Source organism: Odocoileus virginianus, chromosome 27 (assembly GCF_023699985.2).
Source record: "Odocoileus virginianus isolate 20LAN1187 ecotype Illinois chromosome 27, Ovbor_1.2, whole genome shotgun sequence".
Classification (NCBI taxonomy): domain Eukaryota; kingdom Metazoa; phylum Chordata; class Mammalia; order Artiodactyla; family Cervidae; genus Odocoileus; species Odocoileus virginianus.
This window is the reverse complement of record NC_069700.1, coordinates 14840230-14912318: the sequence shown is the minus strand read 5'-3', so window position 1 is coordinate 14912318 and position 72089 is coordinate 14840230. Positions and strand designations below refer to the sequence as shown.

General features: G+C 38.5%; 1 protein-coding gene and 1 non-coding gene across 2 annotated transcripts; one reads left to right on the top strand and one right to left on the bottom strand.

Moving 5' to 3' along the window:
- Nucleotides 1-14028: 14028 nt before the first annotated feature.
- LOC110122999 (placental prolactin-related protein 4-like) lies at nucleotides 14029-26084 on the bottom strand. The gene is made up of 5 exons (XM_070456208.1): nucleotides 25858-26084; nucleotides 19084-19265; nucleotides 16830-16937; nucleotides 14879-15058; nucleotides 14029-14223 (listed from the first exon to the last, which is right to left on the bottom strand). The coding sequence occupies exons 1-5, from the start codon at nucleotides 26078-26080 to the stop codon at nucleotides 14029-14031; spliced, it is 888 nt and encodes a 295-aa protein (XP_070312309.1). The 5' UTR covers nucleotides 26081-26084.
- On the top strand, nucleotides 21262-21368 carry LOC139031660 (U6 spliceosomal RNA). The gene has a single exon (XR_011484165.1). It is a non-coding gene; the product is annotated as a U6 spliceosomal RNA (small nuclear RNA).
- Nucleotides 26085-72089: the final 46005 nt, after the last annotated feature.

Here is a 72089-nt window from a genome sequence, read left to right as displayed (position 1 = left end):
TTGAGAATGACTGGGCATGACTAACTTTAATGGGAAAAGTCAGTTTCTAATTTGACCTAGACTTCAGTATTTGTCACTGTATTTCTGGTATGATAATATTATTACTGGGACCCTAACTGACTGTATCCTTGATTCACTTAAACGCTTAGAATAGATAAGTAATGTGACCAGACTTAGGAAGGGACCAGAGACTATCAAGAATTGTTTTTATACACTGTTGCATTTTTTGGTTGATTTTTATGTGTGAGAGTGAAAATTTTTAATTCCAAATTTTTAGAGACGTTATTCTGAAATTTTCTTTTTGTACTGCCTTTGTCTTATTTTGATGCAGAGCAATACTGGTCCCATCTAATTAGTTTAGAATGGTTTCCTACTCTTTCATTTTCTTGAAGAGATTATGGCAAATTAATCTTAATTTTTAAAATATTTGTTAGAATTCTCTGGTCAAACTATCTTGGATTGATGATTTCTTTTTCAAAAGTTTTATGTCACAGTTTCAAACTCATTAAAGTGTATAGGAGTATTCAGGTGATGTATCTATGTTTGCTTCAAGTATTTTGAGATTATGTTGTTTGGTGTATACATATTTAGGATTATTATGTATTCCTGCTGGATTGACTCTTTTTTCCTTATGTAATGTCCTTGTATTCCTTTGTCCTTAGATATTTTCTTTGCTCTAAAGTCTACTTTATCTAATATTCACATATGTTTTTATCCTTTTAATTTCCAAATATCCATGCCATTATTAAGTTTCTTGGGCTTTCCTGGTGGCTCAGACAGTAAGGAATCCACTTGCCTTGTGAAGACCTGGCTTCAATCCCTGGGTTGGGAAGATCCCCTGGAGGAGGACATGGGAATCTGTATTCTTGCCTGGAGAATTCCATGGACAGAGAACCTGGTGGGCTACAGTCCATGGGGTCACAAAGAGTGAGACACAACTTAGGAACTAATCCACCACCTGCTGTTCCTTCACATTTATTCCTTGGGAGGAACAGCCCTTCTCAGGCCGCCTTCTGATGCCAGGTTGGAGGTCGGGAATGCTGGGCCTGGGTTGTCTTCTCTTAGGTGCTGCTGTGTTGTTATTCCATTCTTCAGGACCTAAACAAGTTCCCCTTCTTCTTGCCAACTATAAAAGGTCCCTTCAGTGGTCTCTTCTTATTTCCAGAATAAACAGAGGGGTGGGCACAAAGAGATCAAGGCCATCTTGTCTGAACCAGAAGCAAAAGGTGTGTTTTACAACCTAGGGAAGAGATTTCATGGAGTAAGTTGAGGAGGAAAGTGGAAACGATTCCATAGCAGGCTGGAGATGAAAGTCATGGAGTCCCTTTCTTTAGAAGTCATCAGAAGCTGAGAAAGTATTTTTTCTAGGTTATATATATATATATTTAGCTCTGAGTGAGTACAATTTCTGTTTTGGCAAACTGTAAGTCTTCTGTATTTTTTCATTAATTTTCTTATAAATGCATATATATAATGATATCCATTTGACACTTTAATTATTCTTCTAGGCCATTTCAGTTCAGTTCAGTTCAGTCACTCAGTTGTGTCCGACTCTTTGCGAACACAAGAACTGCAGCACACCAGCCCTCCCTGTCCATCACCAACTCCCGGAGTCCACACAATCCCATGTCCATTGAGTTGGTGATGCCATCCAACAATCTCATCTTCTGTCTTCCCCTTCTCCTCCTGCCCTCAATCTTTCCGAGCATCAGGGTCTTTTCAAATGAGTCAGGTCTTCGCATCAGATGGCCAAAGTATTGGAGTTTCAGCTTCAACATCAGTCCCTCCAATGAACACCCAGGACTGATCTCCTTTAGGATGGACTGGTTGGATCTCCTTGCAGTCCAAGGGACTCTCAAGAGTCTTCTCCAACACCACAGTTCAAAACCATCAATTTTTCAGCGCTCAGCTTTCTTTACAGTCGAACTCTCACATCCATACATAACTACTGGAAAAAACATAGCCTTGACTAGACGGACCTTTGTTGACAAAGTAATGTCTTTGCTTTTTAATATGCTGTCTAGGTTGCTCATAACTTTTCTTCCAAGGAGTAAGTGTCTTTTAATTTCATGGCTGCAATCACCATCTTCGGTGATTTTGAAGCCCCAAAAATAAAGTCACTGTGTCCACTGATTCCTCATCTAATTTCAATGATGTGAAGGGACAGGATGCCATGATCTTAGTTCTTTGAATGTTGAGCTTTAAGTCAACTTTTTCACTAGGCCATGTTTTTCTAGGCCATTGCTCTGCTTTTCTTTTGATTTGAGATTTAAGCCCTGAAAAACAGAAATCTATTGTAGAGTTTGGATTATTTACCTGTAAGTTAATTGAGGGAATAACAAAAGAATTAAAGATGATTATTTAATAGAGCTCACAAAATTTTATAGATGCATATGAAAAGTTATTCACATATAATATTATTCTTGGCCCCTTTTGGTATTTGGAGAATTTTGATTGAAGCTATATATAAAAGAAATTACTTTATTATGATAGTTAAATAACTGGTATAATTATGTGTGTACGTTCAGAATCTATTAGCCCAGTGGCCATAAAAATGAGTGTTCTCTTCCCCTGGGGAAGAAAATTTTAGCATTTCCATTTCTATTTATTTTTATCTCACTGTCATTTAATTTACATTTTCTGTATATTTTTAAAATACCATAATACACTAGAATAGCAATGCATATATACTGTTTTTTAATAACATAATTAGGTCACTGACAGTGTGTTGTAAAATGGAAAATAATTTGGAGATTAGTTCTTCAGGAAAAATAAAATTATCAAAATTTGCTGCGTAAAATGTTACTTAATTTGGGGGAGCTTACCAAAAATTTTTTATGATACCAGTTCAACTGAAGAGAGGCAGAATGTTCAAAACATCCATGTTTGCATGAGTTTGCATAGAGCCTCAGAGATGGAAACATTTTTGAAGTTGGGTAGAAGATCAAGAGACCTGCTGGGCAGGGGAAAACTTGAATCTTGAATGTGAGAAAGCATGTTTGCTCCCCTCAGTTTATTCTGAGGTGATTTTCTTTAAATCACTTCCCTTTCTTCACCATTATACCCTAAACCCCATCCTCTGCTTTACTATTTCTTTTCCCACAGTACAGACCACCTGTTAACATACCATATAATGTACTTGGATTCATGTTTATGGCAGACTATCTGTGTTTCCCCAGCTGCAAAACCGGTTCCACGAGGGTAACTGTCTGCCTGCTTTGTTTATTGATGTAAACAAAGCACCTATAAGAGTTTCTGAGTCAAGGAGGAATTAAGTCAATAATCAGTTGGTTAAATGACCGACAGCAGATACTGGGCAGGCCTATAGGTTTCAAAATTTTGTGGTTCCAATTAGCTATTGTAAATAAGCTGTTCTGTTAATGTTACAAGGTTAAGACACGTTTCTGTTTCTTTTATCAGCATAAACATAAACTACATTTGAAGATAAGGTTTTAGACCCAACATGATAGCTAAAATGCACATTTAAAAAAATATACTAGTTGATTTGTCTACTTGATCCAAAATATAATTATATTCCGTATCAAAACCTTTCCTTACATGTGTATACATATACATTTGTATATGTAAATAAAATTCCATCTAGTCAAAGGATGGATTTTCCAGTAGTCATGTACGAATGTGAGAGCTGGACCATAAGGAAAGTGAGCACCGAGGAATTGATGCTTTTTTTTTTTTTTTAATATTTTGTTTTCTTTTTTTTTTTTCCATTTATTTTTATTAGTTGGAGGCTAATTACTTTACAACATTGCAGTGGTTTTTGTCATACATTGAAATGAAAGCCATGGATTTACATGTATTCCCCATCCCAGTCCCCCCTCCCACCTCCCTCTCCACCCCATCCCTCTGGGTCTTCCCAGTGCACCAGGCCCGAGCACTTGTCTCATGCATCCAACCTGGGCTGGTGATCTGTTTCACCCTAGATACACATGTTTCGATGCTGTTCTCTTGAAACATCCCACCCTCGCCTTCTCCCACAGAGTCCACAAGTCTGTTCTATACATCTGAGTCTCTTTTTCTTTTTTTGCATACAGGGTTATTGTTACCATCTTTCTAAATTCCATATATATGTGTTAGTATAATGTAATGGTCTTTATCTTTCTGGCTTACTTCGCTCTGTATAATGGGCTCCAGTTTCATCCATCTCATTAGAACTGATTCAAATGAATTCTTTTTAATGGCTGAGTAATATTCCATGATGAATATGTGCCACAGCTTCCTCATCCATTCGTCTGCTGATGGGCATCTAGGTTGCTTCCATGTCCTGGCTAATATAAACAGTGCTGTGATGAACATTGGGGTGCACGTGTCTCTTTCAGATCTGGTTTCCTCAGAGTGTATGCCTAGAAGTGGTATTGCTGGGTCATATGGCAGTTCTATCTCCAGCTTTTTAAGAAATCTCCACACTGTTTTCCATAGTGGCTGTACTAATGTGCATTCCCACCAACAGTGTAAGAGGGTTCCCTTTTCTCCACACCCTCTCCAGCATTTATTGCTTGTAGACTTTTGGATAGCAGCCATCCTGACTGGCGTGTAATGGTACCTCATTGTGGTTTTGATTTGCATTTCTCTGATAATGAGTGATGTTGAGCATCTTTTCATGTGTTTGTTAGCCATCCGTACGTCTTCCTTGCAGAAATGTCTGTTTAATTCTTTGGCCCATTTTTTGATTGGGTCATTTATTTTTCTGGAATTGAGCTGCAGTAGTTGCTTGTATATTTTTGAGATTAATCCTTTGTCTGTTGCTTCATTTGCTATTATTTTCTCCCAATCTGAAGGCTGTCTTTTCACCTTGCTTATAATTTCCTTTGTTGTGCAAAAGCTTTTAAGTTTCATTAGGTCCCATTTGTTTATTTTTGCTTCTATTTCTAAAATTCTGGGATGTGGGTCATAGAGGATCCTGCTGTGATTTATGTCGGAGAGTGTTTTGCCTATGTTCTCCTCTAGGAGTTTTATAGTTTCTGGTCTTATATTTAGATCTTTAATCCATTTTGAGTTTATTTTTGTGTATGGTGTTAGAAAGTGTTCTAGTTTCATTCTTTTACAGGTGGTTGACCAATTTTCCCAGCACCACTTGTTAAAGAGGTTGTCTTTTTTCCATTGTATATCCTTGCCTCCTTTGTCGAAGATAAGGTGACCATAGGTTCATGGATTTATCTCTGGGCTTTCTATTCTGTTCATTGATGTATATTTCTGTCTTTGTGCCAGTACCATACTGTCTTGATGACTGTGGCTTTGTAGTATAGTCTGAAGTCAGGCAGGTTGATTCCTCCAGTTCCATTCTTCTTTCTCAAGGTTACTTTGGCTATTTGAGGTTTTTTGTATTTCCATACAAATTGTGAAATTATTTGTTCTAGTTCTGTGAAAAATACCATTGGTAGTTTGATAGGGATTGCATTGAATCTATAGATTGCTTTGGGTAGTATAGCCATTTTGACAATATTGATTCTTCCAATCCATGAACACGGTATATTTCTCCATCTATTTGTGTCCTTTTATAGTTTTCTATATATAGGTCTTTTGTTTCTTTGGGTAGATATACTCCTAAGTATTTTATTCTTTTTGTTGCAATGGTGAATGGTATCGTTTCCTTAATTTCTCTTTCTGTTTTCTCATTGTTAGTGTATAGGAATGCAAGAGATTTCTGTGTGTTAATTTTATATCCTACGACTTTACTGTATTCGTTGATTAGCTCTAGTAATTTTCTGGTAGAGTCTTTAGGGTTTTCTGTGTAGAGGATCATGTCATCTGCAAACAGAGAAAGTTTCACTTCTTCTTTTCCTATATGGATTCCTTTTACTTCTTCTTCTGCCCTGATTGCTGTGGCCAACACTTCCAAAACTATGTTGAATAGTAGTGGTGAGAGTGGGCACCCTTGTCTTGTTCCTGATTTCAGGGGAAATGCTTTCAATTTTTCACCATTGAGGGTAATGCTTGCTGTGGGTTTGTCATATATAGCTTTTATTATGTTGAGGTATGTTTCTTCTATTCCTGCTTTCTGGAGAGTTTTAATCATAAATGGATGTTGAATTTTGTCAAAGGCTTTCTCTGCATTTATTGAGATAATCATATGGCTTTTATCTTTCAATTTGTTAATGTGGTGTATTACATTGATTGATTTGTGGATATTAAAGAATCCTTGCATTCCTGGGATAAAGCCCACTTGGTCATGGTGCATGATTTTTTTAATATGTTGTTGGATTCTGTTTGCTAGAATTTTGTTAAGGATTTTTGCATCTATGTTCATCAGTGATATTGGCCTGTAGTTTTCTTTTTTTGTGGCATCTTTGTCTGGTTTTGGAATTAGGGTGATGGTGGCCTCATAGAATGAGTTTGGAAGTTTACCTTCTTCTGCAATTTTCTGGAAGAGTTTGAGTAAGATAGGTGTTAGCTCTTCTCTAAATTTTTGGTAGAATTCAGCTGTGAAGCCATCTGGTCCTGGGCTTTTGTTTGCTGGAAGATTTCTGATTACAGTTTCGATTTCCTTGCTTGTGATGGGTTTGTTAAGATCTTCTATTTCTTCCTGATTCAGTTTGGGAAAGTTATACTTCTCTAAGAACTTGTCCATTTCTTCCAAGTTGTCCATTTTATTGGCATAGAGCTGCTGGTAGTAGTCTCTTATGATCCTTTGTATTTCAATGTTGTCTGTTGTGATCTCTCCATTTTCGTTTCTAATTTTGTTAATTTGGTTCTTCTCCCTTTGTTTCTTAATGAGTCTTGCTAATGGTTTGTCAATTTTGTTTATTTTTTCAAAAAACCAGCTTTTAGCTTTGTTGATTTTTGCTATGGTCTCTTTAGTTTCTTTTGCATTTATTTCTGCCCTAATTTTTAAGATTTCTTTCCTTCTACTAACCCTGGAGTTCTTCATTTCTTCCTTCTCTAGTTGCTTTAGGTGTAGAGTTAGGTTATTTATTTGACTTTTTTCTTGTTTCTTGAGGTACACCTGTAATGCTATGAACCTTCCCCTTAGCACTGTGACACTTAGCACTGGGACACTTATTTTACAGTGTCCCATAGGTTTTGGGTTGTTGTGTTTTCATTTTCATTCATTTCTATGCATATTTTGATTTCTTTTCTGATTTCTTCTATGATTTGTTGGTGTTTCAGAAGCGTGTTGTTTAGCCTCCATATGTTTGCATTTAAATAATTTTTTTTCCTGTAATTGAGATCTAATCTTACTGCACTGTGGTCAGAAAAGATGACTGGAATGATTCCAATTTTCTTGAATTTGTCAAGACTAGATTTATGGCCCTGGATGTGATCTATTCTGGAGAAGGTTCCATGTGCACTTGAGAAAAAGGTGAAGTTGATTGTTTTGTGGTGAAACGTCCTATAGATGTCAATAAGGTCTAGCTGGTCCATTGTGTCCTTTAAAGTTTGTGTTTCCTTGTTCATTTTCTGTTTAGTTGATCTATCCATAGTTGTGAATTGGATATTAAAGTCTCCCACTATTATTGTGTTACTTTTAATTTCCTCTTTCATACTCGTTAGTGTTTGCCTTACATATTGCGGTGCTCCTATGTTGGGTGCATATATATTTACAATTGTTATATCTTCTTCTTGGATTGATCCTTTGATCATTATGTAGTGTCCATCTTTGTCTCTTTTCACAGCCTTTATTTGAAAGTCTATTTTATCTGATATGAGTATTGAGACTCCTGCTTTCTTTTGGTCTCCGTTTGCGTGGAGTATTTTTTTTCCAGCCCTTCACTTTTAGTCTGTATGTGTCCCTTGTTTTGAGGTGGGTCTCTTGTAGACAGCATATATAGGGGTCTGGCTTTTGTATCCATTCAGCCAGCCTTTGTCTTTTGGTTGGGGCATTCAACCCATTTACATTTAAGGTAATTATTGATAGGTATGGTCCCGTTGCCATTTATTTTGTTGTTTTGGGTTCACGTTTATACCACCTTTCTGTGTTTCCTGTCTAGAGAAGATCCTTTAGTATTTGTTGAAGAGCTGGTTTGGTGGTGCTGAATTCTCTCAGCTTTTGCTTGTCTGTAAAGCTTTTGAGTTCTCCTTCATATCTGAATGAGATCCTTGCTGGGTAGAGTAATCTAGGTTGTAGGTTATTCTCTTTCATAACTTTAAGTATGTCCTGACATTATCTTCTTCCCTGAAGGGTTTCTATTGATAGATCAGCTGTTATCCTTATGGCAATTCCTTTGTGTGTTATTTGTTGTTTCTCCCTTGCTGCTTTTAATATTTGTTCTTTGTGTTTGATCTTTGTAAATTTGATTAATATGTGTCTTGGCATGTTTCGCCTTGGGCTTATCCTGTTTGGGACTCTCTGGGTTTCGTGGACTTGGGTGGCTATTTTCTTCCCCATTTTAGGGAAGTTTTCAGCTATTATCTCCTCGAGTAACTTCTCATGGCCTTTCTTTTTGTCTTCTTCTTCTGGGACTCCTATGATTCGAATGTTGGGGCGTTTCACATTGTCCCAGAGGTCCCTGAGGTTGAATTGATGCTTTTGAACTGCCGTGTTGGAGAAGACTCTTGAGAGTTCCTTGAACTGCAAGGAGATCAAACTGGTCAATACTAAAGGAAATCAGCCCTGAATATTCATTGAAAAGACTGATACTAAAGCTGAGGCTCCAATAATTTTTCCACCTGATGCAAAGAACTGACTCATTGGAAAAGACCCTAATGCTAGGAAAGATTGATGGCAGGAGGAGGAGATGGCAGAGGATGAGATGGTTGGATGGCATTACCAACTGGATGAACATAAGTTTGAGCAAACTTTAGGAGTTGGTATAGGACAGGGGAGACAGACGTGCTACACTCCATGGGGTCTCAAATAGTGGATATGATGGAGTGACTGAACTTAACTGAAGGTATACATATGTGTTATATACATAACATAATGATTATATGAACATTATGCATAGGTCACATTGACAAATAATGCTATTTTAGTTTCAGGTATCATTATACTTAGATAATATTGACATATAATGTTATTTAGGTTTCAGGTGTACAACATAATTATTTGATATATATTGCAAAATGATCACTGCAATAAGTCTGGTGAACATCTGTCACTAGAAATAGTTACAATTTTCTTCTTGTGATGAGAACTTCTAAGATCTCTTAGCAGTGTTCAAATAGGCAATAAGTATATTCCCCTTATGACTTAGTGCAGTTAAATGAGAAAGTGGCTTTGAGTAAAAAATCACGTTGAAACAGTTGAGTTAAACTTCTCAGTGCCAACTCATATAGAGCTTTCTTGAAATATCCATCCCTGATTAGGCCCACCTGGCTCTCATCACGGATGGTATGGTGTGCAGGCATAGTTTTGTGTTTAAGAATTGCGCTATCTTTTCCGTTTGTCCATGCATTTCTTTCTCGACATCATTCAGTGCCTCATCTGTCTCATGTCTTCACTATCCAAACAGGTTATAATTATGGCAGAAGATGTCTAAGTAGCTAGACTCGTAAATGCTGCCCACTGGACATTTTGGAAAGAGGTTGGGAAAGAGTCCTTCCAGTATTAGAGTTTTACTTTCAGGGGATTAGAAAGCTTTTCAGTTTGAAGAGTCCATCAATACACATATATCTGAGGAGTGAATACTGTTTAATTATTTGATTAGTGGTTAGCTGACTGTCTGCTGAGAGTAAGGCAATGAAGGGTTAGTAAACAAGGGAGGATTCAGGCAAAAGGAATGAGGAACTCTTGGAGAAAGTGGACACATGATTAAGGAGACCATTACCTCTATTTTGGTTAGGTTTTAGGTTTTGTTTAGGCTGGCTCTGTAAAGGTATGGGTTGTTTCCATTTTATTTCCATTCATCCTCTATGCTTTACAATGTATGTCTTACTTAAGTGTTGAACGTGACTAGTGACTTACTGCTTGTTATCACTGGGTAGTCATGCTTTGGTTCTGGTATTCCATAGGGTCTAGCACAGGCTCCATAGAGTACTTATTTCTATCATTTGCTGCAGAACCTTAACATTTTTTGCTGATTTCTGGCACTAAGTTGATGGAATACCGGAAAATAGAGCTCGGATGCTTTTGGATAAAATCTTAGTTTATCTCATTCCTTCTCTCTGACTTTTCATATATTGACTCAACTAGTCCCATATTGATGGATGCCTTTTTTGACTCTTATGTCTGCCTCATTCCTTGCATGTGGTCAAGGTCTATTTCATTTCCTGTATCTCTCACATCCTTTGTGTCTTTTCACTTGGCAGAGCCCTCTTTGATTTTTAGTGTCATAATATTCCCAGCTCTTTCTGCTCTCTTTCTTATTCTCTATGAGTCCCAACAGCCACAACTCCTCAATGCACATTAAAGTTTCTCTTTTCTAATTCTGGACATACTGCTCTCTTGGACCTAAATTTCTTGGTTTCCTGTTGCTTTGTAGAATAAAGACAAACTCTCCAAATTGGCATATATGATTCTTCCTAATGCATAAAAATCCATACAAGTATCTCTCCATTCTACACCTACAATAATATATACAGTATATCATGGGAACATAATCATGAGAGATACAACATGAATGGTAAAAAATGAACATTTCTTGTGTTTTCATCAGACTTGATTATTCACTGATACCTTATAATGAATGCTACACATATTATTATCTCAGTTGCCTTAATCTAGGATGTCAGAGATACTTCCTTTATAAGATGATCCAAAATGAATTGACAGATATACTGTTTTCCTATCTTGGTACCTCAATAGCCCATCAACCATTCAAAACTCCATCATAAAGCCATCCCATTTGCATACTCCTATGAACCACCCAGGTGTCTCCTAGCTTTACCTCAATCTACTGTAAAACTGTGTTGTCATCACATCTTATTCTTCTTCACTCTACCATGCAATATAGTAATTTGTGTGTTTATATCACCCTCTCCTTCTCCACAAGTTGAGGCCCCGCTTCTGGAAAACAGAGACTTCTTCAAACCTCAGTTTAAGTCTTCAGTGTATCCATGACATGTGACTTAATAATCTGTAAGGTCAGTGAAATTCAAAGGTTCTTCATTTGTTTGTTTCCCTTCAGTAACCATTGCTACTATTTTTGATATAGCAGGGCCATTTCTTCAAATTAATCTTACATGGAAATCTGTAAAACAGGGGAAAATCAACATTTTCTACATGGCAAGGGCGTGATTGTTAAATCCTATCCAAATATCCCCTCTTTGGTTATTCCTGACTGACTCTATAGAATATCTATGGCTCTGTTCAATATTGTCTGAAATCTACAGTATTCACTTTATATGTCACTGTCAAGCAAGGAGAGCACTTCTCAATGTCACCACCTCTGTTCTTGATGTAAAGTCCTAAATTCATGCTTGAAATAAATTTTATCAATCAAATACATGAAGATATGTGTGGTCTAAGGTGAGTGTACATCTCCTCTAATTGCATTGTCCCCCTTATTGCCAATTTTTCCCTCTAATAAATACCATCCTCTCTGCTGGAAATATCTAGACACTGAAGGAAAGAAACGTAAGCAAGTAACACAAAAGAATTAGATGTTTTGGGCAGTAAATGACTTAGAAATTGCTTACGGGTTTTTTCATGGTCTTTTATCTTTTAAAAGAAGAAAATGAAAATACAAGAAAGCTGACACTTTACATGCATGATGGAGCCAAAGGAGGGTTTGATTGATTGCTTTGGGGCAGAGTATTCTGTCATGTTCTGAAAGGTTTGGGTCATCCCAGGTAGAGGCAGGGGCAAGACTCAGGCAAGAATAACCCTGACTATGAGGGAAGAGGTTGGTTTTGCTGGACAGTGTTCCTGTATGTGGGTGAAAGGTGTCTTTGCCTAAAAGAAGATAATTTGGCTGGATTCTGCCCTGAAGAGTTGCCAAGCTTTGTTCATCTCTAGAACTATGGCCTTTAGTAACAACAAAAGAATACTCCTAATGTAAAGGGCTATTTCAGAAATAAGAGGATAGATGAGAAATAGGAAATAAAAAGGAATATGAGATATTTACTCAGGATATTAAAAAAAGCATATGCATTTGGGGTCTTAAAATGTTCTAACAGCATTTCATCCTTTACTACCCAAGTCCTTAAGTCACTTTCCGGTTGTTGCTTTTCCTTCCTTCTGTCTTTCTCTTCCTTCTCTTATTTATCAACCTTTCCCTTCTACCTTTTGATTTCCCATTTTATGTTTACTAGGAATTACGGCTAAAGCCCTAAAGATGCTGCACAACCAGCCCAGCAACATCACTGACTTCTTAGGAGAGCCAGTCAAGAGATTGGCCCTCATCCCAGGTTGTCTGGAGGCTGTTGAACAAGCTGAGCAACCCGAATTCAGTCACATTGCTCCAGTCTCAGTCTATCTGGAGGATTTTATAATTCAGGGACCTACTAGGGCATGTTTGTAAGACCAAATAATTACTGACTAGGATAGTTACTCTAAAAGGAAGAGAAAATGGTATCTCACTTCTCAGATAAATGTGTTTTTGAATCCAGCTTTCTTATCTCCTCGGTGTCTATGTGACAAGTTGGACAATTGTCCAGAGGCCTCAGGCAGGGGACAGATGCACACCAGTATTTCTGCCATTCAATTGTTCAGAGTGTTTATGATACATGGGTTTCCTGTGGGTCAGCTAGTAGGCAGCTGACTGTGGGCTACTGAATTTTCTCCAGATGGTGCTTGCAGAGTGAGGGAAACAGAGAGGCTGTGGTGATGACTGCAGGTGGTGAGCTGTGGGTACCAGAACATTTCCCCTGATTAAAAAGGAAACTATGGAGTTGGGGATCCCCAACTTGTGAATGTCCTGGATAATCACAAGGATCCCCCACAAGAGAAACACTTGTCAGTCAGGGGGAATTTCAGATCAGTCCGTCTGGACCAAGAGAAGGCTACAAGAGCACCATGTAAGTCAGTGATGTCAGAACTTTCCCATCTCGTTACCATCTACCCTGTTCCAACATGGCCCAAGGAATGAAGATCCAGAGAGCGAGAGAGAAGGAACCTTGCAGAAATGGACATGTTGATGCTTCCTAGAAGGTCCCCTGGGCCTCAGCAGGGGAGAGGGAAACATTGAATAGGCTGAATATGAGATGGAGTTGACACTTGACTGCCCTGGTCTTGTGAAACCCAGAGTGATAGAATGTATGGAATGGTTGCAAGGTGATGCAGAAAATGAGGATGCAGTGGAGTGTGGGTGAAGACAGCCACTGGAGGAGGATGGAGCCAGTTCACGTTTGTATCTGCTATGGTCTCAACCTCTGTGTCCCCCAGAAATTTCATATGATGAAATCCTGATTCTCATTGTTATAGCATCCATAGGTGGAGCCTTTTTGAGGTGATGGAATTATAAGTATGGAGCCACTTCAATGAGATGAGTTCTTTTGTGTATAAGAGACACACAGAGCTCCCGAGCCCTTCCCCCGTGTGAGGATACAATAAGGAGTGTGAGACCAGAAAGGACCCTGCGTGACCACGAGGTGGAAATCCATCTCCATTGTTTATAAGTCTGTGAGATTTTGTTATCGCAATGCAGAAGGTGTAAGACAGCATCCTAACAATCTTCAGACAGTTCAGTAAACCTCATGCTATTTGTACAAAGGTGCGAAGCACTGATCCTGTCTGGTGTAACACTGTGACAGTGGGCTGACAGTTCGCGGCTGGCTTTAATAAAGAATCCTGAGGATTCAGTCTTCTTGGTAGCATGACCAGAACCATGAACAATTGTCTAATTCTTTGATTCTAATAACTTGACCCAGAATAATTGGCTGTGATTCTTAAGTAATCTCTTAATGGTCTTCTTTATAATGCCAGCTTCTGCTATTTGTGACTAATTTTAATAGGAGTTTCATTCTCTCAATTCTAGGGGTGGATTTTCTTTTGATTTTCTATTAAATGAAAATATGAAATGTTGACAAATTGCCCCCTTAGATTTTGACATTTCTACAGAGTCTGTGTTTATATTTTTAAGAGGAGACCCATTTCACAGAGCATGCATTAAAAAGCTGTAAATTTCAAAGAAGGTTGCTATCGGATAGATCATTATGACCATCTCAGAGCTGGATGGCATGGATGTGGATTTAGCACTTGTTGTAGATCTGTCGGCATGCCAGTAGCTTGGTGTAAATGTCAAGTGTACGTGAATCCCTGCGCAGGCAGTGAAACAGGTTAAAAAATGCAGAATGACGCCTTTCTTCATTGCTCGACTTCAGGGATCGGAGTCCAAACCAGTAAATGCGAGCATAGATCATCTTCCTCTTGGCTGTAAAAATAAGCTGAATACCCAAAAAATAATAACTTCATATGCATTTTATTAGTATTTGCTTATCTTTGTTTCTTCTAATAATCAAATTAAGATTTGGGGAAGATATACGAAGCTAAAAGTCTCTAGATATGGATTTAGACCTAGCCTATAAGAAAATGATTAGGAATATAAAATGTAGAAATATAACTCAAGTTTAGTTTTAACTTTCTCTTTTCTCCCTCCCCTCTCTCATCCTTTGATTTGAGGAGAACAGAGAAAGAAGACAAGTGGAACTTCAAGAGCAGATGTCCTGGGATACTTTGAGGAAAATGCTGAGCTTGGAAATTCTGTTCTCTAGTTCTCTTACTCTTGAAAATATTTCAACCACCTGTGCCCAGGAAGAGGCAAGCTTTTGGTGGAATCGTGTGCAATGCAGGGAAGGCTGCACATGTCAAAAATTGCAGTGAAATTCTGATTCTTTTAGAATTAGAATTAGATAATTAGATAAATTCTAGTAGAATTTATCACTATGAATGACTAGGCTCCTGCTTTATGTAGTAGCAGTCTAGCATATAGAAGTCATGAATCTTCTTACAAAATGAGATATTTCAAAACTCCTTCCACATTACAGAGGTCACCTCTTTCATTCATGAGCAAAGCAAGAAAGCCTTCTGCAGGATGCTCACCTGGCTGAATTGCCTCTCTATGAGTGCTTGAAGTTCTTTTACTTTTCTCACATTTTCTCTGGCGCTTGATAGGATAGCCTGTGAGACTTCTTCCGCACTCCGCAGCTCCGTGACTAGCTCATACAGAGGTTTACCCCAGGAGTACAGTAACATGAGTATCCACGTAATAAGGCCTTTATTCTAAGCAACCATAAGAAACAGTCTCATTAAAATAATCATAATTCAGTGGTTTTGGTAACATGTGATCTTTGCTCAGAGCAGCTGACCTAAAAGACTTTTGGTTATTCCTATGTGTATGCAGAGATTTTTGAAGGTAGTAAAAGTTGCAAAATTATAAAATGTAAGCTATTAGTTCACACTTCACTGAATTATTAAAAATCTAGGTTATTTTACTAACTAATACTTCTGAAAAGTTCTAATTTATAACATGAAGAATTATCTTTTTTCCTATGAATTTGTACCACCCACTCAGTGAGTTCTTTTATGTTTGTATATTTGCGTGAGAGAAAGCTAAGTAGTTATGGCAAGTCAGTATGTGCCTGTAACACCTGACCCAGGAAGGAGGCATTCTACCTGTGCCCACATCATTGTCAACCAGTGATTCTTTCATGTTAAAAAATCAGATGAGTCATTCATATTGATTTTCAATTGGTAATTTGTTTTATGATGTTACAACAAAGAGACAATGAAGAAGACATGACATTCCTAAACAGGCTTTCTTTCCTCAGTTGATCCCAATGCCAGCCCCCATGCTGGTATCAGAAGTCTGTCTTTTGACATGTGTCCAGGAAGAAAATGGCACAGTGTTGTATTTAGTAACGGCATCAGTGGGATTCACAATGGAGGGTTTTCCCCCCAGGTTCACTCATACTAACAGAATTGAGCATGAAAATCCTGGGGGCTGAAGATCTCTAGTTAATATGCCTGATTTCTTTACATCCATGAACTGTTTTAGTGGTAAAGAACAGAGAACTGAATAGGAGTAAATATAGTAATGCACATAAAGTGCTTAGCAAAATGTATGTCCATGTAGTAACTCTCAATAAACTTTAAATTTAAGCTTATTGAAAAATCCCCCCCCCAAAAAAATCCCTCCTCTTCTTCCTCTTTGACATTTTTACTTTACTCAATTATCCTCATTATTAATGAGCTTAACAGAGGAAAAGAATGCTGGTATCATTAAGAAAGTTGTAGAGAGAGAAGATAGTATTTTAAGGGGGAATGCATGTGAAAATATTTTAAATAATGTTAGGACAAAGATACTGCAGGAAATTGGAAAGGAGAGATTATAATGGTGAAAATTTGGAGCTGCCATAAATGACTGAGGCTTGATATGTAAACTGTGTTGTCCTCAGAACAAAGGCAATTGTTGCGGCCATGAAAAGCAAAGCAATGTTTTATAGGCCATTGTGGGGGAGACTTGCAAATTAAGAATAAAAGGTGACAGAGGAATGATTGAGAATGATGAATGAAGGAGGTGTCAGAGAAGTAGAAGCAGAATCAGGAGAACCTAGAAAGGCAGACGCGCTGGCTCGAGTGGTGCAGAATAGGACTCCCAAGTAGGAGTCACTAGTCACAGGGAGTACTCAAGACTGGGGTGTGTTTCTTACATGTTCATGAATTTTGCAATCTTATGTTTTACACATGGAAGTTCCCATTCATTTCCTGTTTTCATACAGAATCATAGCTGCAATCCTGTGTCTAATACACTGGTTGAACTAAACTTGTCTGCATGGACAATTTATAGATCTGTTCATTTTGCTACTACAGATCTTTAGTCATCCCTTGATTTCACTCATGCTTCATCAACTGCATAATATAATTTCTCTTTAATTGCTTACAGGCTTCACTTTTTCTTCATGTACAGTTACAATTACCTCTAATAATCTGAAGCCTGGTACCTACATTCTGTCTCATTTAATCCAGCAAAAAACCCCGGTAAAAGACTCACGTTCATGAGTTGGGCATGTTCTTTAGTTTCAGGAAGATGGAGGGGATTGGTGTGGCAGTTGTTGGAGGCATTGATATGATACGGTTTGCCCTGGGCATACCTTAAATCCTGAAATTGACCAGACAATTACTTAGGGTTGTTGGACATTCACTAGATGAACCCATTACCAGAACATTAACATGTTGACAGATGTATAATTTTTTTATTGAGGCGGCATCACAAAATTTGAAAGTCATTTTTTTCCTACTTTTTCTATACATTTTCTCTATAAAAATGATTTTACATCTAACTTTTCTAAGTTCTACCCTTTCCCTTCTCTGTTATAGTATCTTTTTAAAAAATTTTTTTTTAGTATTTGGACCAAATATACTATATATGTATCAATATTTGGTGCTTCCCAGGTGACGGTAGTGGTAAAGAACATTCCTGCCAATGCAGGAGATAAAAGAAGACTCAGGTTTGATCCCTAGGTGAGGAGCATCCCTTGCAAGAGGGTACAGCAGCACACTCCAGCATGCTTGCCTGGCGAATCCTACGGACAGAGGAGCCTGTTGGGCTACAGTCAGTAGAGTTTCAAGGAGGTGGACACAATTGAAGTGACTTAGAATGCATGCAGGCACCTATATTTAACCATTTAACCTCTTGTTTACTGTGGGTTAGAGCGAAAATATTCCCTTACAAGGAGTTATATGATAATGACTGACTTAGCTTAGTGTTCATCCCAGATGCAGAATACAATGTTGTTTATGGTGACAAAATGGTACAACAGAAAAACATGGCATAAAGTTATAGGAAATACCAAGCAATGGACTGAGAATAATAAGAGTAGAAAAATCTAGCTAACACATTGATAGAGAAAAAATAATCTTTAGCAAAAGTTATGAACATGAAAGAGAGTTGGGGGGAAAAAATGGGTGGTCAAAAATGAAGGATGAAACAAAAACTAGTGAGTAAAAAGAACTGTGTGAATTTAATAGAAGCCTTTAGCACTGACTTTTACTAGCTGTCTGCTCTACTGGCTGTTCCTTTATTGACCTAAAAGAATTAACATGCAACTTTCAAATACCTTCATCAGAAAGAGAATAATTGTTTCCAATTGTAAACTCCCCTTCTTTTGTAGCTTGAAACCTATTCACTGCAAATCTTAAAACAATAACTTGTAGCATTAAAAAGACTACCAGCATTCATTTTCGTGACCGGGATCCAGCTTTGTTTAACATGTTCCATCCACCTAGTTCACTGCAGAGCAGTTCTCATTTATTGGCTATTTACTCTGAGCCAGAGAGACACTGAAGGGCCAGAAATTCAACATGCTTCCTTTTCACTAGTCCCACCTAAAACTGCTTTCTGTCAGGTAGTATTATGGACTGAATGTGTGTTCTTCAAATTCATGTGTTAGAGCCTGAACTGCCAAAGTACTGTGTTTTGAAAAGGGTTCTGACTTTTTGGGACCCCAGGGACTGTAGCCCACCAGACTTCTCTGTCCATGGGATTTCTCAGGTAAGAATACTGGAGGGGCTTCCTTTTCCCTTCTCGAGGGAATCTTCCAGACACAGGGATAGAACCCAGGTCTCTCCCACTGCAGGCAGATTCGTTACCATCTGAGACCCCAGCAAAGCCCATTAAGGTTAAATGAGCTCTTAGGGTGCAACACTCATCCAATAGGTTTAGTGTCTCCATGAAGCATGAAATACCAGAGAATTTTCTCTTCTGTCTCTGTGTCTGTGTGTCCTTTCCTCTGTCCGTCTTTCCCACCCCCACCCTGTGTGAGGACGCATGGAGAAGCCATCCTGGGAAGAAAGAGTTCTCAGCAGAGCCTCACCTTGCTGATGCCCTGATCTGGGACTTCTAGCCCCCAGAGCTGTGAGGAAATAAATTTCTGGTGTTTATTCCACTGAGTCTATTGTATTCTTTTATGGCATTCTTAGGTGACAAATACAAAATCATTTATTTTGGAATTTTAAAAAAGAAAATGAATGAAAGAAATTTAAAAAGTTATTGCACTTCTTAGGAATCTTTGAGATTTCACAAAACTGGTCCTTTCTTCGATTTCCACATCTTCTTAGCTGATGGCTGCTTTGACCTAGAGAGTGTGTTATTTGAAGTTTGGCTGATGCAGCCCTCTTGTTTAAAGACAGTATAGCCCAGTTACTTACACCAAGGTTCCTTCTGGGAGCTTGTCGATCTAAAGTCCATGGGGTTGCAAGAGTCTTACACGACTTAGCAACTAAACCACCACCACCACAGTACTTACAAACTCATTGAACATGTTCACGGAATGGTTATACATGTCGTTGGACAGGATGGTGGCACGGGTAAACAGGTCCCTAAGGGCGGTCCGGCAGAGTTCATCCCCGTCAGGACAGAGGCCCGGGCATGAGTAGCCTTGGCACAGGAGCAGATTTGACATGACCAGCAGCAGGAACAGGCAGGTCCCTGCTAAAATGAAAACATGAGCCATTCTGAGATGATCAGGTCACCTGAGGGTATCAAATCCATCCTGCGGAGGGAAGCCTTCTGTTTCCCTGTTGCTCTGAGCAGGAGTTGGTGCTCTAGTAGCTGGGGTGGGGAAGAAGGAGTGCCTTCTGTGTGAATTTAGATGGATGATGACATTTGCACAAATAGATAGTTGGAGAAGTAGGTCACTCCCTGCATTTTGTATTGCTCCCGGAAGTACTTCTGTGCTCTGCAAACATTTGGAACTTAATTCTGAGCCAGAGTGTTTAGGCCATTCTTTTAAGACAGTTTAATGTTGGGACTCTGCAGACTCTGAGCAGCGAGGCCCTCTAGGAGTTTGTATTTTTTCACTCTACATTGACTAGTGCTTGAATTTTAGACACTGAAATGACAAGAAGTGTACAGTTGATCTGTGTGGTTTACCATCACACTGGGGTAAGAGTAAACACATGACTGACTGATCGCTACTCTTGAGTACAGAGAGAAGACTAAGAGAAAAAGGACACTGTGCCTTGGGTCTGCTGACTCAGCTTTGTGACCCCTTGCATGTCTTTGATACTTTCCCAAAAGTTTTAAACATCTTAAAATGTGTGTTTCACAGTAGCCCTGTGAGTTAGCCTCAATCTTCACTATGATCATCAAGTTATGTTAATGAAGATGCAATGACCTGGAGAGGGCAAGTAATTTTCCCAAGGTCCCATTATTAGCAGATGGAGGTGACTGGGCACCAATACAGTCAGTCATCTGTTCACTTCCTGAGGTCACATCACACATGCCTGTGGGCTCTCGGTCTGCATGTGTGTAACCAGGACCATATCAGGAGCTGTGATGATCCTGCCTAAAGCGAAAAATATTTTGTCTTTGACTGCAAAACAGCAATGACCCTAGAACATTAGTTTTATCCACTTGTCCAGCTCTGTCTATAAAACACTCACTCTTAAAGTCTTTGGCAATTATCAGTGTGGGGGCCTGGTTCTCCTGACTAGCCTTGCTTCTAGGCAACTTTACAACTCTTCTACTTTTATGCATCTTTAATCTCATTACGTTTGTTTCTTCAAGAAAATGGCAGGTAAATCTCCAGATGCTCATCCAAGAATCTTACCTCTCAGCACCCAGGACCCCATCACTGGCTCTGTGGACATGGCCTGGCCTTTCCTGACTGTGATGTTTTAGGGAGAAAATCCATCTGTCTGGTCGGGAGCACATCCTGACAACCCATGGGGCTTAGGTTTTGAACCATCTCCCAGAATCCCCTCTTTGATAGTAGAACTAGACCTTCAGGCTTCCATGATGTATTTTAATATTTCAAAGATTATTCCCGGCCCTACCTTTGACCAACAGAAGCATAAAATCATAGACTCTTGCAAGCGTGATTTTAATATTACTTTCCTGTCCGTCCTTTGTAAGTAAGCAGAATTTAAGACTGAAGTGAGCAAGAATTGAGTTTGGACAAGAGAACTGATAAAACAGGAATTTTATCCTCCTGAATGAGATCTGAACATGATTCTTTTTCCAATTTACCAGAAGAGTGGTAATTTAATTAAGGATAAGATATCAGCATTTACTAGGTTTTCTCTGCTCTTAGTTAGTTTGAGGGGGCATGGTATCTAAGAATAAAATGGTTATTTAAAATTAGGTGATGAAAATCAAAGAACTGGTTCTCAAAAAAGAGACATATAAGTTGGAGAAATTTGGGACCATCTCTCTCATCAACTAAAGAGCTTATTGTAATAGGCAGGGAGAATAATAGCTTGCATAACATAGAGGTATTTATGGGCATATATTTCTGTGCATGTTTACATGTGTTATGCATAAATATATGCTTAATTCCTACATGGAAATTTGGACCTTATGAAATTCAATTCTGTTAAGGGCAGTAAATATATCTGAATACCCTAATTCCTAATGTAATTGATCATTTATTGGTCAATGACTAACTATATGATTTCTTTCTGTGTTAAAATGTGATTTGTGTATTTACTTTGGTAGCATATATATTAAAAAATTGGAATAATGCTGAGAAGATTAGAATGGCCCCTGACCAAGGATGACATACTAATTTGTGAAGCATTGCATATTTTTGTATAATAGCTTTGAGGGGCGGGATGTGAAGGAAGGTGGGAAGGAGGTTCAAGAGCAAGGGGACATAAGTAAACCTATGGCTGATTCATGCTGTTTGGCCAAAAGCAGTACAGTATTGTAAAGCAATTATCCTTCAATTAAAGATCAATAAATTTAATTATTAAAACTGTTATTGGGGATCATATAACAGGTTCAGATGTCCATTCTATGACTAAAGAGGATCTGACTGGAAACTGAAAGTGACAATTATCCTTGGTTAGTGATTGACTAACTTTATAGGTGAATGAGAAAAGTCAACTAACAAATGCTATTGTCTGCGATTCAGTGTCATAGCAAGCTATAATCCTTGTCTGCATTCACTTTTAGGTGTTATAGTGCCCAAACTTTGAAACTGAGGCTGTTCCCAGAAGCCCATAGTCATGAGTCCTGCCCAGGGTTTTTATTCCTGATGCTGGAGGCTTCTGTTCGCTGGTCCACTAAGTCCGAAACTTTCTCTCCTGAGCTTTCTCTGGTTCTATCATGTGCACAAGTCTTTCTATTTTGGTTGTCTAATTTGATTCTCTTATTCTTTTGATCAGACCACCAAGTCTCTTTATGGTTTACTTTTCAGACCCTCTTGTGCTTTGATTTTTCTGATGCTCATTAGTGTATTTGCTTCCTTGTCTACATCTCCAAGTAGTTTTCAGTATCTACATATACCCTACCCTATTCTCTTATTGTCTGGATTTTGGCTTTTAGCATCAGCATATTTTTATGAACTTCATTTTCCTTCTGGTGAGTTTCTAGTATACAGCTTAAGCTGGTTGGCACCCATCTGACTTGTTCGTGCTGTCTCCAAAAATTAGAGAACTCTGCTTTCTTTCTAGGCAATACTGCCCCTTCTTTTGATACCATTGCTAATTTTCTGTGATTTCAGTTCTTGCCTCATAAGCTTTGTCTTTCTCAATCTACTGTAACTTGAGTACTAAGTGTCTCTATGTTGGTATTACTATTTTAAATAAATATCAACCTAGTATAACAGAGAATAAAAAGGGAATAAAATTAATAATATTAGTAATAATGCATTCCCCCAAATTATAATCCAGTAATGCTCCCAGTTTTAAATGTCTTTCTATCTATGTATTATTGAGGTCCTTTACTCACTTTTCCTTACTAGGTGTTTAAATTTTGAAATAGATTGCAGAAAACAATGGAGTGGAAAATTCTGAAAACTTTAAACCTTGGATTTTAGATGCCTCAAGATTAAGTATGTAATTATTAGTTTTTTATAGTTAGTAGGGCTATTCTTAGCACATATAACTCAATGCAGGGTGATTACTATTGGGTGAAGGATGTATACTGTGAACTGCAATCACCAATCAGGTGATTGGAGACAAAGAAAGAAATGTCAGGAAGACATAAGCTTCTGTTTTGGAAAGAAAACTTACAGTGTCTGTCATCGGTCTAATCTTCAGATTTTTCAAAGCACTTACTCTTCCTTTGCTACTTTAGTAATTTGGGTTGTTTGATTTTCTTTCCTACTGAATTGCATGAGTCTCTTATATATACTTGGATATGAAGCCCTTACCAAATATGTGATTTGAAAAATTATTTTTCATTCCATAGGTTGTCATTTCATTTTATTGATGGCTTCTTTTACTATGCACAAGGTATTGACTTTGATGTGGTCCCACTAGTTTATTTTTTCAGCTCTTCCCTTTGCTTTTGTTGACTGATTTATTTGAGCTGCTTGGATTTTGGAAAGCAATCCTTTATTAGTTGTTTTATTTGCTATTATCTTCTCCCATTCTTACCAAAAGACACAGACTGGATGAATGGATACAAAAACAAGACCCATATATATGCTGTCTACAAGAGACCCACTTCAGTCCTAGAGACACATACAGACTGAAAGTGAGAGGATGGAAAAAGATATTCCATGCAAATGGAAATCAAAAGAAAGCTGGATTGGCAATTCTCATATCAGAAAAAATAGACATTAAATAAAAGCTATTATAAGAGATAAAGAAGGACATTACCAAATGATTAAGGGATCAGTCCAAGAAAAAGCATAACAATTTTAAATATTTATGTACCCAACATAGGAGCACCTCAATACATAAGGTAAACACTAACTGACACAAAATGGGAAATTGACAGTAACACAATAATAGTAGGGCATGTTAACACTCCACCTCTACCAATGAACAGATCAACAAAACAGAATATTAATAAGGAAACATAAGCCTAAAAGGAACTATTAGAGCAAACAGACCTAATTGATATCTTCAGCATATTCCATCCAAATGCAGAAGAATACACTTTCTTCTCAGGTGAACGTGGAACATTTTTCTCATCTTGGGTCACAAATCAAACCTCAGTAAATTTAAAGAAATTGAAATTATATCAAGCATTTTCTCTGACCACAACAATATGACACTAGATATCAATTATATGGGAAAAAAAAACAAAACAAAACTTTGAAAAACACAAACACATGGAGATTCAACAACACATTTCTAAATAATAAACAGGTTACTGAAGAAATAAGGGAAATCAAAACATTCCTAGAAACAAAGAACAATGAAAACATGATGATCTAAAACCTATAGGATGCAACAAAAGCAGTTCTAAGAGGGAAGGTTATAGTAATACAAATCCTACCTCAAGAAACACATTAAAAAGACAACCTAACTTTACATATCTTTAATGATTTTTAAATTTCTCTTGTCAATGTCTTAAAGGTGTTTTCAACATCTTGCTTAAGTTTATTTCTAAGTGTTTTATCTTTTTCTGATGCAATAGTAAATGGTATTGTTTTCTTTATTCCACTTTCTGAGAGTTCATTGTTGATATACAGGTAGGCAACTCAGTTTCATATATTGGAGTATAGTAAACCTAATGTATGCTACATCTTTAAAGAATAGACATTTTCCCACAAATAAGACATATAGATGGTCAAGAGGTACATGACAAGATTCTCAGCATTACTGATAATCATAGGAAATGCAGATCAAAACACAAGAGATATCACCTCATACCTGTTTAAATGGCTAGTACCAAAAATGTAAGAAATGACAAATATTATTGAGGATGAGGAGAAAAAGGAGTGCTTATGCACTGTTGGTAGGGATGTATACTGGTGCAACTGGAAAAATACTGTGGAGGTTCCTCAAGAAATTTAAAGAGAACTGTTATGTGATCCATTATCCCACTTCTGGATATATAGTCAAAGGAAATGAAATCATTGTCTCAAAGAGAGATCTGTATTCCCATGTTCATTGCAGCATTATTCACAGTAGCCTTGGTATAGGAACAACCTGAGTATCTTTCAACAGGTGAATGGATTAAAACAATGTGATGTGACATATATAGGTAAATATTATTTAGCCATTAGAAAAAGAAAGAAATCCTTCCATTTATGGCAACATGGATGAAACTGGAGGGCATTACACTAAGTGAACTAAGTCAGGAAAGACAAATACCAATGATCTCAATTATAAGGAATCTCAAAAAAAAAAAAAAAAAAGGAACTCAGAGTAGAAAAATGATTGCCAAAGACTGGATGGTAGGGGAAATAGGGAGAGATTTTTAAAGGTTACACATTTTCATATGTAAAAAATTAATAAGGTCGAGGATCTAAATTTGAGCTTCATGACCTAATCATGAGATCTAATCATGGGTTTGAACAAGCTCTGGGAGTTGGTTATGGATAAGGAAGCCTGTGTTGCTGCAGTCCATGAGGTTACAAAGAGTTGGACATGACTGAGCAACTGAACTGAACTGAGGATCTAATCTATAGTATGGTTACTGTAACTAATAAGATTGTGTTGTATTTTTGAAATTGTCTGAGAGACTGGACATCATCGAGTGGCATCACTAATTCGATGGACAGAGCTTAGGTAAGCTCTGGGAGTCGGGGATGGACAGGGAAGCCTGGCGTGCTGCAGTCCATGGGGTCACAAAGATTCAGACATGACTGAATGACTGACTCAACTGAAGAGAGTGGAACTTACCTGTGTTCTCCTCAAAAAGCAAAAGTTAAACATGTGTGGTGATGGCAATGTTACTTAATAGAAAGGGAAGCTCGTTTCTAATACATGCACAAATGGGGACGGACAAGATGATGGAGGGATAGGTAGAAGTGGGGTACACTTCTCTTCACCGGTGCATCAAGAACATCTAAAGATGCAGCAGTTCTCACAGAAGACCATTTGAATACTGGCAGGACTCCCTGACTACTGAGAAGGAATATTCGGATCCATACAGAACTCGGTAGGACAAAAGAAAGAAGGGACGAGGACGAAGGGGAAAGAAGGAGGAGAGTAAGTGGGACCAGCCTGCACCTGGGGCTGAGGGAGCTGAAGTGCAGGGGAGAAATCCCCATGTCCGTGGCCATCCACTGGAATGGGGGAGTCATTTGAAGCTGTTGGGGGGTGAACTAAATAACCTGTGACCATCTGAATGGAGTGAGAGCCACATAGACAAGCCATGCTGCTGCCTTTCATACCTCGGACAGGGTTGTAAGTCCACTGGTGTCCACGGAAGCTGGGAGCTGGAGACATGGGGATTGCAGAATGATCCCAGGGTGGAGACTCCTGTTGATGCTGGGGAAACAGCCAGATGGGATGGGATGGAGGAAATCTGCTGCATCGAATGCTTCTTAAGGAAAGCCATGAGGCCATAAAAGTAGGGTTCAACTCCCTGTGGAGTAGAGCTATCTCTTTCTCCATGCTGGTACCTGTAGGTTGAGCAATAGATAAAGACTTCAGTGAGGGTGGTCCTTGAGTGCAGGATGCACTAAGCAATGGAGAGTTTTGAATGTCTATATACCCTGCCCTTTTCTCTGTCTAAATTTTGGTTTTTAGCATCTTGATTTTTTTTATAGATTTATTTATTTTATTGAAGTCTAAACTTTGCAATATTGTAGTGGTTTTGCCATACATTGACATGAATCCATCATGGGTGAACATAAATGTCTTCTGGTAGAGCTTCTGGTTTACAAATTAAACTAATTCCTCACATCTGGTTTGTTGTTGGTGTTTCAAGAAACTTTGAGAACCTTCCTTCCTCTCAAGGCAATATTCCCCTTTACTTTGCTACCGTTGCTGACTTCCCATACTTTCACTTCTTGCCCAATACATTCTGTCTTTCTCTACTCACTATAAATTTATCAGTAGATGTCCCTATGTTGGTATTAACATTTATAATAAATTATTAACCTGATGCAGTAGAGAATCAAAAGGGATACAGTTACACCAATAATAAATTGCCTCAAAATTATAATCCATTAATGCTCCCATTTAAAACTGATTTTCTATCTATATATTACTGAGCTCTCTTAACTCATTTTCCTTACTAGATGGCTCAATTTTGAAATGAAATATAGAAAACAATAGATGGTAAACTCTGGAAATTCCCTTCCTTTTGCTATGCTCATTAGTAAGTATGCAAATATTAGTTTTTTTCCCCCAGTGGGGCTGTTCTTAATACATATTATAGCTCAGTGTGGGGTATTGCTATTGACTGAAGAATGTACGCTATGAACTGTAATTGTCAAACAAGTGAGTGAAGATGAAGAAATTAATGCCAGGAAGGCACAAGCTTTTATTTTTCTAGAAGGAAAACCTTGCTGTGTCTCTCATCTGCAGTCTAATCTTCAGATTTATTGAAACCCTTACTTTTCTTATGCTCCATTAAAATTTTGGATTATTTGGTGTTTTTTGCCCATGAGTTGTATGTCTCATGTATTTTTGGATGTTAAGCCCTTATCAAATATTTGAGTTGGAAATATTTTCTGTCAATCTGTAAGTTGCCATTTGATTTTGCTGATATTCCTTTGGAGTTTGATGTGGTCCCACTGGTTTGTTTTTGCAGTTGTTGCCTTTGCTTTTTGTGTGAAACCCGAAAACTCATTGCAAAGACCAATGGCAGGCAGATTATCTCAATGCCTTCTTCTAGGAGTTTAATCACTTAAAATCTCATGTTCAACTTTTTAATCCCTTTTTAATTGATTTTTGTGTACGGTAAAAGACAGGGGCACAGTTTCCTTTTTTCATAGCTCTATCCAGTTTTCCCAGTACCATTTTTGAAGAGCTTGTCCTTTCCCCACTGGATAGTCTTGGCTCCTTTTTCATAAGCTAATTAACAATATATGGGTGTGCCTTTCTATCTGGCTTCGCTGTTCTGCTTTGTTGATCTATGTATCTGTTTTTCTGCCAGAAGCAAATCATTCTGTTTTGATTACTATAGCTTTCTAATACAATTTAAAATCAGCAACCCTGGTCTTGAACTTTGTTCTTATTTCTCAAGATCACTTTGACTCTTTGGTGTTTGGTGATTTAATACAGCTGAATAAATGAAGAGATTGAAAAACTACACAGAAGAACTATACAAAAAAAAAATATCTTAATGACGTTGATAATCACAATGGTGTATTTTCTCACTCAGAGCCAGACATTCTGGAATGTGAAGTCACGTGGGTCTTAAGAAGCACTGCTGCCCATAAAGCTAGTGGAGGTGATAGAATGCCAGCAAAGCTATTTATAATTCTAAAAGATAATGCTAGTAAAGTGCTTCACGCAATATGTCAGAAAATTTGGAAAACCCAGCAGTGACCAGAGGACTTGAAACGGTCAATCCTCATCCCAGTTCCTAAGAAAGGCAATATTAAAGAATGTTCAAGCCACTGAACAGTTGTACTCATCTCCCATGCTAGTAACGTGATGCTCAAAATCCTCCAGGCTAGGCTTCAGCATTATGTGAACATAGAAATTCCAGATGTTCAAGTTCGGTTTAGCAAAGGCAGAGGAACCAGAGATCAAATTGCCAACATTTGCTGGAACATAGAGAAATCAAGGGAATTCCAGAAAATCATCTGCTTCATTGACCTCACCAAACTGTGTGGATCACAACAAAGTGGAAAACTCTTAAGGAGATGGGAACACCAGACCAAACTTACCTGTCTTCTGAGAAACCTGTATGCAGTTCAAAAAGCAACAGTTAGAAGCAGACAAGGAACAATAAACTGGTTCTAAATTGGTGAAGGAGTCCGTCAACACTGTATATTGTCACCCTGCTGATTTAGCTTGTATGCAGAGTATATGCAAAATGCTGGACTAGAAGTGTCCTAAAGGCTGGAATCAAGATTGCTGAGGGAAGTATCAACAACCTCAGATATGTGAATGATACCACTCTAATGGCAGAAAGTGAAGAGGATTTAAAGAGCCTGTTGATGAGGGTGAAAGAGGAAAGTGAAAAAACCTGTTTAAAACTCAATATCAAAAAAGCTAACATTATGGCGTCTGGTCCCATCACTTCCATGGTAAATAGAAGGGGGAAAGGTGGAAGCAGTGACAGATTTCCTCTTCTTGGGCTCTAAAATCACTGTGGAGGGTGACTGCAGTCATGAAATTAGAAGACATTCCTTCTTGGCAGGAAAGCTATGACAAAGCTAGACAGTGTTTTAAAAGCAAAAACCTTACTTTGCCGACAGAGGTCTGTATAGTCAAGGCTATGCTCTTTCCAGTAGTCATGTATGCGTGTAAGAGCTGGACAGACAATAAAGAATGCACACTGTGAAGGATTGATGTTTTCAAACTGTGATGCTGTAGAAGACTCTTGAGAGTCCCTTGGATAGCAAGGAGATCAAACCAGTCAACCTTAAAGGAAATAAACCCCAAATACTCTTTGGAAGGACTGATGCTGAAGCTGTAGCTCCAATACGTTGACCCCCTAATGTGAACAACTGACTCATTGGAAAAGATCCTGATTCTGGGAAGGAATGAAAGCAGAAGAAAACGAGGCTGACAGTGGATGAGATGGTTGGCTGGCATCACCAATTCAATGGGCATGAACTTGGGCAAATTCTAGGAGATGGTAAGGGACAGGGAAGTCTGGCATACTGCAGTCCCTGGAGTCACAAAGAGTCAGACATGACCTGGCAACTGAACAACAGTAACAACATTATTATACAAGTTGTAGAATTTTTTTTTTTTCTGTTTTGTGAAAAGTGTCTTGGAATTTTGAAAGTGACTGCAGTGAATATGTAGATATCTTTGGGTAGTATGGATGTATTAACTATTAATTTTTTGAGTCACATAAACATTAAATATTTTACTTTTGTGTCTTTTAAACATTTCTTTCATGAGTGTCTTGAATATTTTCATACATAGATCTTTCAGCACCTTGCTTAAATTTATTTCAAGTATTTTATTTTTTTTATGCAATTGTAAATGGGATTATATTTCTGTAATTTTTTGTGTGTGGTTAGGTAGTTTTATATATTTAATTACAGTATACAAAATGCATGCTATTTTTTACAGAATAGACAAATTTCCCCCCAAATAAGACATACGTAATGGCCAAGAAGCATATGCCAAGATGCTCAACATCACTATCAGGGAGTGCAAATCAAAAGTACAACAAATACAATCTCATTCCTGTTTAAATGGTTTTTACCAAAAAGTAAGAAATAAGTGTATTTGAGGATGTGTAGGAAATGAAGGTCTTAATGGATTATGGGTAGGAATGTATATGGTGCAACTCCCATGGAATACCTTCTGGAAGTTTCTCATGAAATTTCACAAAGAACTGTTATGTGGCCATTAATCCCACTTCTGGATATATATTCATTTCTGAATATATATTCAAAGGAAATGAAATAATTATCTCAAAGAGAAATCTGTACTCCCATATTCATTGCATCAATATTCACAGTAGCCTAGAAACAAACTATTACATGAACAATCTAAGTATCTGTCAGCAGCTGAAAAGATTAAAAAAAATGTGACATATATATGTGAATTTTATTTAGCCATTAAAAAAGAAAGAAATTCTTCCATTTGTGGCAGCATGGATGAAATTGGAGGGCCTTATGCTAAGTGAAATAAGTTAGAGAAAGACAGTTACTGTATGATCTCAATTGTAAGGAATCTAAAAAAAAAAAAAGTGGAACTCAGAAATGGTGTAGGAAAGTGATTGCCAAGGCTTGGAGAGTGGAGGAAATAGGGAGGGGGTTGCAAAAGTTTATGCATTCTAACATATGAAAATTACAAAGTCTGAGGATCTAATGTATAGCATGATGACTATAACTGATAAAATTGTGTTGTATAATTGATGCTCTCTAAGAGAGTGGAACTTACCTGTGTTCTCTTCGAAAAATAAAAGGTGAACATGTCAGATGATAGCTTTGTTACTTAATAGGAAGGGAAAATCTTTCTAATACATATGCAAATGAGGGTCAGCACTATGGCATAGGGGTAGGTGGAAATGGCACATATAGTGAAGTGGGTTGCCATTTCCTCCCCCAGAGAAGCCTCCTGACCCAGGGATTGAACCATTTTCTGTGTCTCCTGCATTGCAGGCAGATTCTTTAGCTGCTGAGCCATCAGGGAAGTCCTAACAAAATTACCATATGACCTAGAAATTCTACTATTGGGCATATACCCTGAGAAAACCATAATTCAAAAAGACATGTACACCCCAAAATTCATTGCAACAGTGTTTACAATAGCCAGGACATGGAAGCAATCTAGATGTGCACTGAGAGAGGAATAGATAAAGAAGTTGTGGCATATCTATACAAGGGAATTTTAATTAACCTTAAAAAGAAGCGAATTTGGGTCACTTGAGCTGAGGTTGATAAACTTACAGCCTGTTATGGTGAGTGAAGTAAGCCAGAAAGAGAAAACCAAATGTTGTATATTATTACATATATACAGAATCTAGAAAAGTAGCACTGGTTAACCTGTTTTCAGGGCAGAAAGAGACACAGACAGAGAACAGGTTTGTGGATACAATGGGGGAAGGAGAGGGCAAGCTGAACTGGGAGAGTAGCATTGAACCATAGTACATTACCATCTGTAAAATATTAACAGATAGCTGGTGGGCAGTGGCTGTGTGACACAGGAAGCTCACCCCATACTGTGTGACCACCTGGAGAAGTGGGATAGGGTGCGTGGTGGGGGACAAGAGGCTTATGGCTGATTCACATCGCTGTACAGCAGAAACCAACAGATTGTAAAGAAATTATACTCCAATTAAAAGTAAATTTAAAAAATAATATATACATCTGTCAAATTCTCATGTTATATATTTAAATATCTTACAGTCTTATTTGCCAATTCTGTCTCAAACAATACTCTGCTTGCTAGTCACTATTCATGACATGATTTATATATGTTGGTGTCTACAAAGGAAAACGAAGTACTTTGCACTATCTACTGAGAAAGGCAAAATGGAGACTTTTCCGATGCTTAAATATCACTTAAGCAAAAGGATTAATAATTAAGTAGTTATCAGTGGATGCATAGCCCCTCAGCCTCTGGCCTCACTTTTAACTGGACCCTGCTTCTCCTCTTTCTAGTGCGTTGGTAGGTTCCTTACCTCTGAGGGCAAATTTAACAAGTCAGCTTCCATACAAATGTTATAACTGGGTGCTTAGTCCCCAGAGGTGACAAAGTCCCTTATCACTTGACGCATCTTGTGTGAAATAAAAGCCTCCCCCTGTATCATTTGTGTTTTTGAAGTAGATTCAAAAGGCTGAGGGTAGGAATCACTGTGGGAGAGGTTTTGTTTTCCAAGTTGGACTCTTCTTGTCAGGACTAGATTGGTGGTGTATGAAATTTTTCAGGCTGCTTGAGCAGCAGTGGCTGTCTTATGCTTGTATACATATGCCCATCACACACAGATACACACACACACACACACTCCCCACATAATAAATGACTGGCATGCAAAGGAAAGTCATGTTCCCATTTTCCAGTGACTGAAGATAAAAAATTTAGCCTTATCTTGCTGCCCTAATTCTCTTCTCTTCAGAGTAATATGTGAATGAAAAAAGTGAAAATCCCACACAAACCTTCAAATCAGAAGAGAATTTTAACATTCCTCCTTCATTTTCTTAAAATAAAAGTATTGAAATAAATATAAATACATAGACCTCAATATATTCATATAGATATACATAAAGGGTAGCTGAAGGATCTTCTAACAAGGATGTCATTAACTTTGGTGTGGAAGGTCTGTGACAGTGTTTATGATGACCAGTCCCTGAAATGTTTGACATTTTATATGTGGCTGAAATATGTTTTTTTTCTGGACACTTCAGATCATACAGCCTACAGGCTGTATGTGTACAGTGTGTACAGTGTACAGGCTACACGCAAAAACCGAGAAACTAGCTCTTGTTTTCCTATCACCACCTCAGATTTTTGAACTTCTGGGGTGTCTTATAAACAGAAGTCTCATCTGAACTGGCTTCTGTTAAAATGTCGATGTGTTGCATTTGAAAAAATATTTTCATTATTTGTTACCATAACAGCTGGAATTTTCGACTACTTTTCCATTCTGTAGGAAGTATTCCATTTTTAAATCTGAGTGTTTGTGTTAAAGTTATAGAAATTTGCATAACAGTCTTTAAAACTGAATGCTTTGATCAAATTTTGGAACTAGAGAATAGGATCAGGGTGACCTGATTTCTCTCAGTCCTTTTGGTTACAGAGTGAGATCCACATCAGATGGTGACCATTCTGCTCCTTATACAATTCCTGGGAAGTCAGTCCACAGTCTCCTTTAATGATCCATCCACCCCAGGACTCAACAGCCCAGATTGTTGAAATTTCTTGTTATATATACCTTGAAGCTTGAAGTCATTCCATGTTTTGTTTTCCATTTTCTATGGAATTTGAAACCTCTCTAGTCTAACAATTCCTAATACACTTTGATGTGATTATTACGTGATCTTGAACATAATTTCCTAAAGGTAAGCCATCTTAAGCATTTAGCATTTGTCATGTCTTCCTTTGCACTGTATCTTTTGTATATTTGGGCATGTGAATAAATAGTCATTATTGAGATTGTTTCAAAGCTTATTATTTACAAAGCAATTTTTATATCCATGCTGGTCTTAGTCTCGTTGTGATAAACAAGGAGACAAGGGTTTCATGCACTTAGGGAAGAAAGAAATCTGCGAAGCAAGGAAGGAAGTTAGGGTGATGTGTAATGAAGGGTTGAATAGAGCAGGAAATGGATGTAAGAACATGAAATAATGGGATGCTTACGTAATTCAGTGGCCAAACTATGTAAGATAGATGCGTCTGCCAAGAGCAGTTGCGCTTTTCTGATTCACTAATTTTTGAAGCAAAATCAAAGCCTCATATATTTTGCAGACCCCTGCCTGATTGAATCCCATCCTGACGAAGTTGACACACACATGCTCTGCACACAGGTGTGTACACAGACCTTGACAAGTGAGATGAGCCGATTTGCATTGTGGCTACCAATCACTCTTTGGTCAGCCCCTCTTTCCCTCCAATTTTCTGTACTCTTCCTGCATGTTCTTCCAGGTAGGATGTGGGAAATGGGTAGCTCAAACACACACATTAAAAGTTGTAGGGATAAAGTTGACTCCGTTAGAAATTAAAGTTATACTGCTGGATCAGCAGTAAAGAACCCAGCTGCCAATGCAGGAAACCCAGGTTCTATTTCCTGAGTGGTGAAGATCCCCTGGAAAAGGAAATGTCAACCATTCCAGTATTCATGCCAGGGAAATCCCACGGACAGAGGAGCCTGGTTGGTTACCATCCATGGGGTTACAAAAAGAATCAGGCACAAATTAGTGACTAAATAACAAAATGACGGAATTCTTCCCCTCATCATTCCCTCTTTCTGGCCACTGCTGAATATGATTTAAAAACTGGAGTTTTGGAGTCATAATTGAAAATCAGAAATATATATTACTTTTCCAATTGAAGGAGGAATCTGTAGACTCAGTCCATGAATGCTTAAAATCTTAGAACTTCATTAAGTTGTGATGACTACAGTGAGACAGTCAAGGTTGAGAAATAGAAGCTCAGCCTTCTCTCCCCAGCAAGACAGCTGCCAGATGACGCTATGCTCTGAGCTTGTTCTCTTGGCCTCTGTCCTGTTTGTCTCCTGCATGTGGAGCAGGAAAATGTAAAAAGCTATTAGGATTTGGGGGGCTCAGATACCCAATGGCAAAAATTTTCCCCAATCCCACAAAGAAAACAACCTTTTTTTTTTTTTTTTGACAATTAAATGGAAGATTTATGGACCTTCAGGTTTATAAAACCATCTGGTGCTTCATAGTTTGCAGGCTGGTTGCTTTGAGAGTTCAAAGTTTGGACTGACCACACCACTACTGCTACCACTCCCTCCTCCTTCTTTAATAGTTCAATTTAGTTTCTACATTGATACCTAAGAGGCTAGTCTTTTAAACTTATTGGACAACTTGTAAAAATCAGTAGGATTAGAAGAATATATCTGTTTCTTTTTAAGGGCATTTTTACTGTTTGCCCCTTGCTGCATTTAGGAGTCCAGTTGGTGACCTCTGAGTTTCCACTTAGCTTAGCTTCCTTATGGAAGCACTGTGTAATTTGGGTTTTGTTTGAGCAGTTGGTGACTTTTGACCCCTCTCAGTAGTGTGTTTAGTTTGAGGAGGACTGAACGAATGTTCAAGATGGGATATCTCCAACCTGTTCCAAGCTAGAGTAGTCTTCCTCTCAGCATCGCAAACCTTTATATAGAAATGGTTTCCAGTCTCTATAGAGTGTTCTGGTGGAGCAACTCAGATCAAAGTCTTGCTATTTGAAAAATGCACATTCACATTAGAAAACAAAAAGAAAATGTTATGCAAGTCAATAATATCACTTCAAAGTATCTCAAGTGTATTCTCAATTTCAAATGAAAATGGAGAACATGAGAACAGGGTGTATAAGTTTTCTCTGCCTAATTCTGTTTGTAACTGACATGAAATCTCAACTATCCTTTTAACTGCTAGTGACCGGTCCCCAAGGACTCTGCGTGGAGGCCAATCTGCTTATTAATTACCTGTACCTGTGATAATCTTGTACACTTAGTTTACAAGGGTGACAAACTTTTATCTACCTCACTCTTTTTGAATGCAGATTAGTTACACTTTTTTAAAAGAATAGCATTTAAGGGAAGAATTTAAAATGAGAAACAGAGATAATGTGGATTAGCCCCTTAGATACCTTTATTCCCAGGAAATCAGTGGTGTTCATAGGGTTTGTTTCTGTTGTTGTTATAGTATTTGTTGAGTACCTATCTTATGGGTGTCTGCCATTCTCCTAGGTACAGTGTAATTGTTTCTTTAGATTACACAACATTTTAGGCATAGGGCTCTTTATTTTTTTCTTTGCATGTTCAACATGCTTTATGATAACATTAGAAAAGTCTTCTGTGTGCATCTATGCATGCAAAAGTTTTAGTGTATTATATCAGTACTTACTTGACATATGTACCTTGCATACATTATCTGATTTGCCAGAAACTAAATATTAACCATATTGTGATGAAAATGAACTCTCCTGACAACTCTTTCTTTCCCCATATTCTTTCCTGAAATGATGATGGTGAACTATAATATTGTGGAAGTCTATGTTCAGAATGTACAGCTCAAAACATGAGACTCAGAGATTGAATCTTGAGGTCTGATCTGTTCCTTAACTTTGCCTTAACCCATTAGACATTATGTCAGCAGTTAGGCAAGGCGATATTTTTCTTTCCAGAACAGTAGCTCTTATTTTGCTTCTCAACCTCTGATGCATCTGCTTGTTTGCATCCTCTTTCCAACACAGTGCTAACATGTCAAAATTCATATGTAGACTGAGACAAAAACTGAATGGTGGATCTTACATGATACTACAGAGTCATTTGTTTGGAAAACGGAGACTCCTGATTGAGCAGATATGATACACAGATATTTGTCTAAATTGGTTCTGGATCTGACTCATCTGTGACTGAATCTTTGTTACCAGACCTGCATTTCATTTTTACCTAAACTCAGAAAGTGTTTCAGAGATTTTGATAAGGTTCTTTTGAATTTACTTTTAGTTAATCCCCTTAACAGAGAAGGCAATGGCAACTCACTCCAGTACTCTTGCCTGGAAAATCCCACGGGCAGAGGAGCCTGGTGGGCTGCAGTCCATGGGGTCGCAAGGAGTCGGACACGACTGAGCGACTTCACTTTCACTTTTCACTTTCATGCATTGGAGAAGGAAATGGCAGCCCACTCCAGTGTTCTTGCCTGGAGAATCCCAGGGACGGTGGAGCCTTGTGGGCTGCCATCACAGAGTTGGACACGACTGAAGCGACTTAACAGCAGCAGCAGCAATCCCCTTAGACTCAGTTTATAGACCAAGGGGAACCTCCCAACACTTTGAAGAATGAAATTGCAACCCCTTAAATGGCTACTTCTTTTATTGTTCAGTGACTGATTGGTGTAAGAAATCAGGCTGACATGGGCTGTTTTCTTGCCTACTGTTTTGTAGTCAGTAGAAAAGTAAAGGGCGCTGAGCACTGAACCTAAAAAAGATGTCCTTTTCATTATAGGGGCCTGAAATGCAAAAGTAGGAAGTCAAGAAACACCTGGAGTAACAGGCACATTTGGCCTTGGAGTACAGAATGAAGCAGGGCAAAGGCTAATAGAGTTCTGCCAAGAGAACACACTGGTCATAGCAAACACCCTCTTCCAACAACACAAGAGAAGACTCTACACATGGACATCACCAAATGGTTGAGACCAAAATCAGATTGATTATATTCTTTGCGGCCAAGGATGGACAAGCTCTATGCAGTCAGTAAAAACAAGCCCAGGAGTTGACTGTGGCTCAGATCATGAACTCCTTCTATACAAATTTAGACTTAAATTGAAGAAAGTAGGGAAAAGCACTAGACCATTCAGGTATGACCTAAATCAAATCCCTTATGACAGTACAGTGGAAGTGAGAAATAGATTTAAGGGACTAGATCTGATAGACAGAGAGCCTCATGAACTGTGGATGAAGGTACATGACAGTGTACAGGAGACAGCAATAAAGAACATCACCAAGAAAAAGAAACACAAAAAAGCAAAATGGCTGTCTGAGGAAGCCCGAATGTGAAGTCAAGTGAGCCTTAGGAAGCATTACTTTGAACAAAGATAGTGGAGGTGATAGAATTCCAGTTGAGCTATTTCAAATCCTGAAAGACGATGCTGTGAAAGTGCTGCACTCATTATGCCAGTAAATTTGGAAAACTCAGCAGTAGCAACAGGACTGGAAAAGATCAGTTTTCATTCCAATCCCTAAGAAAGGGCAATGCCAAAGAATGTTCAAACTACCACACAATTGCACTCATCTGACATTCTAGTAAAGTAATGCTTAAAATTCTCCAAGTCAGGCTTTAGCAATACGGGAAAAGCAAACTTCCAGATGTTCAAGCTGGTTTTAGGAAAGGCAGAGGAACCAGAGATCAAATTGCCAACATCTGCTGGACCATTGAAAAAGCAAGAGAGTTCCAGAAAAACATCTATTTCTGCTTTATTGACTATGCCAAAGCCTTTGACTTGTGTATCAAAATAAACTATAGAAAATTCTGAAAGAGATGGGAATACCAGACCACCTGAGCTACCTCTTGAGAAATCTGTATGCAGGTCAGGAAGCAATAGTTAGAACTGGACATGGAACAACAGACTGGTTCCAAATGGGAAAAGGAATATGTCAAGGCTGTATATTGTCACCCTGATTATTTAGCTTATATGCAGAGTATATCATGAGAAACGCTGGGCTGGAAGAAGCACAAGCTGGAATCAAGAATGCCGAGAGAAAAATCAATAACCTCAGATATGGAGATGACACCATCCTTATGGCAGAAAGTGAAGAAGAACTAAAGAACCTCTTGATGAAAATGAAAGAGGAGAGTGAAAAAGTTGGCCTAAGGCTCAACATTCAGAAAACTAAGATCATGGCATCAGGTCCCATCACCTCATGGCAAATAGATGGGGAAACACTAGAAACCGTGGCTGACTATATTTTCCTGGGCTGCAGATGGTGCTGCAGATGGTTATTGCACCCATGAAATTAAAAGATGCTTACTCCTTAGAAGGAAAGTTATGACCAACCTAGACAGCATATTAAAAAGCAGAAGCATTACTTTGCCAACAAAGTTCCAACTAGTCAAGACTATGGTTTTTCCAGTGGTCATGTATGGGTGTGAGAGTTGGACAATAAAGAAAGCTGAGTGCTGAGGAATTTATGCTTTTGATCTGTGGTGTTGGAGGAGACTCCTGAGAGTCCTTTGGACTGCAAGGAGACCAACCACTCCGTCCTACAGGAGATCAATCCTGGGTGTTATTGGAAGGACTGATGTTGAAGCTGACACTCCAATACTTTGACCATCTCATGGAAGAGCTGACGCATTTGAAAAGACCATGATGTAGGAAAGTTGAAGGCAGGAGGAGAAGGGAACAGCAGAGGATGAGATAGATGGTTGGATGGCTTCTCCGACTCAATGGATATCATTTTGGGTAAACTCTGGGATTTGGTGATAGACAGGGAGGACTTGCGTGCTATAGTTCATTGGGTCGTGGAGAGTTGGACACGACTGAGTAACTGAACTGAACTGAACTGAAGCATATTTTTTTTCCATTTCTTTTTATTCATTTGAGGCTAATTACTTTACAATATTGTAGTGGTTTTTGCCATACATTGACATGAATCAGCCATGGATTTACATGTGTTTCCCATCCTGAACCCCCCTCCCTCCTCTCTCCCCATCCTTTACCCTCTGGGTCATCCCAATGCACCAGCCCCGAGCACTTGTCTCATGCATCCAACCTGGACTGGTGATATTTGAGTGAATACAGAGCTAGAGGCTCAAGACTTAAGAGTCACCTTTTGCTTACTCACTTCTCCTTTCCTTTCCTCATTTCACATCTGTCACTAGATTTCTCAGATGATTCCTCCAGAGAGTGGGCGTTTCCACCTGCCTCTGATGTGAAATGCACTAAAAATAGTTTTGACCTTTGACAGACATATCAACTTCAGGTTTTCTAAGTATGAGCACCAAATAAATTCTGACATGGGGGTTACTGACCTCATGTCTACCAACTGGGGTTGATCCATGGTTGCCATCACAATTTAGAAAAGTACATAGGAAAGTATCACACGATGTGAGGTTCAGTTGCAAATTTTGGGAATCTTCAAACCATCAGTTGTCATAACTGAGAAATTTAGAAAATGTCTGAAGCTGTATATATGGAATTTTATATATGTTTTATATTAGATATAGTTTATATATATATATATAACTTAAATATGTGTATGTGTGTATATATATATACAAACATAGCTAGCAAAGGTTATTTGTATTAAATACTTTTTACCTTTATCAAGAAAGGGCAAAACAAATTCAGACTTTCATGTTATTGTGTTTGATCTTTCCTCTTAACCTTCTCAATCAGGTTCTAGTTTTCACTCTAAATTGAGTGGAATCCACACCAACTTTGTTTTCTCCCCAAGCTTATTACATACTTCATCAAGGGGTCATCCTTTATGTATTTTCTGACCTCTAAATTTCACCAGAGCAAACCCACAGTTTGTCTCAAAACCTCATGAGAGTCTGCCAGCCTTGGCCTCTTGATCATTTGTTTGAGATTTTTATACTAACAACGCATTTCTGGGTATGTAGGTGCACATATCCATGCTTTTCTGCAATATTATGGCAAAAGCCTTGGCCATGGTTTTCACAGGGAGTGGGGAAGCTATATTTTTATTATTAGAGTTACCCCTGGGGCCTGGGTAAAATGCAGATTGCAGAAAAGAAGACATGACCATTCCAAGAACTTTGGCCTTTGACCCAGAAATATATCCTAATGGGTCTCTGGCTGAATTTCCACAGTGATTCTTAGCACAATAAAACTGACAACCATGAGTTTTTCGGCAATGTTTACACTGTAGTTTCTTAACCACATGTGAACACCATTACTCCTCCTCTTTTCTGCACATTTAATATCCCAGTTCATTGAAAGCACGACTTAATTAGGCCAATGGTGTTTTACTGTTTCAAGTGACAGGCAAAGGAGTTAGGTAATTTACTAGTTAAATAAGACAATAAATTCATTCAAATTATTCTTGAAAGTTGCTTTTAAAAATTAGAATAGGACTTTGATTACTGATTTTCAATATAGATTTAGAAAAATGCTTTCTTTTGTATGCAGTAGAGTTGAATAGCTTTAACTTACTCATCTAATATGTGCTTTAAAAATAATCAGAAAAGTAAACTTACAGATGTGTAGAACAAACTAGTGGTTAGTAGTGGGTGGGGGGTTATTTAGTGATGGTGAGTGTACTAACTATTGGATATAAGTTAGGCTGAAGGATGTTTTGTACAACATGGGTAATGTAGCCAAAGTTTTTTAGTAATTATAAATAGAAAGCAACCTTTAAACATTGTGTATATTTTTAAATAAAATAGAAGACAGACAAGCATTTGTTTTAAAAAACTAACCACTAAGCGGAGGCCGAGTGTTTCATCTGGTTTCTCCTCTAAGGAGGTAGGAATTTGTCTAAATGCTTGAGAAAGCCTGACCATGTTAGGCTTATTGCAAGACCACAAAGGATGTATAAAACTACATATACCATGATGGTGAAGAAAGCTGAGTGCCAAAGAATTGATGCTTTTGAACTGTGGTGTTGGAGAAGACTCTTGAGAGTCCCTTGGACTGCAAGGAAATCCAACCAGTCCATCCTAAAGGAGATCAGTCCTGGGTGTTCATTAGAAGGACTGAACTGAAGCTGAAGCTCCAATACTTTGTCCACCTCATGCAACAGTTGACTCATTGGAAAAGAACCTTATGCTGGGAAGGATTGGGGGCAGAAGAAGGGGATGATAGAGGATGAGATGGCTGGATGACATCACTGACTCAATGGACAAGGATTTGTGTAGAATCCGGGAGCTGTTGATGTGACAGGTAGGCCTGGTGTGCTGTAATTCAATGGGTTGCAAAGATTCGGACACTACTGAGTGACTGAACTGATCTGAACCATTCTTTGTGGGTGATTTAAAGAATGTTCAAGAGTAAGTTTTTCTCCATACAAATTTCCCCCACTTATTTAATTCCTAAGTAAGATACAGCTGCATTGTAATGGCACAATAGAATATTTAGAGTTGCTATTCTTCAGTCCTAAATCGTGTCCAACTATTTGCATCTCTACAAACTTCAGCATGCAGACTCCCCTGTCTTTCAGAATATTCAGAAAGAATAATTCTGTATAAAGATATGGAAGTCTTACAAATTTAGAAAAAAGCCTGTTCAATTCCTCGTTCTATGTTAGAACTGCATCCTGTAGTTACGAATTCTAAATGTACCTGTGTTAACCTACAATACAGAAACACCGCCCTCCTCCTTGGTGATAGTGACGGTCTGTGTCTATAGTTCACTTCACTTAGGTCAATTCAGTCGCTCAATCATGTCCAACTCTTTTCAACCCATGAATCACTGCAGGCCAGGCCTCCCTGTCCATCAACAACCCCCGAGATTACTCACACTCAAGTCCATCGAGTTGGTGATGCCATACAGCCACCTCGTCCTCTGTCGTTTCCTTCTTCTCCTGCCCCCAATCTTTCCCATCATCAGGGTCTTTTCCAATGAGTCAACTCGTCCCATAATTGGAATATGGGGATTTCAGCCAAATATTGGAATTTCAGCTTAAGCATCAGTCCTTCCAATGAACACCCGGGACTCATCTCCTTTAGGTTAGACTGGTTGGATCTCCTTGCAGTCCAAGGGACACTCAAGAGTCTTCTCCAAAAGCACAGTTGAAAGTCATCAATTCTTCAGTGCTCAGCTTTCTTCACTGTCCAACTCTCACATCCATACATGGCCACTGAAAAACCATAGCCTTGATAGGACAGACCTTTGTTGGCAAAGTAATGTCTCTACTTTTTAACATGCTATCTAAGTTGGTCATAACTTTCCTTCCAAGGAGTAAGCGTCTTTTAATTTCATGGCTGCAGTGTCTATAGTTAGGGAAGTAAAACAGGCTTCTTCTGTTGTGGGATGCCTCTCCTGTGCCCTGCTCACCAGAGAGGTCTGTGTGTGGCCATGTCCATCTATGTGTACCTTGTGTGTGGGTCAACCACTGTTCTATAGCACCCCCACCAAGAGCTTTGTCTTGGGCACTGGAGGTACAAACTACAGAGTCACAAGATTTCATTCTATCCCAAAAGCTTCATCAGAAAGGTATAATCCATAGGAGTGAAAATAGGCAGCCTGGAAAAGAACACAAACCATGATCAAGATCACGGTCTTGAAAATCTACATAAATTTAAGAGAAAAATCTCACCAAACTGCTTGATATATATTCTCAAATAACACTTTTTATTGGCTGCCAGCATGTCAAGGTGGAGCATTCATAATCTGGAGGTCACAGTGCAGACCCTTTCCTCGTACAAAGCCTCCTGCCACATTCCTTTCCATTCGCATTGGTGAACTGCAGTCTTTGCATCCAGTGGTAGAGTGCAAAGATGAGGGATTTGACCCAGAAAAAAATTCAACCTCACATGACTTGTAAGAAGTGTGAATTGTTATTTCATTCTAAAGATAGCCGTTTTCTTTTTTTTTTTGAGTTTATTCTATGCACTAGGCAGTTTAAGAGATGCTTATGTAGTCTACATTGTCACATTTATATTTTTATTCACATGATGATACATAGCAGGGATGATTCTCTATTTATTTTATAGCTAGAGAACTTCTTTCTCTCCTGCTTTCCTTATCCCTCCTACATATTAGAATTTGTTGTAAGTTTTAAACATTCTTTTACTTAAATCTTTTAAAGATTTATTTTCTTTCCAGACCTTCTACCACAAACTGCTCCATCAATCTCCTGGGTGGTCCCCAGTCCCTGAATTAATATCCCTGGAATCCCCTTCTGCTCCCTCTAATACTGGCTCTGTTCTTCAGCGGGACTTTGCTTTAAAAATACAAGGATAATTGTGTCTCTGCTACCTAAACCCTTGCATGGCTACCCCTTTTCCCTAGAAGAGAGCCTACATTTCTTCCCACTGTCGTGGGTCTCTCCTAGATCTGGCCCTTGCCTGGGTTTCAGCTTCATTCCTGCCCTGTCCTCCCCTCTCTCCAGGCCAGCTACACCAGATCTGATCAGTTCCCTGAACATACCATGATCCTGCACTATCTTCCTTGCTTTGCTTTGCCTAGAACATTTTTTCCTTAGTTTGCTCAGTTTCCTTCCATGGATCTTTTAGATTTTTAGCTTCTGCACCAGTTCCTTGGACAGTGACTCCTAAACCTTTTGAAGAGGAGCAGAGTTCCCTTGCTCTCTGCCCCCACAGTGTGAGTCCTTCCTGTTTCCACAGCTCTTCATGTTTGCGATTACTTGTTCAAATACCTGTCTTTTCCACTAGAATAAATCTTAATGAAACCAGTGACCTCACCTGTCCCATTTATCAAAGGATTTTCTTTCTGTAATGTAGAATCTGGTGCTGGGGAGGCATTCAGTAAACCATTGTCAAATACATAAAGATTTTAACAAAAACAGAACACTGGAGAGGTTGAATCTCCTGCCCTGAGTCATACAAGTTATACCTCTGGCCACACCTGGATTAGAACCCACGTGTGTTTATCAAGAGTGTCCAGCTTTCCCTCCGTTTGACTGCTCCCTTCAAGAAGGTTGGTGTGACTGGAAAGGATCATTTATATTTTTACTGTTTTCTGCCCTTGGAACAGCATTTTGGATCTGGTTTCATATAATGGTCAGTTCTAAGATCTTTGTGATAATAGAACATATACTTTAAAAGAGTATTTTGAAAATTATAGATGCCTGCTTAGTGATATTTCTACATGTTTCAGAAAGTTATATAATCTAGAACTTCTTGTGAAATCTATCATTAACTACTTTTAATTTTCATCTTGAATTTTATGTTAAAATTTAAAGTAAGTATTTTTTGCTTTTTTTTATTTATTTATTTATTTTTATCATCTTCTAAGGGCTTCCCTGGTGGCTCAGATGTTAAAGAATCCACTTGCAATGAAGGAGACCCGAGTTCGATCCCTGGGTTGGGAAGATATCTTGCAGGAGGGCATGGCAACCACTTCCATATTCTTGCCTGGAGAATTCCATGGATGGAGGAGCCTGATGGGCTACAGGCCATGAAGTCACAAGGAGTCTCACACGACTGAGTGAATAAGAGACACATACCACTACCAAATACTTATTCACTATAAGGGTGTGTAGGGTGTGGAGGTACCCCAAGTTTATACATCAGGATTATGCAGATACTTTTAATGTATTGGTGTTGGACTAACCATAAAGAAATCTTGCTATTTGTGATAATATGAATGAATCTTGAGCTCATTCAGTTCAGTTCAGTTCAGTCATTCAATCATGTCTGACTCTTTGCGACCCCATGAATCACAGCATGCCAGGCCTCCCTGTCCATCACCAACTCCTGGTGTTTACTCAAACTCATGTTCATCGAGTTGGTGATGCCATCCAGCCATCTCATCGTATTCTCTCCCCTTCTCCTCCTGCCTCCAATCCCTCCCAGCATCAGGGTCTTTTCCAATGAGTCAACTCTTCACATGAGGTAGCAAAGTATTGGAGTTTCAGCCTCAGCATCAGTGCTTCCAGTGAGCACCCAGGACTGAGCTCTTTTAAGATGGAATGGTTGGATTGGATCTCCTTGCAGTCCAAGGGACTCTCAGGAATCTTCAACAACACCACAGTTCAAAAGCATCAATTTTTCAGCACTCAGCTTTCTTCACAGTCCAACTCTCACATCCATACATGACCACTGGAAAAACCATAGCCTTGACTAGATGGACTTTTGTTGGCAAAGTAATGTCTCTGCTTTTTAATATGCTATCTAGGTTGGTCATAACTTCCTTTCCAAAGAGTAAGGATCTTTTAATTTCATGGCTCCAATCACCATCTGCAGTGATTTTGGAGCCTAAAAATTACAGTCAGCTACTGTTTCCACTGTTTCCCACCTATTTCCCATGAAGTGATAGGACTAGATGCCATGATCTTAGGTTTTCTGAATGTTGAGCTTTAAGCCAACTTTTTACTCTCTTCTTTCACTTTTATCAAGAGGCTTTTTAGTTCCTCTTCACTTTCTCCCATAAGGGTGGTGTCATCTGCATATCTCAGGTTATTGATATTTCCTGAGCTCATTATACTATATGAAATAAGTCCAAGAAAGGAAAATGCTGTATGATCACACTTAAATGTGGAATCAAACAGCAACCACAAGGAACAAAACATAAATACAGTGAATAGTTTGGTGGTTTGGGTGGGCAGCCAACATGGGTGAAGTGGGTTAAAAGGTACAAATTTACAGTTATATATAAATCCTGGGGGTATAAAATAGAGCATGATGACTCTAGTTAATAATAGTGTATCGCACACTTGAAAGTTGCAAAGAGAGTAGATCTTAAAAGTTCTCACCACTAGAAAGGAATCATAACAATGTGTGATGATGGATATTAACTAGATTTACTATGGTGATTATTTTCCATCTGAACCACCAGGGAAGCCCCTATTTGCAGTATATACAAATAGCAAATCATTGTGTTGTACATCTAAAACTTGTATGATGCTATATGTCAATTATATTAATATCTCAATCTAAAAAATACACCATGAAAAAACAGGAGAGAGAGACTTTGATCATATGCATTTCTATGTTCTTTATGGTCTTATTTCACCTATATTAATTGACCTAAGAATCTATGCCCACGTAGCCCTGAATAACATGATGACTTGAGACATTTTACTGAGAAGAAGAGAGAAAAGAAAGAGAGTCTAAGTTTTAATATTCATGCAACAGGCATTTGACCTTAGAAAGCAGAAAATAAGACTTCCCAGATTTTACTGATAAATCCTCTGCCCTTTGTCCCAGTGGTGAAAAGTGAAAGTGAAAGCTGCTTAGTCATCTCTGACTCTTTTTGTCTCCATGGGCTGTATTCTCCAGGCCAGAATACTGGAGTGGGAAGCTGTTCCCTTCTCCAGGGAATCTTCCCCACCCAGGGATCTAACCCAGGACCCCTCATTGCTGGCAGATGCTTTACCAGCTGAGCCACAAAGGAATATGCCAAGCAATGAGGAAATGCTTAGTTTTCCACTCTTATTTAGTCAGGGTAAAGCAATCTAGGAATATGCTTGTGTATTCTGTGATGTGTTTCCTTACTTATATTATTTATTAATATTTTTGCATTTTAATATATGTGGTATAATATAAGAGATGTGGTTACCTTATAGATGTGTACAAATCCATGTAGTAATATGGTAATATGTTGCATTTTTACCAAAGAAGATAATTATTTCAGAATTCTGCCTTTCATACAAAGTAAAATTCCTATGTCTCACTGTAAGAAATAATTTCTGAAGGATATTGAAGACATATATATGTATATAGTTGGTTGTGAGTGATGTTAAAAATGGAGTTTGTAAATATGCATTATCTCATCTATGTTGTATTTGACTATCATTTTAAATTGGACAATATCATTATACATTATTAGTGAAATGAAATGAAACATGTGAAATGAATGAGCTATATTTAAAGATGCAACTACTTTACAAGTGATGCATTTGTAGCCCTATTTTATTATGTGTTTTCTGATATGAGAAAAATATAAATAGAGATATAGTGTTCTGAGGTGATTTAAATTTATGAGGGATAAAGGAAATGGAATTTTTGATTGATAGGAATACATTAAATAGATTGATTTTACTTTTGAATTTTATTTATGTATAGACTTCCTAATAGGGCTTCAACTACATAAAAGGGAACCATTAAATAAGTTAGAGTTAGAAATTCATTTCAAATATTGAATGATTTAATTATGTTTTATTAGGGTCTCATCCTTTTTTTTTGTCCATGTTGGATAGCCTCTTGGATAGATTTGCATTGTATTTTTATAAACAGTGGTATGTATTCATTTCTTAAAATAATTTTTTTCACATCAACTGATGTGGCCAAGGAGAGAAATAGTAAACAATTGTGAAGCATTAAAATCCATGAAATTTAGTCACTGCATTGGTTTTTTTTTTTTAATTTAAAATCCGATATACAGTTTCTCCAATAAAAATTGTATTTGCTTTACTCAAGTTCTATTTTTATATAATTGTAATGGTTTTTGCCATAGAATGGCAACTGTCCCGTGTTCACCTCTCAAGCCAGGTGCTTGGCTCAAGCCAAATGCTTGCTGTTGCACTGGACATTGGGACTCAGGTCCAGGAGGGCAGGTAGCAAAATGGTATCAAGCAAACAGACAGGGAAAAATTAAAGACTAAATTACAGGAATGGTACCACTATCAACTGTTTGTTCACCATGAGGGGTGAGTAGGGTGTGGAGCTAACCAACATTATCCTCAGGAGTATGCAAGTACTCTTAATGTATTAGTTATGGACTTACCATGAAGAAATCTTGCTCTCTGTGATAGCATGAATGAACCTTGAGGGCATTATGCTATGCAAAATAAGTCAGATAAAGACAAATGCTATATGAGCTCCCTTAAATGAGGAATCAAAAACCAATAACCACAAAGAACAAAATATAAATCCAGAGAACAGTTTGGTGGTTTTCAGAGGCAGGGTTTGGGTTGGGGAGCCTGAATGGGTGAAGTGGATGCAGATTTCCCATTATAAACAAGTCACAGGAATATAATACAGAGTGTGGTGACTATAGTTAATAATAGTGTTTTGTATATTTGAAAGTTGCTAAGAGAGTAGATCTTGAAGTACTCACCACAAGAAGAACTTGAAGCAGTGTGTGATGATGGATTATACTAGAAAATTAACAATAGAATTACTGTGGTCATAGTTTTGCCATATATACAAATATCAAACCATTGTGCTGTGTATCTAAAATATGTATGGTGTTATATGTCAATTAAAAAATAACCTACATCTTGGGGAAAAAGTAGAGATAGACTTTGACCATGTGTTTTTCTACAGCACTTCATATTCCTATTTCTCCTTTATTAACTGACAAAAGGATCTAGGAGGATATAGCCCTGAATAACTTGATGACTTGTGAAATTGTCCTGACATAGGAGGGGAAAGAAAGAGAGTCTAGGTTGTAATACTTACTTCAAAAGGCATTTGACTCCAGATAACAGAAAATAAGATTCCCCAGACTTTCCTGATAAACCCTCTGCCTTTTGCCACACTGGGTATCAAGAGTAAAAAGTTACCTTGACTATTAAGTATAAAAACTCAATATTTTTCAAGGGTCGCTTTCTCTGAAGAATTTGTATTTATAGGTGAGTTTTTTAAATTATTCACATTTGCAAAATATTTAACTGATTTTGAGTTTACTACTTTACTCCTTTACATTTATAAAAATTTAATACTATCCTGAAACATAGCCTAATGCATTTTGGCATGAGAAATGAACATACCAATTCATAAATAACCAATTTATAAATACATAATGTATTTGAGAACTAGTTCAAACTACATTTATTAAATATTATGAAGGGTTAGTGTTTGAATTTAATCTTGCCCATCCCAAATTCTTCATGAGAAAGAGATAAATATGTGAATAAATAATTAGTCCAGTTTATTCATTTCTTTGGTGAATGTAAATAAAACTTAACATAGTAACCCAAAGGAGAGAAGAGCTGATTTGTCTGGAAAAGTTACAAGAGTTTTCAAAAAGGAAGTGAAATAGCATATGTAGGAGCTCCCCAGGAGTAGATGGGGATGGGACTCCAGGTTGGAGAAGAGCTTATAAAAAGAAAGACATTTAAAACCAGAAGAGCACTACAGGTGTGGAGAAAGATGATGAATTCTATCGACTCTCTCCTATCTTTGGAAGGGCCAGGCAAAAACAGCAAAAGATCCCTGCCTGTGACTCACACATCTCACTTGCTCCTTGTAGTTGTGTCCTTCCTATGAGTGGACTTCTGGGCAGACACATGGACACCTGAACCTAGGAGCGAACCCTCCACTCCTGTCTGTCCTGGAGACACGCCTCCTCACTGACCTTGGGAGACAGCACTGGGTTCTATAGGTAAGATCCCCTGCAGAAGCAAATGGCAACCTAATCCAATACTTTTTTCTGGAAAATCCCATGGACAGAGGAGCCTGGTGGACTATAGCCCAAGAGGTCCCAAAAGTTTCAGACATACTTAGCAACTAAACAGCCACAGCAATTAGAAACTGGTGGTAAGAACAAATCAAAGAATTGTGATGACATTGGGCCTTTTATTTGTGCTGTGACTAGCCTTATTACAACTCACATTACTGAAGTTATTCTATATATGTAATGTAAGACTGCCTATATTTCATAAATATTAAACTTCATAACCATACATGAGGCTTTGTTCTTCTTGTTATTGACCCCATGGACTGCAGCACACCAGACTTTCCTGTCCTTCATTATCTCCTGGAGTTTGCTCAAACTCATGTCCTTCGTGTCAGTGATAACATCCAACCATTTCATCCTGTCACCCCTTCTCCTCCTGCCCTCAATCTTTCCCAGCATTAGGGTCTTTTACAATGAGTCAGCTCTTTGAATCGGGTGGCCAAAATATTAGACCTTTGACATTAGTACTTTGATATTCAAGGTTGATTTCCTTTAGAATTGACTGGTTTCATCTCCTTTAATCCAAGGACTCTCAAGAGTACTTCCAGCATCCCTGTTCGAAAACATCAGTTCTTCAGTGCTCAGACTTCTTTATGGTACAACACTCATATCCTTACATGACAACTGGAAACACCATATCTTTGAATATATAGTCATTGTCTGACAAAGTGATTACTCTGCTTTTTAGTATGCTGCTTAGTTTTTTTCATAGCTTTTCTTCCAAGGAGAAAGCATCTTTTAATTCCATGGCTACAGTCATCATCTACACTGATTATGGAGCCCAAGAAAATAAAACATGTGAGGCCTATCAAATACCTAACTCAAACTTTTCATCAAGATAAATTGTGGTTATAGAATTATATAGCCTTAGGATAACCACATTTTGACTTTTTTTAACCAATTGCCATGTTTCTTTGTGATTGCCTTTCTTTGGGATTGGAATTTAAAAAAAAAATGGAATTTTATTCCAATCCGAAAGAAAGGCAGTCCCAAAGAATGTTCAAACTACTGCACAAATGCATTGATCTCACATGCTAGTAAAGTAATGCTCAAAATTCTTCAAGTAAGGCTTCAGCAATATGCGAACCATGAACTTAAAGATATTCAAGCTGGTTTTAGAAAAGGGAGAGGAACCAGAGATCAAATTGTCAACTTCTACTGGATCATCAAAAAAGCAAGAGAGTTCTAGAAAAACATCTATTTCTGCTTTATTGACTGTGCCAAAGCGTTTGACTGTGTGGATCACAATAAACTGTGGAAAATTCTAAAAGAGACGGGAATACCAGACCACCTGACCTGCCTCTTGAGAAACCTGTATGCAGATCAGGAAGCAACAGTTAGAATTGGACATGGAAAAACAGACTGGTTCCAAATAGGAAAAGGAGTATGTCAAGGCTGTATATTGTCACCCTGCTTATTTAACTTATATACAGAGTACATCATGAGAAACCCTGGGCTGGAAGAAGCACAAGCTGGAATTAAGATTGCTGGGAGAAATATCAATAATCTCAGATATGCAGATGATACCACCCTTATGGCAGAAAGTGTAGAGGAACTAAAAGGCCTCTTAGTAAAAGTGAAAGAGGAGAGTGAAAAAGTTGGCCTAAAGCTCAACATTCAGAAAACTAAGATCATGGCATCTGGTCCCATCACTTCATGGGAAATAGATGGGGAAACAGTGGAAACAGTGTCAGACTTTATCACTTGGGATCCAAAATCACTGCAGATGGTGACTGCAGCCATGAAATTAAAAGATGCTTACTCCTTGGAAGGAAAGTTATGACCAACCTAGATGGCATATTAAATGCAGAGACATTACTTTGCCAACAAAGGTCCATCTAGTCAAGGCTATGGTTTTTCCTGTGGTCATGTATGGATGTGAGAGTTAAGTGCTGAAGAATTGATGCTTTTGAACTGGTGTGGTATTGGTGAAGACTCTTGAGAGTCCCTGGGACTGCAAGGAGATCCAACCAGCCCATCCTAAAGGAGATTAATCCTGGGTGTTCATCGGAAGGACTGATGTTGAAGCTGAAACTCTAATATCTTGGCTGCCTTATGCAAAGGGTTGACACATTGGAAAAGACCCTGATTCTTGGAGGAATTGGGGGCAGGAGGAGAAGGGCATGACAGAGAATAAGATGGCTGGTGGCATCACTGACTCGATGGACATGAGTTTGAGTACATGCTGGGAGTTGGGGATAGACAAGTAGGCCTGGCATGCTGTGATTCATGGGGTCGCAAAGAGTCGGACATGACTGAGTGACTGAACTTAACTGAACTGAACCATGTTTCTTTAATTATTCTGATTTATATCTCAAAGTTGTATTCTTTATCACAGAGCATGACTCAAATTTACACTGAATCTACTATGTTCACTAAGAAATCCTGTGGCTAGTGACACAGTAGGGGAATAAAGTTTTTTAAAAAATTAGATGCTTAAAGTTGAAATTGGAGAAAAAGAAGAGAACCACAAATAAATGTAACAATGTGCACTGAATAAAATTCTGGGTGGTAGGAAAGAATGGCCATCTGGATCTTTAAGAACAGTAGCCATATGGGGACACTTTATATTAAGACAGGGTACTCATTTGTCCATAAAGCTTCTACTTCCTGTGGACAGTGGGTATCCTGTTCAGTTCAGTTCAGTTCAGTCACTTAGTCATGTCCGACTCTTTGCTACGATTCCTGGGGACAGTGGGTATTAACAAATTAAAAATTATTACTTACATTGCTACAAGAATTTTAGTGAAGAAGATGACAGATTGGGTGTGGTAGGAAAAAGTCACTTTTCTCAGCAAAAGAAATTTTAACCTTAGGGCATATTCTACAGTAATCAAGTAATTAAAAAGCAGGCAGCTGTCCCATCTTTGAAAAACAATTTCACAATTACCTGTTTCTAAAGTTTACAGGCAGTAAAAGAGAAGAACATCTAGATTTAATATTGCTTTAAAATCACGATTGTAACTGCTGTTTCCAAGACCTCCCACTTGAATGGTGGGAGACACAGTATTGTTATAAAAGTGACTCTAGATGCAAATGGTAATTCCATGGCTTAGAGTCCCCAGTTGGCTTCCTGGAAGGAGTGTGAACTATCCATCTTGGAGGAACTTTTCTCTCAGACAAAAGTAGAACTGAAAAGTAAGTGGTCAGGAGGCCATCAATATTTTCCCACTAAGAACACCTTGGGTTGCTTAGAACAGGTCTGTGTTGCTCCTCCATCACTTGGTCATTTGTATTGCTGTTGCTGGTATCCTATTTTGGTTACCATTGCCTACAGAGAGCTCACTCTGTCTATAATGAAGGGCTGTGGGCTGAAACACTTCTGTTTTGCTTAGGCTTAGGCTCCATCCTTTCCCCTGTCCTCAGTTGATGCAGGAAGTGTGCTCTTTCACACAGAACCTTGAGGACCACATCTCACCAACCAGCATTCCTCAGAAAAGTTAAAATTACTTTCTCCCTCTGTGTATCGAACTCCCTTCACTTAGATTTCAGATTACATTACTCATCTGTCTACACCATTTTCAGGAACCCCATTCCAATTGATTCATCAGTTATCAACACCACTGGTCACATGGGAAGTTAATGAAAGCTTCACCCAAAATTAAGAAAATCATTAAAATACTGGTTCACTCAGACTGTGGTAACAAACCAGGGTTTTCTGGGGTACTTGAAGTTTTACATGCCATATGCTCATGGGGAGAGTTTTAATGGAAACAATTTTCAGACTCTCAACATTCGTATGAATTCTTTTCTAAATTTTTCTCTCTGAGAAAGCATTAGTATGTGGAGGCTTAAATACTGGTCTTCTTTCCTCCTCTCATTTCAGAATTGACTTGGTTCACTTTTATAAAGAAAGGCATGCCTTTCACTATTTGGAATCTTATTACTGTGCGATGTCCCAGGGGGTACAGATTTCTGGGATGCCAGGCAAGAAGACCATATGAAATTCTTTTGTCACCTAAGCCTTCTTTGATCATGGCATCATGAGCTTATGGTAAGTCTTCATCTCTTTCTACCTTTTATTTATTTCTGTTAAATGGATAGCAAGAAGAGTTAATATTGTAACTTTCTTAATTCATATATACTGTGGAACAGAAAGACAGGACTGGACAATATTGATTCAACAATGTTCTTTGGATATGCACTTGCATGTGAACATTTACTCCAAATGGAAATGGTGTTGGAACTTTCCCGACTGTCCAGTGCTTAAGAATCTGTGCTCGCAATGAAGGGGGCCTGGGGTTCAATCCCTGCTCACAGATCTAGATTCCACATTCCACAAGAGAGGTGGAAGATCCGGCTGTGCTACAACTAAGACACAAGGCAAGCAAGTAAATAAAAATGCTAAAAAAGAAATGTTGGTATCTTTGCAGTATAGTGGCTTTAGTATGAACCTTGGAGTCCTGTAGCCTTTGTACATACTCCCACTCCACCACTCACTAGCTCTGAATCTTTAAGCAAGCCTTATTTTACTTCTCTCCATAATTCCATTCAAACTAGTGTCCACCTCATGGAGTTGCAAAAGAATTAATGAAGGTAATGCAGGAAAAGCATTTCAGAGAAAGACCAGAAGAAGATAAATGCCTGACCAATGTTTGTCACTTCACATTTTCTTAATGTGATGTTACAACAGGGGAGCCTCCTCAGGCAAAACCAGCCACCCAGCTGCGTAGTGAAGGGCTCAGCCTCATCCAAAGGGAAGTCTGGACTTTGCACTTGCTTCCTGGTAGCTCCTCTCTAAACCCTAGGGTTGATTTCTCTGATAAAGTGTGACTAAAGGTGTCAAAGATTGGCACTGAGAAAAGTGCTTTTGTTTTTGTGAGGGTCTTGGGACAGCCTGATATGGATGCAAACTATCTGATTTAGAGTAAAAAGTTTGGGCCACCTGAACAATGTGATTCAGGATGGGGGTTTTGGTCATGCAGTATCAGCTGCACCTCTAGAGAGGTTTGAGCCTGAGATCAGCTGTATGGACCGTCAATCATGCCTAGGCAATGGAGCCCCAGTAAAAACTCTGGACACAGAGCCTGGAGTAAGTTCCCACATCTGCAAGTGCTCACTGCCAGCATGTCGGTGCTGGGAACACAAAGCTGCCCATGACACCCTGGGAAGAGGAAACCAAAATTCCATGTTTCATATTTCCTTTGACTCTGCCCTTTATGCCTTTTTCCTGGGCAGTTTTTTTGTCTGTATTTTTTAAAAAGCTGCAATCCCCTGGGTATATACCAAGAGAAAACCATACTTTTAAAGATACATGCACCTCAGTGTTCCTTGCTTCATCAGGGCTTCCCTGGGGGCTCAGGCGGTAAAGAGTCTGCCTGCAGTATGGGAGACCTGGGTTCAATATCTGGGTTGGAAGGATCCCCTGGAGGAGAGGGTGGCAACCCACTCAAATATTCTTGCCTATTATTGTCCATGGGGACAATCCCCACGGACACAGGAACAAGGCAGGCTACAATCCATGTGGTTGCAAAGAGTCAGGCAGGATTAAGCAACTAAGCATAGCAGTGTTCATTGCAGCACCGTTTACGATAGCTTTTACAACTAGGAAGTAATTTAAATGTCCATCAACAGAGAAATGGGCAAAGAAGATGTAGTGCAAATATACATTGTAATGTTACTCAGCCATAGGAAGGAACAAAATAATGTTTCAGAGGCAATATGAATGGACTTGGATATTTTCATACCAAGGGAAGTAAGTCAGACAGAGAAGACAAATGCATATGATATCACTGATATGTGGAATAGTAAAAAATGGTACAAATGAACTTATTTACAAACAGGAAGAGAGTCACAATGTAGAAAATAATCTTATGGTTCCAGGGGAAGAAGGGAGGGATGAATTGTGACATTGGGATTGACGTGTACACACTAATATATATAAGATAGATAACTAATAAGGACCTAGTGTATAGAACAGGAAACTCTACTCAACTCTCTGTAATGACCTACTTGAGTTCAGTTCAGTTCAGTCGCTCAGTCGTGTCCGACTCTTTGTGAACCCACTAACTGGAGCACGCCAGGCCTCCCTGTCCATCACCAACTCCTGGCGTCTCCCCAAACTCATGTCCATTGAGACAGTGATGCCACCTAACCATCATCTCATCCTCTGTCGTCCCCTTCTTCTCCTGCCCCCAATCCTTCCCAGAATTAGGGTCTCTTCCAATGAGTCAACTCTTCGCATGAGGTGGCCAAAGTATTGGAGTTTCAGTTTCAACATCAGCCTATCCAATGAACACCCAGGACTGAGCTCCTTTAGGATCAACTGTATGGATCTCCTTGCAGTCCAAGGGACTCTCAAGAGTCTTCTCCAAAACCACCGTTCAAAGGCATCAATTTTTCAGTGCTCAGCTTTCTTCACAGTCCAAATCTCACATCCATACATGACCTCTTGGAAAACCATAGCCTTGACTAGACGGACCTTGGTTGGCAAAGCAATGTCTCTGCTTTTTATTATGCTATCTAGGTTGGTCATAACTTTCCTTCTAAGGAGTAAGTGTCTTTTAATTTCACGGCTGCAATCACCATCTGCACTGATTTTGGAGCCCCCAAAAATAAAGTCTGACACTCTTTCCACTGTTTCCTCATCTATTTCCCATGAAGTGATGGGACCAGATGCCATGATCTTAGTTTTCTGAATGTTGAGCTTTAAGCCAACTTTTTCACTCTCCTCTTTCACTTTCATTGAGAGGCTTTTTAGTTCCTCTTCACGTTCTGCCATAAGGGTGGTGTCATCTGCATATCTGAGGTTATTGATATTTCTCCTGGCAATCCTGATTCCAGCTTGTGCTTCTTCCAGCCCAGCATTTCTCATGATGTACTTTGCATAAAAATTAAATAAGCAGGGTGACAATATACAGCCTTGACATACTCCTTTTCCTATTTGGAACCAGTCTGTTTTTCCATGTCCAGTTCTAACTGTTGCTTCCTGACCTGCATACAGGTTTCTTAGGAGGCAGGTCAGGTGGTCTGGTATTCCCATCTCTTTTAGAATTTTCCACAGTTTATTGAGATCCACAGAGTTGAAGGTTTTGGCATAGTCAATAAAGCAGAAATAGATGTTTTTTCTGGAACTCTCTTAACATACTCCTTTTCCTATTTGGAACCCATGTGTTGCACCATGAGAGAAGAATCTAAATAAGAGTGGATATACGTGTATTCCCATGGCTAATTCATTTCAATGTATGACAAAAACTACTGTAATGATGTAAAGTAATTAGCCTCCAACTAATAAAAAAAAATAATAATAAAATAAATGGAAAAAAAAAGAGTGGATATACGTATATGTATAACTTTTCCACTGTTTGATAAAAACTGACATTTATAGCATTGTAATTCAATTATACTTCACTAAAAATAAAAAATGAATTAAAAATAAATCAAAGATCTGAAATAAACCATAACCACATGTATAACAGCTTTCAGTGAGCTCTTGGAGTCCTAGCTGATTATGGAACCCAAGAATGGTCTTGGGAGATCCCCAAACTTGTAATTGCTATCTGAAGTAAATAAAGTCTTGAGGACTTTCCACTCTGAAATTTGTAACTTCAAAGGCCCTTTTCTTCTTAAGATGCATAGTCATGATGTTTCCATGTTGGTCAACTGGTATTTTGTCTAAGAACTCAGTAATTAACTCATATTTCAAATAGGAACATGTATGGCAGCGGAGGAATTGCTCAATGACTGTTAACCAAGGAAGACCCTGGAGACACTCATATATTATTGTGAAGTCCATCAAGGAGTTTGCCATCTCAGACCTTCTACCTGGAGCTACTGGTCATTATTAAGCTTCCTTAGTCCTTGGCTTCCTGTCAGGACCACAGAGCATTCAGTATGACTGAGGCATTTGTTTACCTTAGACAAGTCAGTCTCCTCGTTGGGTGCCATGGTCTAAATGCTTGTGTTCTTCCAAAATTCATATGTTGAAAACCTAATCCCCAAAGTGATGATTTTAGGAGGTGGGACCATTGGAAAATGATTAGGTCATGAGGGCAGAGCCCACATGAATGGGATTAGGGCTCTTGTGAAAGAGGCTGAAATGCTTGCTCATCCCTTCTATTTAGGGATATGTCCTGGAAGAGGCCCTCACTCACTCATTCATGCTGGCACCCTGATCTTGGACTTCTAACCTTCAGCACTGTAAATAGCATGGTTTATAAACCACCCAGACTCTGGCCTGCATGCACTAAAACACTGGACATGATTAAATGGGGAAAAAAATTGTCAATCTTGGTTTCCCTTCCTAGGTTATGAATGTGGAACAGGTAGTATAGATATTCAATTCCTGTGGCACATGGTAACATATTCCATAGAACTGTACATTTCTTTAAAATTGTAGTTCTTTCACATGCTCACCTGAGAACAAATTTTCTTAATGGTAATTAACATTTAAACCAATAGATTGTGGATTTTATGTGATCAGTTGAGGTCCTTAGGAGCAAAGATAGAGGTTTCTCAAAATAAAAGCATTTCAGCCTGAAGACAAGACCACCAGTGGTACCTCAATCTCCAGGCTGTCAGCCTAAATGTGAAGTAACTGGTCCCTAAGGCCTGTCACTGGGCTCTCATCAGAATCCTATCATAAATGCTCTTTGACTTGGAAAACCTATCTTCACTTCTCTAGGGCTTGGTTTTCTCAAGTGGAAAAGGAAAATTAGAGTAGAAAATCCTTTACCTTTCCAAAGAATTATGCAAATCTCTGTATAAAATATGATTCCACACTGAGGGTTTATTCTTTTTCCCGAAAGGAAAATTATTGATTGTTTGTGCAGCTCCCTGTTTGGATCTCATACTTCTCATTACCTGCTCTATCTCACAGTGTATTTCTCTAGATGAGCTTTAAGAAAAAATCCTTGATAGAAATAATGACTTGATTGTTAAAGAATATTACTTTTGTCTTTGATCTTCCACTGAAAAGCAGGAGTTGTAGTTAAGCACACTAGTGAGAGAAACTGTTTCTAAATGTCAGTATGTCACCTTGAGAAGTTTGCTGTGTGTAGTTGCTCCGTCGTGTCCAACACTTTACGAACCCATGGACTGATGACCCCTTGGACTGATGCCCGGCAGGATCCTCTGTCCATGGGGATTCTCTAGGAAAGAAAACTAGCGTCGTTTGACATGCCCTCTTCCAGGAATCTTCCTCACCAGGGATGGAACCTAGGTCTCTTGTACTGCAGGCGGACTCTTGAAGTACCAACTCCCAATCAAATGGGTCTTCAAGTATACAGAAGATGCGTGATTTGTCTACTTTTGTTTCCTGCAACAGTAGGTTTTTTTTCCAGCTAACTTATCAGTCCCATTTCTATTTACCTGAAAGCTATCTAGAATGCAAGTTCTCTCAAAAAGAAAAAAAAAAATTAGCACAAAATAAACTTTTATCTGGAATAGCAGTAAGATTTTGTCCAGTTGTCAGTTTATTCAAAATACCAGAGGCTGGGTATTTGCTTTGAATTATAATATTTACCTCAGAAAGAGCAAATGGCTGCCCAGTTTCGGCCGTGTTTGATATTCAATAAATAGAAACTTCAGGGCAGTTGGCATACGCTTGTAGCCTCGAGGGAAATGAATTAAAGGAGTGGGAATTGGTGTTGTTCAGATAATTAACTATAATATAAGTTAGAATGAGGTAAGGGAAACAAAAATGGTGAGAATGAAATTATGAAGCTATAAGGAGAAAGATGGTACTTTCAACTAGGAAAAGTAGGTAACAATTCATCAAGGAGGTGAATTTCTTTTGTACCTTCGAAGAGAGATTGGGCATTTGTGTACAACGTAAGAATATTTGATTTGTAGGCTCTCCGTAAAGTATTTTCATCTGTCATGATCAGAGTACAGGTAAGAAACTGAACTCCTCTAGTGAAGTTAAGAATCCTATGGTAAAAAGTAGACTCAAGTGGCAGGTTCAGAGCACTGTCTCTAGTTCTGTCCTATTCAGCCTTTTAGTCAGTGACTCAATTATCTCATTATCTTAGGACAGGAAACTGTGAGGGCTACTGTATGGGGAAGAAAAGACTGAACATCCTGTGCTTTCCTACTAATAGGGTAACAGTTAAAAGCAAATGCATCCACAGTTCTGTGAAAACAAAAGTCACTCAGTTGTGTCTGACTTTTTGTGACCCCATGGACTATACAGTACATGGAATTCTCTAGGCCAGAATACTGGAGTGGGTAGCCTTTCCCTTCTCCAGGGACTCTTCCCAACCCAGGAATCAAACCCAGGCCTCCCACATTGCAGTAGATTTTTTACCAGCTGAGCCACAAGGGAAGCCCCCACAGTTCTAGTTCTGTAATTATGTCCAAATAATCAGGGTATGAGGGTTTGGGTGGGGAGAAAAGACCTCAATGGTTTTAGTTCACTGCATGCTGTGAGGGCAGCATCAAAATTCATTGGAATTTAACTCTGCATGAATAAAAGTGTTTCTTTGAACAAACACCTAACGAAGGCCTGCTGGATGCAAAGAACAGACAGTAGTGAAGAGCACACATGTGGACTTTCTAAATTAGGACTTAAATTTTAATAGAAAAGGAGAAATGAGGTAAATTTCAAAGTTAAATGTTGCACCATAATTGGGACACGTGTCAAGAGGGAAAAGCACAGAATGCCATATGTCCACATAACAAGGAGACCTGAGCTGTGTCAGAATCACGAAAGGCTGCTTTGTGGAAGTGGTTTTTACTGAGATCTGAAAGATGTCAGGGAAGTCATGAGGTAAAAGAGCGAGGGTCTTCCAGGGAGAAGAAACGGCATTTATAAAGAGTTAGCCATTTATGAGAATATAGAGTGAGAACAACAGACATACCAGGATTGAACCTTCAAGGAATTTACTTGGTAAAACTTGTACTAACTGGACAATGAATACAAGGTGGAATATGATCAGTTCTGTGAAAGAGATAAGAATCAAGTTTTGCAGAGCATAGGAAATATTTCCATTTGCTGGGTAATTTGGTAAAGATTCACTTAAACCTAGGAAACCTGGTTTCTATTGCTACTTTTGCATCGAGTTTTATAAGTTTAGATAAGTGACTTAATCATTCTTGGATTTATTTATATATCCTTAATATGGGAGGATTGTCTAGATAATTTCCAAGGTTTCTTCCTTTTCTGAATATCCAGTGAATCCCACTGGTTATGATCTGGAATAAAAAAAAAAAAAAAACCCTTTTACATACCAAGAGTAATGGCTGAAATATCTACAATATTATATAAAAAGCATTGAAATTCTTGTTTTTTTTTCTTTGTTCAGTTTTTTAAATATAATTTCCAGATAAAATGGCAAGATATTTAAAGTATACATGACAATTTAAATAGGTATACATGATTAATGGATTCCCTCATTGATTTAATTAACATATCTATTAATATCACCTCACATATTTACCTTTAAAGATCTTTTTGGTGAGAACTTTTAAGTTTTCCTCTCTTACATGTGTGCTAAGTGACTTCAGTCATGTCCAACTCTTTGTGACCCCATGGACTATAGCCTGCCAGGGTCCTCTGTCCATGGGGATTCTCCAGGAAAGAATACTAGAGTGGGTTGTCATGCCCTCCTCCAGGGCATCTTCCTGACCCAGGGATTCACCCCATGTCTCTTATGCATCCTGCACTCTCAGGAGGGTTCTTTACCACTAACATCACCTGGGAAACCCCACAAATGTCAATGACACATTACAAACCATAGTCACCATGTTACACATTAGATCCTCAGATCTTATTCATCATCTTACAGCTTAAAGTTTGTGCACTTTTACCAAATTCATTCTTAAATCATTGATTTCTCAGCACTTATTTTTACATGACCTGTGACATGTTCTTGTATTTATAAGTTTGTAGTCAGGAAAAAAGATGTCCCCCTCCTGTTGTAAGCAGTTTAGTATTAATCTTTGAGGGACCATCTTTATGTAGCAGCTCCATAGCCACCACTATCATTGTCAGAAATCAAGATGATTTACACAGATAAGGAAAATAAAGAAAACTGGCTTTCCTGTTGGCTTAAATGGTAGAGAATCTGCCTGCAATGTTGGAGACCTGGGTTGCTCCCCTGGGTCAGGGAAGATCCATTCAGAAGGGAATGATTACCCACTCCAGCATTCTTGTCTGAAAAATTCTTTGGACAGAGTTGCCTGGTAGGCTACATTCCATGGAGATCAGAAAAAGTCAGACATGCCTGAGCAACGTCAAACACACAATGAACTTTAAGGATTTGGAAGTTGTATCAGAGGTAAGGATAGTTTAAAATGAAAAGCAAAACTCTTTGAGACAGGCAAGAACATGGATGCATGAACACTTTTAGGCCCACAGGGCAAAGAAGAGATTGGATATTGCAGTCTCTAAAGAGTCTTGTACATAGCTGCAGCTAAAAGCGAGGGCCTCTGACCAGAGCTCTGGGCTTCAGTGGAGAAACTTGGCCACTTCCCAGCAAGAAAGGTGTCAGAGGAAAGAATCAATCCACGAATCTCTTTCTCCACTGACTCACCAATTTCTTTTGTCCACCACTGGCCAAACTCAAGTAGAAGTCAGAGGCCAGGAGAGCTAGAGGGATAAAGTCTGGTCTTCTCAGCCTCCAAAGGTTCATAACATAATAGAAAATGATCAACAGGGTTCCAGAGGGGCAAATAAAGAATATCAAACACACCCACCATTTCTATGTAGTAGATATGCCTTCTTTATCTTATGAATCTAGTTGCAGTTATTTTTGCTAGATATTTAAAATGACTGGGCATGATTAACTTTAATGGGAGAAGTCAGTTTCTGATTTGACTTAGAATTGAGTATTTGTCACTGTATTTCTGGTATATAATATTATTACTGGGACCCTAACTGTCTGTATACTTGATTCACTTAAACCCTTTGAAGAGATAGGTAATGTGACCAGACTTAGGAAGGGACCAGAAACTATCAAGAGATGTTTTTATACATTGTTGAATTCATTTGGTTGATTTGTATGTGTGAGAGTGAAAACTTTAATTCCAAATTTGTGAGAGACGTTAGTCTGAAATTTCCTTTTTGTACTGCCTTTGTCTGATTTTGATATAGAGCAATACTGGCCCCATCTAATTAGTTGGGAATGGTTTCCTACTCTTTCTTTTTCTTGAAGAGATTATGTCAAATTGATCTTAATTTTTAAAATATTTGTTAGAATTCTCTGGTCAAACTATCTTGGATTGATTATTTATTTTCTTCTTTTTCCATTTATTTTTATTAGTTGGAGGCTAATTACTTCACAATATTGCAGTGGTTTTTGCCACACATTGACAGGAATCAGCCATGGATTTATATGTAGTCCCCATCCCGATCCCCCCTCTCACCTCCCTCCCCACCCCATCCCTCTGGGTCTTCCCAGTGCTCCATTCCTGAGCACTTGTCTCATGCATCCAACCTGGGCTGGTGATCTGTTTCACCCTTGATAATATACATGTTTGGATGCTATTCTCTCAAAACATCCCACCCTCGCCTTCTCCCACAGAGTCCAAAAGTTTGTTCTGTACATCTGTGTCTCTTTTTCTGTTTTGCATATAGGGTTATCATTACCATCTTTCTAAATTCCATATATATGTGTTAGTATACTGTATTGGTCTTTATCTTTCTGGCGTACTCACTCTGTACAATGGGCTCCAGTTTCATCCATCTCATTAGAACTGATTCAAATGAATTCTTTTTAATGGCTGAGTAATATTCCATTGTGTATATGTACCACAGCTTCTTTATCCATTCATCTGCATAATAACAACATATTAAACATAATAATGACATATTAAAAAATCATACATCATGACCACATGGGCTTTATCCAAGGAATGCAAGGATTTTTTAATAGCCGCAAATCAATGTAATACACCACATTAACAATTTGAAAGATAAAGACCATATGATTATCTCAATAGATGCAGAAAAAGCCTTTGACAAAATTCAACATCCATTTATGATAAAAACTCTCCAGAAAACATGAATAGAAGGAACATACCTCAACATGATAAAAGCTGTATATGACAAACCCACAGCAAGCATTACCCTCAATGGTGAAAATTTGAAAGCATTTCCCCTAAAATCAGGAACAAGACAAGTGTGCCCACTCTCACCACTACTATTCAACATAGTTTTGGAAGTTTTGGCTACAGCAATCAGAGCAGAAAAAGAAGTAAAAGGAATCCAGATAGGATAAGAAGAAGTGAAACTCTCTCTGTTTGCAGATGACATGATCCTCTACATAGAAAACCCTAAAGACTCTACCAGAAAATTATTAGAGCTAATCAATGAGTATAGTAAAGTTGCAGGATATAAAATTAACACACAGAAATCCCTTGTATTCCTATACACTAACAATGAGAAAACAGAAAGAGGAATTAAGATGATTTCTTTTTCAAATATTATGTCACATTTTCAGTCTCATTAAAGTGTATAGGAGTATTCATATGATGTATCTAATTTTGCTTCAAGTATTTTGAGATTATGTTGTTTGATGTATACATATTTAGGACTAGTATGTGTTCCTGCTGGATTGACTCTTTTTTCCTTATGTAATGTCCTTGTATTCCTTTGTCCTTAGATATTTTCTTTGCTCTAAAGTCTACTTTATCTAATATTCACATATGTTTTTATCCTTTTAATTTCCAAATACACCATTATTGAGTTTCTTGGGTTTTCCTGGTGGCTCAGACAGTAAGAATCCACTTGCCTTGTGAAGACCTGGATTCAGTCCCTGGATTGGGGCGATCCTCTGGAGAAGGACAAGGGAATCCATAGTCTTGCCTGGAGAATTCCATGGACAGAGGAACCTGGTGGGCTACAGTCCATGGGGTCACAAAGAGTCAGACACAACTTAGCAACTAAACCACCACCTGGTGTTCCTTCACATTTACTCCTTGGGAGGAACAGCCCTACTCAGGCTGCCTTCTGATGCTAGGTTGGAGGTCAGGAATGCTGGGCCTGTGGTTGGAGGTCGGGAATGCTGGGCCTGTGGTTGGAGGTCGGGAATGCTGGGCCTGTGGTTGGAGGTCGGGAATGCTGGGCCTGTGGTTGGAGGTCGGGAATGCTGGGCCTGGGTTGTCTTCTGTTACATGCTGCTGTGTTTCTCTTCCATTCTTCAGGCCCTAAACTAGTTCACCTTCTTCTTGCCAACTATAAAAGGTCCCTTTAGTGGTCTCTTCTTATTTCCAGAATAAACAGAGGAGTGGGCACAAAGAGATCAAGGTCATCATGTCTGAACCAGAAGCCCAAAGTGTGTTTTATAACCTAGGGAAGAGATTTCATGGAGGGAAGTTGAGGAGGGAAGTGGAAAGGATTCTTCAGCAGGCTGGAGATGAAAGTCATGGAGTCCCTTTCTTTAGAAGTCATCAGAAGCTGAGAAAGTGTTTTTTCTAAGTTATATATATACATATTCAGCTCTGAGTGAGTACACTTTCTGTTTCAGCAAACTGTAAGTCTTCTGTATTTTTTCATTAATTTTCTTTACAAATGCATATATATAATGATATCCATATGACATTTTATTTATTCTTCTAGGCCATTTCAGTTCAGTTCAGTTCAGTCACTCAGTCATATCCGACTCTTTGAGATCCCATGAACTGCAGCATGCCAGGCTTCCCTGTCCATCACCAACTCCTGGAGTCCACCCAAACCATTTTCCATGGAGTTGGTGATGTCATCCAATCATCTCATCCTCTGTCCTCCCCTTTTCCTCCTGTCCCCCATCTTTCCCAGCATTAGGGTCTTTTCCAATGAGTCAGGTCTTCGCATGAGGTGGCCAAAATATTGGAGTTTCAGCCTCAACATAAGTCCTTCCAATGAACACCCAGGACTGATCTCCTTTAGGATGGACTGGTTGGATCTCCTTGCAGTCCAAGGGACTCTCAAGAGTCTTCTCCAGCACCACAATTCAAAAGCATCAATTATTTGGCACTTTCTTTATTGCCCAACTCTCACATCCACACATGACCACTGGAAAAACCATAGCCTTGACTAGATGGATCTTTGTTGAAAAGTAATGTCTCTGCTTTTTAACATGCTGTCTAGGTTGGTGATAACTTTCCTTCCAAGGAGTAGGCATCTTTTAACTTCATGGCTGCAATCACCATCGGCAGTAATTTTGGAGCCCATAAAAATATAGTCAGGCACTGTTTCCACTGTTTCTTCATCTAATTGCCATGAAGTGATGGGACTGGATGCCATGATCTTAGTTTTTTGAATGTTGAGCTTTAAGCCAGGTTTTTCATTAGGCCATTTTGTCTAGGCCATTGCTCTGCTTTTCTTTTGATTTGAGATTTAAGCCATGAAAGACAGAAATCTAATGTAGAGTTTGGATTATTTACCAGTACATGAATTGATGGAATAATATAAGAATTAAAGATGATTACTTAATTGAGCTAAAAAAATTTTATATATGCATATGAAGAGAGTTATTCACATATAGTATTATTCTTGGCCCCTTGTGTTACTTAGAGAACTTTGACTGAAGTTATATATAAAACAAATTACTTTATTATGATAGTTAAATAACTGGTATAATTATGTGTGTACATTCAGAATCCATTAGTCCAGTGGCCATAAAAATGAGTGTCCTCATCCCTTGGGGAAGAAAATGTTAGCATTTCCATTTCTATTTATTTTTATCTCCCTGTCATTTAATTTACATTTTCTGTATATTTTTAAAATGTCATAATATATTAGAATAGCAATGCATATATAATTAGGTCACTGACAGTGTGTTGTAAAATGGAAAATAATTTGGAGATTAGTTCTTCAGGAAACAGAAAATTATCAAAATTTGCTGCATAAAATGTTACTTAATTTGGGGCAGTTTACCAAAAATTTTTTATGAAACCAGTTCAACTGAAGAGAGGCAGAATATTCAGAACATCCATGTTTGCATGAGTTTGCATAGAGCCTCAGAGACGGAAACATTTTTGAAGTTGTGCAGAAGACCAAGAGACCTGACTGGACAGGGGAAAACTTGAATCTTGAATGCAAGAAAGCATGTTTGCTCCCCTCAGTTTATTCTAAGCAATTTTTCTTTAAATCACCTCTGTTTTTTCCCTATATTCCCTAAACCCCATCCTCTGCTTTACTATTTCTTTTCCCACAGTACAGATCACCTGTTAACATACCATATAATGTACTTGGATTCATGTTTATGGCAGATTATCTGTCTGCCCCCAGCTGGAATATCTGTTCCATGAGGATAAGTGTCTGCCTGCTTTGTTTATTGATGTAAACTAAGCACCTATAAGAGTTTCTGAGTCAAGGAGGAATTAAGTCAATGATCAATTGGTTAAATGACCAATAGCAGAGTACTGGGCAGGACTATAGATTTCAAAATTTGGGGACTTTGATTTGCTATTGTAAATAAGCTGTTCTGCAGTTAATGTTACAAGGTTAAGATACATTTCTGTTTCTTTTATCAGCATAAACTACCTTTGAAGATAAGGTTTTAGACCCAACATGATCACTAAAATGCACATTTGAAAAAATAATATATTAGTTGATTTGTTTTCTTTATCCAAAATAGAATTATCTTCCTTTTCAAAACTTTTCCTTACATAGGTGTGTGTACATATATGTTTATATATATAAAACAATTCCATCTAGCCAAAGGATGGTTTTCCCAATAGTCATGTATGGATGTGGAAGCTGGACCATAAGGGAAGTGAGCACCGAGGAATAGATGCTTTTGAACTGAGGTGTTGGAGAAGTCTCTTGAGAGTCCCTTGGACTGCAAGCAGATCAAACCGGTCAATACTAAAGGAAATCAACCTTGAATATTAGTTGAAAGTACTGATAATGAAGCTGAAGAACCAATAATTTTTCAACCTGATGCAATGAACTGAATCATTGGAAAAGACCCTAATGATGGGAAAGATGGTTGGAAGGAGGTGAAGGAGATGGCAGAGAATGAGATGGTTGGATGGCATCACCTTCTCGATGGACATTTGTTTGAACAAGCTAGGAGATGGTGGAGGACAGGGGAGCCTGATGTGCTACAGTCCATGGGGTCTCAAAGAGTTGGAGATGACTGAGTGACTGAGCTTAACTGAAGGTATGCATATTTGTTATGTATATAACATAATGATTATATGACCATTATACATAGGTCACATTGACAAATAATGCTATTTTAGTTTCAGGTATCATTATAATAGATAATATTGACATATAATGTTATATTTGGTTTCAGGTGTACAACATAATTATTTGATATATATTGCAAAATGATCACTGGAATAAGTCTAGTGAACATCCATCACTAGAAAGAGTTACAATTTTCTTCTTGTGATGAGAACTTCTAAGATCTCTTAGCAGTGTTCAAATAGGCAATAAGTATATTCCCGTTTTGATTTAGTGCCGTTAAATGAGACAAGTGGCTTTGAGTTTTAGAATCAAAGAATCATCTTTAAACAGTTGAGTTGAATCAAACTACTCAGTGCCAACTGATATTGAGCTATCTTGAAAAATCCATCCCTAGTTAGGCCCACGTGGCTCCCATCACACATGGTATGGTGTGCAGGCATGGATGGTATTTAAGGCTTGTGCTATCTTTTCCACTTGTCCATGCATTTCCTTCTCAACATCTTTCAGTGCTTCATCCATCTCCTGTCTTCACTATCCAAACAGGTTATAATTATGGCAGAAGATGTCTAAGTAGCTACACTCACAGTTGCTGCCCACTGGGCATTTTGGAAAGAGGCTGGGAAGGAGTCCTTCCAGTATTAGAGTTTTACTTTCAGGGATTTAGAAAGCTTTTCAGTTTGACGTGTCCATCAATACAAATATATCTCAGGAGTGAACACTGTTTATTTACTTGATTAGTGATTAGCTGACCATCTGCTGAGAGTAAGGCAATGAAGGGTTAGTAAACAAGGGAGTATTCAGGCAAAAGGAATGAGGAACTCTTGGAGAAAGTGGACACATGATTAAGGAGACCATTACTTCTATTTTGTTTAGGTTTTAGGTTTTGATTCGGCTGGCTCTGTAAAGGTATGGATTGTTTCCATTATTTCCATTCATCCTCTATGCTTTACAATGTATGTCTTATTTAAGTGTTTAAAGTGACTAGTGACTTGCTTACGCTTGTTATCACTGGGTAGTTGTGCTTTGGTTCTGGTATTCCATAGGGTCTAGCACAGGATCCGTAGAGTACTTATTTCTATCATTTGCTGCAGAACCTTAACATTTTTTGGTGATTTCTGGTACTAAGTTGATGAAATACAGGAAAATAGAGCTCAGATGCTTTTGGATAAAATCTTAATTTATCTCCTCCCTTCTCTCTGACTTTTCATGTATTGACTCAACTAGTCCCATATTGTTGGATGCCTTTTCTGACTCTTATGTCTGCCTCATTCCTTGCATGTGGTCAAGGTCTATTTCATTTCCTGTATCTCTCACATCCTTTGTGTCTTTTCACTTGGCAGAGCCCTCTTTGATTTTTAGTGTCATAATATTCCCAGCTCTTTCTGGTCTCTTTCTTTTTCTCTACCCACCCCAACAGCCACAACTCCTCAATCCACATTAAAGTTTCTCTTTTCTAATTCTGGACATTCTGCTCTCTTGGACCTAATGTTCTAGGTTTCCTGTTGCTTTGTAGAATAAAGACAAACTCTCCAAATTGGCATATATGATTCTCCCTAATGCATAAAAATCCATACAAGCATTTCTCCATTCTAACCCTACAATAATATATACAGCATATCATGGGAGCATAATCATGAGAGATACAACATGAATGGTAAAAAATGAACATTTCTTGTGTTTTTGTCAGACTTGATTATTCATTGATACCTTATAATGCTATATGTATTAATATCTCAGTTGCCTTGATCTAGGATGCTGAGATCCTAACTTCATAAGATGATCCTAAATGAATTGAAAGATATACTGTTTTCCTATTTTGGCACATCAATATCCCATTAACCTTTCAGAACTCCATCATAAAGGAATCCCATTTGCATCACTCCTATGACACACTCAGATGGCCCCTAGCTTTACTTCAATCGACTGTAGCACCGTGTTGGCATCACAACTTATTCTTCTTCACTCTACCATGTAATATAGCAATTTGATTGTTTATATCACCCTCTCTTTCTCCATAACTTGAGGGCCTACTTCTGGATAATAGAAACTTTTTCAAACCTCAGTTTAAATCCTCAGTGTATCCATGACATGTGACTTACTAATCTATAAGTTCAGTGAACTTCAAAGGTTCTTCATTTGTTTGTTTCCATTCAGTAATCACTGCTACTATTCTTGATATATCTTGGCCATTTCTTCATGTAATCTTACATGGAAATATGTAAATAGGGGAAAATCAACACTTTCTGGATGGCAATGGAGTGATTGTTAAATCCTGCCCAAATATCCCCTTTGGCTATTCCTGACTGACTCTATAGAATATCTATGGCTCTGTTCAACATTGTTGAAATCTACAGTATTCACGTTATATGTCACTGCCAAGCAAGGAGAGCATTCTCAATGTCATCACCTCTGTTCTTGATGTAAAGTCCTAAATTTATGCTTGAAGTAAATTTTATAATAGACAAATACATGAAGATGCATGTGGTCTATTGGTTAGTATGTGTTTCTTCCAATTGCATTGTCCCCCTTATTGCCAAATTTTCCCTCTAATAAATACCATCCTCTCTGCTGGAAATATCTAGACATTGAAGGAAAGAAAGGTAAGCAAGTAACACAATAGAATTAGATGTTTTGGGCAGTAAATGACTTAGAAAGTGCTTACAGGGTTTTTTCATGGTCTTTTACCTTTTGGAAGAAGAAAGTGAAAATACAAGAAAGCTGACACTTTACATGCATGAAGGAGCCAAAGGAGGTATTCATAGATTGCTTTGGGGCAGAGTATTCTGTCATGTTCTGAAAGGTTTGGGTCATACCTGTTAGAGGCAGGGGCAGGACTCAGATGAGGGTAAGCCTGGCTATGAGGGAAGAGGTTGATTTTTGTGCACAGTGTTCCTGTATGTGGGTGAAAGCTGTCTTTGCCTAAAAGAAGATAATTTAGCTGTTATTCTGCCCTGAAGAGTTGCCAAGCTTTGTTCAATTCTATAACTATGGCCTTTAATAACAACAAAAGAATACTCCTAATATAAAGGACAATGTTAGAAAAAAGAGGAGAGGGGAGAAAATGGAAACAAAACGGAATATGAGATATTTGCTCTTCAGTTCAGTTCAGTTCAGTCGCTCAGTCGTGTCCGAATCTTTGCGACCCCATGAATCACAGCATGCCAGGCCTGCCTGTCTGTCACAAACTCCCAGAGTTTACTCAAACACATGTCCATTGAGTTAGTGATGCCATCCAGCCATCTCATCCTCTGTTGTCCCCTTCTCCTCCAACCCCAAATCCCTCCCAGCATCAGGGTCTTTTCCAATGAGTCAACACTTCGCATGAGGTAGCCAAAGTACTGGAGTTTCAGCTTCAACATCTGTCCTTCCAATGAACACCCAGGACTGATCTCCTTCAGGATGGACTGATTGGATCTCCTTGCAGTCCAAGGGACTCTCAAGAGTCTTCACTAATACTACAGTTCAAAAGCATCAATTCTTCGGTGCTCAGCTTTCTTCACCGTCCAACTCTCATATTCATACATGACCATTGGAAAAACCATTGCCTTGACTTGATGGACATTTGTTGGCAAAGTAATGTCTCTGCTTTTTAATATGCTACCTAGGTTGGTCATAAATTTCCTTCCAAGGAGTAAGGGTCTTTTAGTTTCATGGCTGCAATCACCATCTGCAGTGTTTTTGGAGCCCCCAAAAATAAAGTCTGACACTGTCTCCCCATCTATTTCCCATGAAGTGATGGGACCAGATGCCATGATCTTAGTTTTCTGAATGTTGAGCTTTAAGCCAACTTTTTCACTCTCCTCTTTCACTTTCATCAAGAGGCTTTTTAGTTCCTCTTCACTTTCTGCCATAAGGGTGGTGTCATCTGCATATCTGAGGTTATTGATCTTTCTCCCAGCAATCTTGATTCCAGCTTGTGCATCATCTAGCCCAGCATTTCTCATGATGTACTCTGCATAAAAGTTAAATAAGCAGGTGACAATATACAGCCTTGATGTACTCCTTTTCCTATTTGGAACCAGTCTGTTGTTCCACGTCCAGTTCTCACTGTTGCTTCTTGACCTGCATGTAGGTTTCTCAAGAGGCAGATCATATGGTCTGGTATTCCCATCTCTTTCAGAATTTTCCACAGTTTATTGTGATCCACACAGTCAAAAACTTTGGCATAGTCAATAAAGGAGAAATATATATTTTTCTGGAACTCTCTTGCTTTTTCAATGATCCAGCAGATGTTGGCAATTTGATCTCTGGTTCCTCTGCTTTTTCTAAAACCAACTTGAACATCTGGAAGTTCACGGTTAGGGTGTTTTAAAAAGCATATATATTTGGGTCCTTAAAAATAAAGTATTCTAACAGTATTTCATCATTCATTACCCAAGTCCTTGACTCACTTTCCCTTTGCTGCCTTTTCTTCCTCTTTCTCTTCCTTCTATTTATCCCCCTTTCCCTCCTACCTTTACATTTCCCATTTTCTGTTTACCAGGAGTTACTGCTAAAACCCTAAAGATACTGCAAAAGCAGCCCAACAGCATCACTGACCTCTTAGGAGAGCCAGTCAAAAGATTGGCCCTCACCCCAGGTGTTTAGAGGCTTTTGAACAAGCTGAGCAACCCTAATCCAGTAACATCATTCCAGTCTCAGTATAGACGCAGTGTATTTGGAAGATTTTATAATTCAGGGACCTACTAGGGCATGTTTGTAAGGCTGAATACTTACTGACAATGATAGTTACTCTAAAAGGAAGAGAGAATGGTATCTCACT

Excerpts from the sequence above, each read along its gene's own strand:
- LOC110122999 (XM_070456208.1), bottom strand. The coding sequence starts at position 26,080 with ATGGAGAAAGAGATAGCTCTACTCCACAGGGAGTTGAACCCTACTTTT. Across the intron at positions 15,059-16,829 it reads AACATGCCCAACTCATGAAC|AATAAAGGCCTTATTACGTG; the intron begins GTGAGTCTTTTA and ends ATGGTTGCTTAG. Across the intron at positions 14,224-14,878 it reads TAGAGAGGCAATTCAGCCAG|CTTATTTTTACAGCCAAGAG; the intron begins GTGAGCATCCTG and ends TTGGGTATTCAG.